We start from the raw sequence: 71769 nt of genomic DNA, 5'->3' as shown, positions 1-71769 counted from the left end.
ATATGTTGAATGCTTTATGATTTCATTCTTATGGTATTGTATGCAGGTGCAGAAGAAGCTGGACAGCTGTAGCAATCAACTTGTATTTCTCATCCACAAAATGATGAGGAAACAGTTATATCGTAACACAAGAAAATATATAATACCGTAATTAGCTTTATTTTTGTGAAAAATTTTTGTGTACAGTATATTTACATGCAAAACTTGTATGAAATTTTTTCCATAAGATCGAACTGCTCTAAGCTCTCTAATAGAGCAGTTATTCACATAAATCATACGAAAATATTTATGAAATCTATTTCACAACGAAAAAAAGTAATTATGGTATGTTTACTGTAATTGGTGTGATATTATATGTGCTATAGCTGTGTGAACCTATGTTAGACAATGCGATTAATATTATTGTGCTTTATATGTAAATCCTAATGCATTTCAATGTAAGTGCATAATATTATTATGTACATTTTAAGAATGCATATAATATAGTCATTGCTACAAAATCATGCTGTTAAATGGCTGAGATACTAAATTATAAATACTCTTGAAAAATGTGGCATTCGTGTTAGTTACAGTATATAATAAAACTTAGACATTTCCTATCAACTAACAAAATATTACATTGACCATGCAGCACCAAATTGAACAGTCATCTCACACAACATAACTTGGAGTGGCTATATCGATGAACATTTAAAATCTTGTTGACATGCAGAGCAGCAAATCTCAGTTCCTGTACTTCAACAGTTAAAAAGAATTGTTACCTTACCATGGCCCAATATGCTTGATGTACAACATAAGCTTGAAATGATGCAACATTGTTTTATCACAATTGTTCCTACCAATCAAGTGTTACTAAAATGTTAAGCTGTTCCCATCTTTATAACAAAGAAGAGATAACATGAAACTTGTCACCTTTATAAAATTTGTCAGCAAACTGATTTAAATAGCTACCCAACATTAAATGTGATCGAGTCTGGAAAAATGGGGCTTATAGCCGGAAAATGTGTGTATCTCCATTTCTGTGTAAGCTATAACCATTCTGTTAGTTTCAGCAAAACCTCCAAAAACTGCTACACAAGTGATGAAAATTTTAAATAGTTATCATGTCCACAGAAAAAGTTATAAAATTTCAAACTTTGAAACTACGGTCAAAATTTGATGAGCTATACGCCCCATTTTGTCTGACTGGGTTTAATTAACCCTTCTCCATACCACAACCTGAGGCCATCATTACTGCTATACATGAGACCCTTATCACGAATTACATTCCTTCCCAATTGCAACAAAATTCATTCCCCGATGCAGCAAGAACAGCACTAAACCAGTTAGCTATTAAACTTCATATAATTGAGATGACTTTTTATTACAACATAAGTATATACAGCATACAGGTAAGTGGTACCATGCAGTGATACCCATTGGGTGGATAGTACAGGAACCCCTGCAAGACTTAATTGTACTATTTAAATTACATCACAAAAATAATATTAGAAAGAAAAGTTCAGTTTAGGAAAACCCAAATTACCCAATCCAAAAGCAGGAGACAGCAATGTGAGCAGCCTGCTCAAATAGGGGATCTTATAGTCTTCCTCGTCACTTAACACACATTGGCCACTCGGACAATTGTGTCCAGCATAAAATGGCCTAAACGACCAATATGAGATTAACAGATAAGCCAGAAACTGAAGGTCATATTGTAAACAGCTTTATCAATCTTCCTTCTGAGCTCGACAGATGTTGCTGGGTATTAATGGGGATAGTTAGTTCAAACAAACAGGTTGAATTATTGGAAACCAACAAGTCAGGCCTGCTAAAGGTGGGAGGAAAGATTGAATGGAATGGTGCTCAGAGAGCAGACACTAGCAAGATTCCCTGGAATTAGGCCTGAGTCAAATATGCTTAAAGTTTTCCTAAATGCTTTTGGGAAATTCCCTCCTGTTATGCTTATTAACTGTTCCCATTATGCTTGCATTATGTTCAACATTTCTCAGGAACATTTTAATCAGTGAATGCTCTATTAGAGTATTTCACAATAAAGTGACTGTTCTATTAGAGAATATCGATCTAAGAATATATATATATAAGAAGCTATGTATGAAGCATAGCACCCCAGCCTATGATGCTCTTTATTAAGCTGGCATTGCTATTTGACGTAGGCCTACTTGAAATGTCAGTATAGGGTTTTAAAATGTCAGGTAAATGCTGTTATAGAGTCCGTGAATGAGAACCTGTAAGACTGAATCATGTCTCCTGGTATATAGCTATGCCATAATTCACTTTATTTTTTTGCAAAATTTTTTTTGTACAAAATATTTTTGTATGATTTACGTGAATGACTGCTTTATTAGAGTAGTTCGATCTTAGTACAAATTTTGCATACGAAAATTATTTTACAAAAGCGAATAACGGTACCGAAGCAACAAAACATCCATGGTTTGTTGTGGGTTGGGGAGTTTGACAAAGGGCACATTTAGGGCTAGTAATGATGTTCCACATAGCCAGGTTCCTAAGAGTTGGTAGAGTATCACAACCAAGAACCAGTAAGAAGGATAGCTGTTAGAGACCATACATCAATCTCTTCCACAAAGGACAAGCTTGCTTCAGAGTGACATTGTAAAAAAAAGTTTAAACAGTTAGCTAATGTCTTGAATTTTGATTCGCAATAATCAACGTAAGTACAATGTAAATATTATTACAAAGTTCATGTTGAATGTTTCTGAGAGAATGTTGGCAACTGAAGCCTTAGCAGCAGATAAAGAGTTAAGAACAGTAGTAGATATATCTGGACTGTTGGCTAGTACAGAATATCACCACAATTCTACAATCAGCTAGTGGTTCAACTGACCACTCAACAGCTAGAACGTATATGACAGTTTAGCTGGCTGCTTTATAGATGAGGTAACAGGGGAGATTTAACACATCCAAGTGAAAAACAGTTTCTGGAGTGCAACTTTGGGGGAGGTTCAACCAACCCTTCACAAACTTCAATACTGATTATTTCATGCATGCATGTGCTGCATGAACAGAGTTGGGGGTAACTAGTTACTTTTGTAACTAAATTATGTAACTGATTACTTGTAAAGTAACTAATAATATAACTAGTTACTTGCTTTGTAACTAGTAACTTGTAACTAGGAGTAATTGTCTGAAAAGTAACAAGTTACAATATAGTAACTAAATACAATAGTTACATTGTAACTATAATTAATTATATGTTTTAAAGCAAGAGCATTTCAATTTTTGTGTTACATATGCTACAGCCACATTAAGTAGACAGATTCTGTGTACTGTTTTCTGTGATTCAGCTTGTGTAACAGACGTAGCAATAATTAAAATTGCCTTGAAATAGCCACAGAATTGTTATTTGAAGTGCAAATATGTATTGCATCCCTTAATGATGTATATCTGAGCAAAATTCATGTTACAAAAGCTAAAAACAAGTCACAATTTATACTACAAAAGTAATTAGTAACTAGAGTACTTAGTTACCTTTTGAAAAGTAGCTGTAACTAAGTTACATGGGATAAAAGTAACGCGTAACTAGTACCTAGTTACTTTTCTGCAGTAACTACTCCAACTCTGTGCATGAAGTAATAGATGACACTCACAGTAAGCCTATCAACAGCCAAGTGAAACTGTAGAACAGAAGACACAAAGTTTTTCAAAACCCACATCATAGAATAGAACACTTATTGATGCAGTATAAAAACTGTAAGATTGACTTTTTTGATTGGTTGATTAATTTTTTGGTTGTTGGCAGATTTGTTGACAGAAGCTGTCTTTTGATCAATATACTGATGAGTGCGACCTAGAATATTTTACTAGTTTTGTAGAATATAATTTTCCTCTACAATATCTCCCTGGTGCTGAAGCTCTGCACAGTAATAAATACAATACAGTATTTGCTAGAATTCTGAACTCAATTGGCTAACTCAGCATAATAATATATATATAGCTACATAACTACGTCAATTCAATGTTGTACTTTGTGCACAGTAGCTATAGACCTCAGTCAAATATATACTCAAAGTTTTGCCAAAAATGCTTTCAGGAAATTCACAACATTTTCACCTATAATGCTTTTCAGTGTTCTCATTATGCTTACATTTTGCTCCTATTGGTTAGTAATATTTCTTACAATTATCTTGGAACATTAATCAGTGAATTCTCTATTAGAGTATTTCATTATATGACTGTTCTGTTACAGAGTATTGACCTATGTACAATGTATTTAAGTGCTCTATTGCACTTTCCACTGACTATACTATATTAGAGAGTATCAATTTTTTTTTCAAGGAATCAAGCTCTACAGTTTGAAATATCCATGTACCTTATGCTGTCATAGTACTTGAGCCTATTATGCTTTTTCTTATGCTGACATATTTGACACAGGCCTAGCAATAGCTATAATAATACTTTCAAGGGCAGCCCCAGGAATTTTGGTGACTGGTTTCCAAACTTTTGTTGTATACAAATTTGAATCTAGGAGGTATGGGGGCAAGATTTCCCAGAAAATTATGCAATATGTGAAATTGAATCTGCACGGTAGCAATATTCACCAAAGAAATCTAAACTTATGTTATAGGAACAATTATAGGGCATGCCCTCAGGAAAATTTTCAGCTTCAACACTGTCTCTGGTTTTGGACTATTTTTTACTCTGTTGGTACAAGTAGTTAGCTACTTACAGTTCTTATGAGATACAAAATGCGACTGTTCTACTAGAGTGGTTGACTGCTCTATTAGTTCGATCTGAACTTTAGTAGCTAGCTAGCTACTATTGCAAATCAATGTAAAATATTAGGTGTCATTTCCGTATCAGTTGTTATCCGTCCAGTCGGTCCTGCGCTAATGATTGTTAGTATATTCTCCGTACGGAAAATGTACCGGACTAGTCAACTCCGTGCGGAGAGTATACAAGCGCGGGCTCTGGCGAGATCATGTGATTGCTATCTTGTCCCACCCTTAGCACGCGCAAAGAAGGGTGTGTGTGTTTTTTATTGTACTGCAAGGGTACATACGGTGAGTGCCTTAGTAATTTGTGTTGTGTTTAATACTCACCGTATAAAATGTTCTTTAGCGTGTTCATTTTCCGTCGACCTGATTCAGACATGACTGAAAAAACTTCTACAGTATCACAAAGCCATGGTAAGCTGAAGCCGAGAATAATATTACTGTTGCTTGCATGTCAAAAGTTTCCGGGAAGAGTAAAGTACTGAAGATTTTCCAATTCTGTCCGTTCGAACATTGCCTATCGCGTACTGCGTTATTATTCAACCTTAGGCCACACCAAGTCATACCTTAGTTTCTGGTCACCCGCCCGCATGGAAATCTGGAACTACAGTTTATGGGGACTATTATTATTTTTATAGGCGCTTAACGGCACGTGACTCACCTATCTGGTTTATCACGTATTTAACACGTTTTACAAGTTTACCACGTGTGTTCATAGAATGAAGGTGTTATTGTTATTGCTATTAGTGATGACAATTGTTAACTGTTGCGTAGTGGACAAGGCTAATCACAAAGTGCTGTTAAAGTGGAAAATCATAAAATGTGAGACACAAAACACAGTTGCAGAGTTTTTTGGAGTGATCTGTCAGCAACATTTAGAAGTGGAGGTTGACTCATTGACTGTGGAAGCTGCCTATATAGGTAGGAGTAAGGAAGCACTGGATTCAACAGATTTAGACATTGATTTAGGTGAGGTTATAAGTACTTTTGGTTCCTTTTTAAAATATGAAGTTAAATCAAAGGCTACACAAGTAAAAAGCACCAGTAGTAGCGTTTCAGCATTTGCCATTATGATGGCTGCTCAGAGAGAAGAATGTCGTGGTAGATTACCCGATAAACTAGAGAAAGATACACTTACAAGAAAAGAAAAGTTGTATAATGATGTAATTGATTTGCTGGAAAAATATAACCTTTCATGGAAAGGCAGAGATGCCACAAATAGCTATGGGGTGCGTCTAGTTAAAGTACTTGTTGAGTGTTTGTGGTACCTTGATGGTCGTTACCAAATCTTCATAAAGCAAGGTTATCCAATACCACAAATCTTTACCAGCTTTACTGGCTACAATGTTCCAGAAGCATCTAAGCATCGAAAACGTAGCCTTGATAATATGGCTGCTACCACACTCCGTGATCACTCAACATCACTGCTGTCATGTTTGCAAAGTACCTACTGGAAAGAACCAATGTTTGTAAGTTTCAAAAAAGAAATTGAGTTGTTGACAGAAAGTTTGTTAGGCTATCAAGACTACCTAGAATCACAAAATAAAAAAATAAGGCTTTCGCACAATTCATGTGTCCCTATTCGAAAAATTTCAGAGTCTATAAGTATTGAAATCATTAAAAGGAAACAATTTATAGCTCCATGCCACAAAAGCTTGAGCGTGGCTCTATCACAAGCTGAAGCATATCAACATTTGTCTGTAGGAGAATTTTGTCCTAGTGATGTTCAGTGCCGTTACAGGTACATGCAAAGGTTAAAATCAGGTTTAAATGTTCCCTTTGTCCTTTTGACCTACTCTCCTGGAAACAACATGGGAAATTTATATTTTGTGTGGAATTTTGAAAGCAGTGACACCATAGAAACTGTTTTTCAGAGGAGTTTACCTGTTGTTGATACAATTAAATCATTATTGCCACAATATCATACAAGAGCGATGCGTAAAGCACTCCTGTCAAAGTATGGCTGCATTACAAGTAAAATTCAACCTGCACTCTTAAGGCAGTTTTATAGAGATTTAACTGGGGATTGTTCATCGGCTTCTAATCTTTCTGAAAAGGAAATTGATCTTCGTGTGGCTCACATCATTGATATGGAGCCAAGTGATCCAAGCACAGTTTTTGATCTTCGTTCCTTAAATTCTTCAAGTGATCGCAAAAAATATGACGTTTTTTGGGAATGTTGTTCAAAGTATTTAAATGAATCCATCGGTACTGCTGTTGATGACAGACGTCATTCTGATGTGGTGCATCTGGCACAAGCTATATCTATTCGTGACCTCCGTGATGAAGTACAAAAGAAATGTCCTGAAGGTACTTCTATACCGTCGTTGGAATGGATCAGACTACAATTTTGGCCAAAGTCAAAAAGGTCAAGTAGTATTCATTATACTGGAGTTCTGAAAATCAAATTTATGGTACAAAAACACCAATGGCGCAAAGAACATTGTGATGCTCATTATGGAGCAGCTGTATTTAGGTATTTACGTGAACTAGCCATCAAATTCTGTGAATACACTGGTTTTGTTTGCTTAGATGATAAGCACAAAATTAAAATTGGCGAGCCCGGGTATCCATTAGCTGCAGCTGAACATGGTCGCCGTGTTGTGGTATCTGCTACGAAGACATTTGAGGTTGGGGACCATGACTTTTCAAAAGTGTCTGTAATCCCTTCAGTATCATTGTTGGTAGACGTTCCAGCTGATATCTCTGAGTCTTGGTATTCTGGTCGAGTAAATGTTTGTTTAAAGGAGAGTGCATTTCAACCCTCATCTCCACTTAGACATATGTCTGAGTTGCATAAAATTCTTACTCAAGCTAATTTTGACAAACCCATATTATGTATCTACACAGATGGTGGCCCAGATCACCGAACCACATATGTTTCAGTTAAGCTTTCTCTAATTGCCCTTTATCTTAAGTTGGATTTAGATTATTTAATTGCTGCCAGGACACCGCCTTACCATAGTTGGCGAAACCCAGTAGAAAGAGCCATGTCACTTCTAAATTTGGGATTGCAATGTGTTGGCATGATGAGAAGAGAAGGCAGTGAATCATTTGAAAGAGAAATGGCACAATGTGGCAATATGAAAGCTATAAGAAAGGCAGGAGACAAAAGAGAGGGATTCAAGGGTGATCTAGAGGACTCTGTAGAGCCAGTTAAGGGTTTACTATCTCAAATATTTCAGAGACTAAAGTTGAAGGAAAAAGATGTAAATTGTATTTCTCCTGCTACGGACACTGAAATCACAGAAATGTGGGAAGAATTGAAATCTATTGATCCTGGATGTGGTGATCCACAGTCACTGAAGACAAAGTCAGCAGTAACAGAAAACCCAATACTAAGCCAATTTTTCTCCCACTGCTGTCGAGAGCGACATTACTATTTTGAAATTAAGAAATGTGGCAAGGACGAATGCCATATTTGTAGGCCTGTCAGATTAGCCTCATCTGTGTTTCAAAATATCCACCACTTTCCTGACCCAGTTCCAGCAGATAATGATCATTATAAATCTTTTAGTGACATTTATGGACATAACACTACAGAAGAACATCGACCATCTTTAAAGAAACGATCGTCCAAAGAGAAGACTCTGCCATTTCATGGAAAGCTTCAGCATGTTAAAAATGCAAATCTAATGCTTGAATGTGAAGAGTGTGGTATGTGGCGGCTAATTTATGCCAAAACAAAGCTTACCAAAGCACAGAGTGATAATTTGCAAGCAGCCCTTGAAGGAATGTCATTTTCCTGTGGAGCTCCGCTTCAAGAACTAGAGTTACCATCTGACTTGATTGACACTGTGTTTGTACGTAATCTGAACTGTCATGAACCTATTGAAGCCCTGTACTATAGTGCTAAATACGAGCCCATATGTGTATACTGTGCAAAGCCACAGGGTTTCACTGATGATAAGCAGTACCCCCAATGCAGTGACTGTAAGGATAAGCCTGTTGTTACTAAAAGGTAACTTCAGATTTATAATTTTGTCTACATGAATGCATAGTATACACCTTTGAGATGTTGTAGTTTTTAGAGTTTTCTTTTTGTGTTTGCTATGTACGTTTTTACCAGTCATCAACTTTTGTGTTTTCAGTACATCTTGGCAGTATTTTGTAAGTGTATACGTATGCTTATGTTGTGTGTGTCTGTCTGTTATTCACTGAAGTTTTAACATGAAAAATTAACTGGAAGTAGCTATGCAATTAAATTTAGTTATTAGTGAAAGTCATGTTCATCCTTTGCATTGTGTGAGGGTATAGTATAGTACAGTATATGAGGGTGTAGTATAGTCCTCAAGTCCTGATCATCCGCCCGCCCGCATCAATTTCTTAGGTTGGGTGTGACCAGAAACTAAAGTATGACTTGGAGTGGCCTTATATCGTATGAGTTTATAGACGAATAGTCTATAATACACCGTCGCCCGGTTATGGACTATATGTCTATAAACGCAATTCGCTACATATAGACTATTACTCTATACCCTCGATATAGAGTATTTCTCCATACAAACTACGGGACCATTGGAAGCGCGCACAGTGCACTTTCATTGGAAATCCTAACACGAGGCCTGCAGAAGGGGTAGAAGAGGCCTAGAATAATTGTCAACACAGTAAAAGACAATGGCTGGCGAGGCACTAGACATTCAACCTCAGATGCTGATCGAAGCGACAGTAGGTCAGTTTCTACTATGGTGGGGAATTAATATAATATGGTTGTAGCTGAAGGAAAATATTAAATACGTTAGGCAAAATCAGGGTAGGGAATGTGGTAAAACTGATTTCCACCTATTTGCTTGTGTGTGAGTCTCGTGTTGCAGTGGTGATCTTTAAATTGAGAGGGTCAAGGCAGAATAAAAATCATACTGAAATAAATTATTCACCACTACAGAATATTTACTTGTTGGCTGATATTAGGATTGCAAAGCAGGAGCTGGAGTGTTTCAGATTGAGAATAAACTCATCATATATAGGATATATCCTACAGACCTTCAGCACTTGTGCTGTAAAGCATTAATAAATAAAATAAATAAATGTGCACATTATTATGTGAACGAAAATGATCAGTATAATAAGATTAGTGGCGTGCCAAGAATTTTTGATGGTAAATGACTATCATGAATCTCATACAAAAGTACGGGTAACAAATCTAATTTGGACTATAACTCTCCACATGAACTATGGATGGGGCTCCTTCTTCCAGTTACTCTGTTATACACATAAAGGAATCAATCCCTCTGGAGAAACTCTTCTAACTGGTCTACTCTTTGCGATTCACTCTTTCTATGCATACCTACAATACATTGTTCACCATCGTGACATAAGAAAATATCACGTTTTTATGAATTTTTAAACATAATTGTCACTACTAGGCACTTCTCTATACATACAGTTGTAAGTACTGTATGAAACAGAATATAGAGTACCTCTACTACTAGGAAATTACCATGTAATAATGTATCACTCAGTTAAGAAGTCACTCTAACTAGTCTCTGATATCATGAGATGCACCACTCCGTGTCAAAAGTGCCAAAAAATTGTATATGGCACAGACTGCAGAGAGTCCGTTATACATTATATCACTGCTTGTGGTTTCTTACAACATTACATAAGTACCGGCAACCAACACCATTACAACACCTCACTTGACACTTTAAAGTTAGATTGAAAGTGTTATAATGCAAAATTCGATTATTTAAGGGTATACAACAAATGTCATAGCAGTCAATGGCAATTTAAAAAGCAAACACTGTAGCTCTTTAGTCTACATGTATATACGTATGTATATGAATGCATGCACAGTTAATAGTCTGACTCTATCTTCACAGTTCACCTTATAATTCATTCCTAAAAGCTAAATAAACCTCACCATTACATTTGATTGCGACAACCAGTTTTTTGGCTTGCCAAGAGTGTAAATGTTGTCATGTTGTCGCATTAAGACCATGATCAGTATTAGCATTCTACCTTATACAGAAATGTAGCTGTGCAGTCTAATATTGAGTGAGTGGTACAGAATAGGTATACAATCTTTGTTTTCTGCCTGCAGTCTTGCATTTATATCAGGCAGAGTACAAGTGCATGCTAACTACTAGGTATTGTTGCCAAACAACTCAGCTAAAGCTTAATACAGTAAAGAAACAATTACACTGTTACACATGGAGATGTGAAGTGTCAATTGCTTAATTGAAATATTTTGAATACCAATTGGCCATGGGGCCATGAAATTGCATTCATGCATATACAGTGACCTATTGTTCTAACTGTATTGAGAAATAGTATAATAGTAGTGCTCCATATATTGTGCTTTGTAATCGTGTCATTATTAATGGCTAATAGAACAAGTTTCAACTGTGCCTACTAAACGGTGTCAGCACTGTGGGCATCAATCTCACATTCGTTGTGAATTCTGTGGTGGCTGCAAAATGAGATTCCCTGAATCACAGAAGAGGCTAGCTACTGGCACACCCAGGAAACATGCCACTGATTTGCTATCACAACTGTACAAGAAGGTATGAATCAATTGTATAAAAATGTTGCCACATTACAATTTGGTGAGCATTAAACAATAGCATTGCACTTGTAATATTTGATACTCTTGCTCAAACAACATGAATGTTGATGAAAAAAGAGGTTGACAAATTGAACGAATCAGTTAGATTCAGTATCCATAATTACCTTTAGAAGTACTGTGTATTTTCTTGATTTATGTCAGTCAGAAATTGCTGTCATACGGTAGAGGTTTAATAATGGCTTGACAGATATTTCATTAAAACTAATATTTTATTATTAAATCCCCTGGCCACAGAGTGACAATGTATGTATGTAGAACACTACTATTTTTGTTAACTTTTGTCCAAACTCATGGCTTGTATTTATAATCAGTGGCTTGTACTTGCTTCTTCTATTAGTTTTCATTGAAAATGCTGTTGAACATATACACTGTAACTAAAAATAGTCAGGATGTGCATTAATTTAGATGAAAATAATTATTTAGCCTGGTGCTTCTCTTTCTTTTGATATGACATGCGAGGTTTTGTGAGTCATAATCATGTTACAATAAGTGAGTTAACAAAGGAGTACAAGAAAAATTTTAGAATTTTAAGATTAATCGGTAAAACAAGATGCCTACATCTCCAAATATACTGTCATGGTTATAAATTGGTAGGGATTAAATGTGTGCTAGTATTTCTTCAAGTGTAGACACTTGCTTGTTTTATTTCTATGATTCCGAATTAGGCTTTATAAACCGGTGGCCACTAAGACAGGCTCCACAACATAACTATTTAGGCATCACTAACAACTACAAAGAGTTTGCTAGGTTGAACAGGGAGTTCAAGCTAACTTTCCTTGTATCCCTTCATGTGTAAAAAAGAAGGTAATTCTGATGTGATATAATCAAACAACCATAGCTGTTTTCTTTGTACAAACTCTATGAGCAGGTGAACTGATGATGGCAATATCCACAATGACGTTTCTTTACGTTGTGATTACAAAATTTGATGTTATAATTGACTAAATGGCCGTGTTAGTGCAGGGCTTTAAATACTTTGGCGCATAATATTCGAAATAAATGTTGTCTGTAATGTTTTACACATGGAACCACGAGATAATAAAGGTAAGAAGTAGTACACGTACCGTAACAGTTCAAAACATGCTCCAACAAGGAAAGCAGACCGAAAATTTTAAATTTGGAGACATCTATGCTTATTTGTATTGCATTATATGCTATATGCCTCACCTTCGCCCTTTTTCAAATTTGTAAACGTTTTCATAGGGAACATTATCTCGTCCGATACTTCCTTGTACAAAGTCCCACACTATGGTGGCCATTTTGTTTTGTGACATCATAGATATACACGAAACGTAATCGAAACGTCATTGTGGATATTGCTCATTTCACTGTGTACAGAAGTGATTAGTACACGCATATGTTGTGTCATAGATAATATACCCCCCTGGATTGGAAACTAGTAAACGCCACTGGTTACAGGCTGGTTTCGCGCCCCCTTTAAGTTTCTCTGGGCAAAAACAAGACTCACCACTGGTAAAGGGTTCTTCTCAAGGTGTTTTGGAAGCCAACAACGAGTTTCGAGGCAAATTGCCTCTTTATTGTATGAACCGTAGAAGCGAAACCGAACGCGAGATCAGATGGTTTGGACACATTCAAGGAAAATACTGAAATCCTGTACGCTATGCCCTTCGTACTCTGACCGCTCAAAATAACCGGAAAATTATGTTCTGCAGTAATTGCAGACTAAAATGGACTTTGTCCTGCAGTTACTGATTGTTGGCCTGCACTTTGCAATGTTACAATATGATTGAGGCATTGAGGCAAGCAATTTTGCTTGCCCAAGTTTATTAAGCTTGTTCTTGTAGTTCACACCTTGTTCCTATGTTGATTCTAAGTAGTTCCAGCTGCACACACTTGTCACAAGATATGCTATTGTATTCAAATGCCTGGCAGTAATTGCAGATCAAAGCAAATTTTGCTCGGCTATTCGTGGCATTTGTACTGAAAACTGCCAACTGCCGACCATTATTTTGAGCTCTGTACCATGGAGCATTATTTGATGACTTCGTAGTATAAATTGTGCAGCGATACTGTTTAGAATCACAAAGAGAATGTGCTACAGTTTTGCCAAAAATGCCATCCCAAAAACCTGCCAAAGAAGTTATGGGAAGCATATTGTTTAGCCAAGGTTATTCTTTATAGCATAGTTAACCTTGTGATACTTTCTTTTTCTACCTACAGCGCTTAGTTTAGCCAAGAATGTGCTTCCAACAAAGCATGTAGTCCGCCATTGTAAGCCTTCTGACCAACAGTGACACGAAGTGGTCAAACTAACCAAAACAATTATCATAACAGCACCACAAGTCATTCTCGTAACAAAATAAAGTCATTAATGCCACCGTTCTGCTGTAATAGGATTAAATTTGTTGAGGCGCGAAACCAACCTAAGGACACTGGTTCTTGTACAAAGTCTTTGGGTGCACGGCACAGTTTCCAATCCAGGGGGTATATTATTTATGGTTATGTATGTAGTACATGTGTGTACTATATGTATTTCAATTCACTGATGAATATATAGCAAAATAGAATTTACAGATTTTTACTCAGGCAGTCACACATAATATTAATGGTTTTACCGTAAAATTTTAGGCAAATCAACTTAACCAAGTTGGTTATGACATCGTTATTTTGGGGCACAAGGTCAACCAAAAGAAACAATCTTACCCCATTATGGGAACCGATGGACCCGCAAAAGGTTTTTTAAGAAGGTTTGAAAATGTTTCAAAGCTCTGGAGGCCCTACTTTGGTGAGGGTACTGTACATTAAAGATATACTGTATCTACTTACATACGCATGTATAATATTGATGTAATTATAACACAGATCAGTAAATACTTATACTCCACTGCTGTGAATTGTAGCACAAGACAAATACATAGTTATCAATTGAGGAAATCATAGTATACATTACTGACATCATTAGAAGACAGCTATTGTTTATTTGTCCACTGAACATATTATGTTCAGTGAATAATAGCAACTACGTAGCTACAGGCAGCCAGGCACATTGTTTACTACTTTGTTGCTAAGGAAGTGCAATTTGAACAAACCATTTTTTCGCCAAAGTATTGACTGGAAACCAGCCTCATCTTTATGGCACCTTGGCAGTATTTGTCGGTAGAATCAAGCCCAAAAGTGTCTTCAGAATGGCCAAATATGAGACAATTTTTATTTAAAAGGATTTTTTTCTGATTGATTGGCTATTACTAACCTACACACTCACTAGTGCTTTCAGACAAGCACAACTCAATTTTTTTTCAAGGTTAGATATTGATTCAGCCAGACTAGTGCTTTTTGCATACCACAGAACATGCAATACACACGTCATAGACATGCCTTGTGTCCCATTTGTCCTTGCTGACAGTGTAAGGTGTAAATTCACAGTAGTGTGGATGGATTTCCATCTTTTTCATAGTGACTGTATTGATTACAGAGGGGTTTCTGCTATTCTTCATTAACAACAATGTGTAATGGGCTGAACATAGCTGAAAATGAAGCGAATTGGGTTATTCATTTACGCTAATTGACATTTTGGGTGTACATTCATACAAAAATTTTTAGTGTGGTACTGACCACTCCCCTCTTTCTTTTGATGTCGTACACCCATGTATGTGTTGGTTCATCAGACAAAAAGTAAACGAGCAAGTAGAAGGAAAATAGGAAATTTTAAGTTTGGTAAAAATAAATTAAAGAAACAATAGGAAAGTGACTACACCTTATTTAATTTTAGGAAGGTAGGTTGAAGGGGGGCAGCAGCATTTATTTTGACACTGTGAATACCACAATTCAAGGTTTGGCATCAGTAGAATGATGTTTAGTGAGCAAGAGAGGGTTGACTAGTGTACTTGATAGTGTTAGTACAGGGTGTATGGCACCCAAAATTCAACCTGGCTATCACTTGTTTTCTCTATTGTAATAAAAGCCCTTAATATATTTTTAGCATTGTGATCTGCACTAAAAAAAACTTACTGAAATAAATAATTCAGATGATTTCAATGCTTTGATAGACTGCAGAAAGACTTTTCCTTGTACGTGCTTCTCATATGGTCCTCAGTAATGCTGTATAACGGGCAGAACGTAGCTGAGATTGAAGTAGAATCGCAGATAATGCATTGCAGTAATTGTTAGTCAGAGGCACATTTGAGGCACTTCTCATTCTGCTCTTCATCATTAACACTGTATAATGTGTGGAACATAGCTGAAAACGAAGCAAAATGACCACTCCATATTCCAGTCCAGGCCCGCATTTTTGAGCCGTATAGAGTAGGGATGATAGAAATAAAAAGCAGGTCACAGACACCTGCAGCTATAATAGTGGATGTGTAACCCCTAGACTATTTGAATGTAGTATAACTACAGCCTCCCTTGTTTCATTGCTTTTATTCCTATTTTAATTTGTGAAATTTCTAATTTTATGTTATAGTTATAACTTACAGTTATAGACCACAGATTGACAGTCTTGCTTGGCCTTACAAGTCAGTAACTTGGTCCATGTCACACATTTTCATCATGATTGTATATAAACCAAATTAATTATTCGGATCATTTACCATCCCAGAAGTCTTCTTGCCCACCTTAAGTACACATTGGCCAGGTTTATGTGTACCTCCCATGTACCAACATTTTCCATAACACTAATAAAGCTATCACATATATCAATTTTTAGATAATGATCAGAGTACAGGTATGTGAGATAGTGATACTAGTCAGTTAACAACAGAGATACTTCCCCACTAGTTGTGAACGGAAGCCAGCAGGGTACAGGTATGCTAGATGGTGATACTAGTCAGTTAACAACAGAGATTTTCCCCCACTAGTGTGTGTGAACGGAAGTCAGTAGGGTACAGGTATGTGAGACGGTGATACTATAGTCAGGTAACAACAGAGATTTTTCCCTACTAGTTGTGAACGGAAATCAGCAGGGTACAGGTATGTGAGACCGGGATACTAGTCAGTTAACAACAGAGACTTTTCCCCACTAGTTGTGAACAGAAGTCAGCAGGGTACAGGTATGTAAGACGGTGATTCTAGTCAGTTAATAACAGATTTTTCCCCACTAGTTGTGAATGGAAGCCAGCAGGGTACAGGTATGTGAGACGGTGATTCTAGTCAGTTAATAACAGATTTTTCCCCACTAGTTGTGAACGGAAGCCAGCAGGGTACAGGTATGTGAGACGGTGATAATAGTCAGTTAACAACAGAGATTTCCCCCCACTAGTTGTGAATGGAAGTCAAGAGGGTACAGGTATGTTTGATGATGATACTAGTCAGTTAACAACAGAGATTTTTGCCCACTAGTTGTGAACGGAAGTCAGCAGGGTACAGGTATGTGAGACGGTGATACTAGTCAGTTAACAACAGAGACTTTTCCCCACTAGTTGTGAATGGAAGCCAGCAGGGTACAGGTATGTGAGATGGTGATACTAGTCAGTTAACAACAGAGACTTTTCCCCACTAGTTGTGAATGGAAGTCAGCAGGGTACAGGTATGTTAGATGGTGATACTAGTCAGTTAACAACAGAGATTTCCCCCCACTAGTTGTGAACGGAAGTCAAGAGGGTACAGGTATGTTTGATGATGATACTAGTCAGTTAACAACAGAGATTTTTGCCCACTAGTTGTGAACGGAAGTCAGCAGGGTACAGGTATGTGAGACGGTGATACTATAGTCAGGTAACAACAGAGATTTTTCCCCACTAGTTGTGAACGGAAGTCAACAGGGTACAGGTATGTTAGATGGTGATACTAGTCAGTTAAGAACAGATTTTTCCCCACTAGTTGTGAACGGAAGCCAGCAGGGTACAGGTATGCTAGATGGTGATACTAGTCAGTTAACAACAGAGATTTTCCCCCACTAGTGTGTGTGAACGGAAGTCAGGTATGTGAGACGGTGATACTATAGTCAGGTAACAACAGAGATTTTTCCCCACTAGTTGTGAATGGAAATCAGCAGGGTACAGGTATGTGAGACGGTGATAATAGTCAGTTAACAACAGAGACTTTTCCCCACTAGTTGTGAACAGAAGTCAGCAGGGTACAGGTATGTAAGACGGTGATACTAGTCAGTTAATAACAGAGATTTTTCCCCACTAGTTGTGAACGAAAGTCAGCAGGGTACAGGTATGTGAGACGGTGATACTATAGTCAGGTAACAACAGAGATTTTTCCCCACTAGTTGTGAACGGAAATCAGCAGGGTACAGGTATGTGAGACGGGGATACTAGTCAGTTAACAACAGAGACTTTTCCCCACTAGTTGTGAACAGAAGTCAGCAGGGTACAGGTATGTAAGACGGTGATACTAGTCAGTTAATAACAGATTTTTCCCCACTAGTTGTGAACGGAAGCCAGCAGGGTACAGGTATGTGAGACGGTGATACTAGTCAGTTAATAACAAATTTTTCCCCCTAGTTGTGAACGGAAGCCAGCAGGGTACAGGTATGTGAGACGGTGATACTAGTCAGTTAACAACAGAGACTTTTCCCCACTAGTTGTGAACGGAAGTCAGCAGGGTACAGGTATGTGAAACGGTGATAATAGTCAGTTAACAACAGAGACTTTTCCCCACTAGTTGTGAATGGAAGCCAGCAGGGTACAGGTATGTGAGACGGTGATACTAGTCAGTTAATAACAGATTTTTCCCCACTAGTTGTGAACGGAAGCCAGCAGGGTACAGGTATGTGAGACGGTGATACTAGTCAGTTAACAACAGAGACTTTTCCCCACTAGTTGTGAATGGAAGCCAGCAGGGTACAGGTATGTGAGACGGTGATACTAGTAACAGATTTTTCCCCACTAGTTGTGAACGGAAGTCAGCAGGGTACAGGTATGTAAGACGGTGGTACTAGTCAGTTAATAACAGATTTTTCCCCACTAGTTGTGAACGGAAGCCAGCAGGGTACAGGTATGTGAGACGGTGATACTAGTCAGTTAACAACAGAGACTTTTCCCCACTAGTTGTGAACAGAATTCAGCAGGGTACAGGTATGTAAGACGGTGATTCTAGTCAGTTAATAACAGATTTTTCCCCACTAGTTGTGAATGGAAGCCAGCAGGGTACAGGTATGTGAGACGGTGATTCTAGTCAGTTAATAACAGATTTTTCCCCACTAGTTGTGAACGGAAGCCAGCAGGGTACAGGTATGTGAGACGGTGATAATAGTCAGTTAACAACAGAGATTTCCCCCCACTAGTTGTGAATGGAAGTCAAGAGGGTACAGGTATGTTTGATGATGATACTAGTCAGTTAACAACAGAGATTTTTGCCCACTAGTTGTGAACGGAAGTCAGCAGGGTACAGGTATGTGAGACGGTGATACTAGTCAGTTAACAACAGAGACTTTTCCCCACTAGTTGTGAATGGAAGCCAGCAGGGTACAGGTATGTGAGATGGTGATACTAGTCAGTTAACAACAGAGACTTTTCCCCACTAGTTGTGAATGGAAGTCAGCAGGGTACAGGTATGTTAGATGGTGATACTAGTCAGTTAACAACAGAGATTTCCCCCCACTAGTTGTGAACGGAAGTCAAGAGGGTACAGGTATGTTTGATGATGATACTAGTCAGTTAACAACAGAGATTTTTGCCCACTAGTTGTGAACGGAAGTCAGCAGGGTACAGGTATGTGAGACGGTGATACTATAGTCAGGTAACAACAGAGATTTTTCCCCACTAGTTGTGAACGGAAGTCAACAGGGTACAGGTATGTTAGATGGTGATACTAGTCAGTTAAGAACAGATTTTTCCCCACTAGTTGTGAACGGAAGCCAGCAGGGTACAGGTATGCTAGATGGTGATACTAGTCAGTTAACAACAGAGATTTTCCCCCACTAGTGTGTGTGAACGGAAGTCAGGTATGTGAGACGGTGATACTATAGTCAGGTAACAACAGAGATTTTTCCCCACTAGTTGTGAATGGAAATCAGCAGGGTACAGGTATGTGAGACGGTGATAATAGTCAGTTAACAACAGAGACTTTTCCCCACTAGTTGTGAACAGAAGTCAGCAGGGTACAGGTATGTAAGACGGTGATACTAGTCAGTTAATAACAGAGATTTTTCCCCACTAGTTGTGAACGAAAGTCAGCAGGGTACAGGTATGTGAGACGGTGATACTATAGTCAGGTAACAACAGAGATTTTTCCCCACTAGTTGTGAACGGAAATCAGCAGGGTACAGGTATGTGAGACGGGGATACTAGTCAGTTAACAACAGAGACTTTTCCCCACTAGTTGTGAACAGAAGTCAGCAGGGTACAGGTATGTAAGACGGTGATACTAGTCAGTTAATAACAGATTTTTCCCCACTAGTTGTGAACGGAAGCCAGCAGGGTACAGGTATGTGAGACGGTGATACTAGTCAGTTAATAACAAATTTTTCCCCCTAGTTGTGAACGGAAGCCAGCAGGGTACAGGTATGTGAGACGGTGATACTAGTCAGTTAACAACAGAGACTTTTCCCCACTAGTTGTGAACGGAAGTCAGCAGGGTACAGGTATGTGAAACGGTGATAATAGTCAGTTAACAACAGAGACTTTTCCCCACTAGTTGTGAATGGAAGCCAGCAGGGTACAGGTATGTGAGACGGTGATACTAGTCAGTTAATAACAGATTTTTCCCCACTAGTTGTGAACGGAAGCCAGCAGGGTACAGGTATGTGAGACGGTGATACTAGTCAGTTAACAACAGAGACTTTTCCCCACTAGTTGTGAATGGAAGCCAGCAGGGTACAGGTATGTGAGACGGTGATACTAGTAACAGATTTTTCCCCACTAGTTGTGAACGGAAGTCAGCAGGGTACAGGTATGTAAGACGGTGGTACTAGTCAGTTAATAACAGATTTTTCCCCACTAGTTGTGAACGGAAGCCAGCAGGGTACAGGTATGTGAGACGGTGATACTAGTCAGTTAACAACAGAGACTTTTCCCCACTAGTTGTGAATGGAAGTCAGGAGGGTACAGGTATGTTAGATGGTGATACTAGTCAGTTAACAACAGAGATACTTCCCCACTAGTTGTGAACGGAAGTCAAGAGGGTACAGGTATGTTAGATGGTGATACTAGTCAGTTAACAACAGAGATTTTCCCCCACTAGTTGTGAATGGAAGTCAGGAGGGTACAGGTATGTATGTGAGATGGTAATACTAGACCATTACAACAGAGATTTTCCAGTTGGTAGCAGAAGTCGGCAGGGTACAGGTATGTGAGATAGTTATACTAGACTGTTTACAACAGAGATCTTTCCCCAATAGTTGTGAATGGAAGTCAGCAGGGCACAAGTATGTGAACTGTTAATACTAGACCATTTACAACAGAGATTTTCCCCAATAGTTGTTAACGGAAGTCAGCAGGGCACAAGTATGTGAACTGTTAATGCTAGACCATTTACAACAGAGATTTTCCACACTAGTTGTGAGCGGAAGTCAGCAGGGTACAGGTACGTATGTGTGGAAATAAACTTGCCTACTGTTTCTTGGGAGTGATAAGAAGCCCAGATATACATAATACATATTTGTACAATATTCATGATCCCTCAACCCTGAGACATAGACTCATTATTAATTAGTTCTCCTTGTGTTTCATTGAAGATGCTGTTGCTTTATGTAAATTTCATAACCTATCATAGTAGTGGGTATTGTTCCTACAGTATGTATTATGCGATTACTATGTCTATAGCAAGAAAAAAAAGAAAACGCCGCTGCGGAACCTGTGCTGGCTGCAGATCAGATAACTGTGGACGCTGCAAGTCCTGCTTAAAACCCACACTTAAGCAAGCGTGTGTGAAAAGACTATGTCTTTCTATGAAATAATTTTATTGATCAACATATACTTTGTGCACACTAAATGTTTATACCATGCATTAATGGCAATCGGATACCTGACAGTTGAAAATATCTATGTGCACCTTGTTTGCATTAATAATGCATTGCACATGTGGGTGAAGATTGCATATTGCAAGCATAACCCTGGGGTGGGTGCATGTGTGTTTAGTTTATGCAGGTGGGTACATGTACAATAAAATTATAAAATGATTGTGTGTTGTAATGTGATCACAAGTGGGCTATAATATAATCAGTGTATGTGTATTATGGGAGATTGTGCATGTAAATGGATGTGCACAAATTTGGGATGTATAGTGGAGTGTGTTATGGTTATGTAAGCAATGTTGATAATAACCACATGTAAATTAAATATAAAGTTAAGTGCATACAAATAGGTTGGTATGTGTGATTGAATGTGTGCTTGTATAGACATGGTTCAGTAGCATCGTTGAATGCAATCAGAAATCCAAAATGGTAGCAGAAATTACAGTGAAATCAAGACACACGGTAGTGTGTCGTGCGGCCCAAGAAGCCGGCGCGCAACCCCGTGAGTATATTGACAGGAAGAAAGAAAACGCAATTTTCGCACCTCCGTAGCTCTGTGCTGCCTTGATGAAACAAGACAAATTTTGCTGTGTTCATTCCCTCCAACTTCAGTACTCCACATTCCAAATTTGAGCGAAATCGCTTCAGGCATTCCTGAGATATGCGACTTCAAAAATTGGCTTAGTTTCTTCGTTTTTTTTCTTCTTATTTTTCTTCCTCTTTTCGCACACTTACAAAAACTGCTATAAAACGCGAACGCGTTATCCGATTGCCTTGAAATTTGGCACACAGACGGGGGGTATAAAGGCGCATTTCTGTACCAACTTTGGCTGGAATACCATAAACAGGCAAAGAGTTATGAGCGATTATGCACGAAAAATAACACCAATATGTTGTCACGCCTACAGGGTAAACCGCGTATGGGAAGAAGCTGAAAATCGGTGGGTGAGTAGGTTAACTATTGAACCTCAAACCTTTTGTGGTTTGAAAGAAATCGAGCTAAAAACCAGGAAGATACAGCAAAAAAATCAACAATGTGTAACAATTACGCAATCGAGATTAGCAAATTTTTATTATTATTATTATTATTATTAAGCTTGCCACGCCTACCAGATAAACCACTTGGGGTAATGCTTTGAAAATCGCTGTACAGATGGAGTTATCATCTTAGAAAGCCTCTTCAATGGTGTAGAAAAATCAGACTTAAAGCCACGGAGTTATAACACGAAATCCAACTTGGTGTAGCAAGTGCGAGATCGAGATACTCTAATAGAGCAGTCATCCTAATAGAGCAGTCACCCTGAACAGAATTCAAGAGATCAGTTAGAAATAAGTAACCTGTATAGAGATCAGCTACAAACAAATCACCCTGTAGAGAGTTCAGCTACAAACAATTCACCCTGTTCAGACATCAGTTAGAAGAAGTTTTCTTGTAGAGAGTTCAGTTACAAACAAATCACCCTGTTGAAAGATCAGCTAGAAGATGTCACCTTATAGATAGTTCAGTTACAAAGAAACCACCATGTAGAGAATTCAGCTACAAACTAGTGACCCTGTAGATACATCAGCTAGAAGAAGTTACCTTGTAGAGAGTTCAGCTACAAAGAAACCATTCTGTAAAGAGCTCAGCTGCAAACAAATCACCTATACAGAATTCAGCTACAAACAAATCACCCTGTAGAGAGATCAGCTAGAAGAAGTTACCTTGTAGATAGTTCAGCTACAAACAAATCATCCTGTAGAGAGATCAGCTAGAAGAAGTTACCTTGTAGATAGTTCAGCTACAAACAATTCACCCTGTACAGAGCTCAGTTAAAAGAGGTTTCCTTGTAGATAGTTCAGCTACAGACAAATCACCCTGTAGAGAGATCAGTTAGAAGAAGTTACCTTGTAGATCGTTCAGCTACAAACAATTCACCCTGTAAAGAGATCAGCTAGAAGAAGTTACCTTGTAGAGAGTTCAGCTACAAAGAAACCATCATGTAGAGAATTCAGCCGCAAACAAATCATGTGTAGAGAGTTCAGCTACAAACAAATCTCCCTGTAGAGAGATCAGCTAGAAGAAGTTTCCTTGTAGAGAGTTCTGCTACAAACAAATCACCCTGTAGAAAGATCAGCTAGAAGAAATCACCTTGTAGAGAGTTCAGTTTCAAAGAAGCAATCATGTGAGAGTTCAGGTACAAACAAATTGTCCTGTAGAGAGATCAGCTAGAAGAAGTTACCTTGTAGAGAGTTCAGCTACAAAGAAACCATCATGTAGATAGTTCAGGTACAAACAAATCACCCTGTAGAAAGATCAGCTATAGAAGAAATCACCTTGTAGAGAGTTCAGCTACAAAGAAACTATCATGTAGAGAGTTCAACTACAAACAAATCACCCTGTAGAAAGATCAGCTATAGAAGAAATCACCTTGTAGAGAGTTCAGCTACAAAGAAACCATCATGTAGAGAGTTCAGCTGCAAACAAATCACCTGTAGAGAGTTAAGCTACAAACAAATCTCCCTGTAGAGAGATCAGCTAGAAGAAGTCACCTTGCAGGGAGTTCAGTTACAAAGAAATAAACCATGTAGAGAGTTCAGCTGCAAACAAATCACCTGTAGAGAGTTTAGCTAGAAACAAGTCACCCTGTAGAGAGATCAGCTAGAAACAAGTCACCTTGTAGAGAGTTCAGCTAGAAGAAGTCACATTGTAGAGCTACAAAGAAACTACCATGTAGAGTTCAGCTGCAAACAAATCACCCTGTAGAGAACTCAGCTACAAACAAATCACCCTGTAGAAAGATTAGCTAGAAGAAGTTACCTTATAGGGAGTTCAGCTATGAACAGATCACCCTGTAGAGAGTTCAGCTACAAACAAATCACCCTGTAGAGAGTTCAGTTACAAAGAAACCACCATGTAGAGAGTTCAGCTGCAAAAAAATCAATCACTCTGTTGAGAGTTCAGCTAGAAGAAGTCACCTTGTAGAGAGTTAAGCTGCAAATAAATCACCCTGTAGAGAATTCAGCTACAAACAAATCACCCTTTAGAAAGATCAGCTAGAAGAAGTTACCTTGTAGAGAGTTCAGCTACAAAGAAACCACCATGTAGAGAGTTCAGCTGCAAACAAATGACCTATAGAGAGCTCAGCTAGAAACAAGTCACCCTGTAGAGAGATCAGCTAAAAACAAGACACCCTGTAGAGAGTTCAGCTAGAAGAAGTCACATTGTAGAGAGTTCAGCTACAAAGCAACCACCATGTAAAGAGTTCAGCTGCAAAAAACTCAATCACCTTGTAGAAAGATCGGCTAGAAGAAGTTACCTTGTAGAGAGTTCAGCTACAAAGAAACCACCATGTAGAGAGTTCAGCTGCAAACAAATCACCTATAGAGAGTTCAGCTAGAAACAAGTCACCCTGTAGAGAGTTCAGCTAGAAGAAGTCACATTGTAGAGAGTTCAGCTACAATGAAACTCCCATGTAGAGAGTTCAGCTGGAAACAAATCACCCTGTAGAGAACTCAGCTACAAACAAATATGCAGTGTAAAAAGATCAGCTAGAAGAAGTTACCTTGTAGAGAGTTCAGCTACAACGAAACCACCATGTAGAGAGTTCAGCTACAAACAAATCACCTGTAGAGAGTTCAGCTAGAAACAAGTCACCCTGTAGAGAAATCAGCTAGAAACAAGTCACCTTGTAGAGAGTTCAGCTAGAAGAAGTCACGTTGTAGAGAGTTCAGCTACAAAGAAACCACCATTTAGAGAGTTCAGCTGCAAACAAATCACCCAGTAGAAAGTTCAGCTATGAGCAGATCACCCTGTTGAGAGTTCAGTTAGAAACAAGGAATCCTGTAGAGAGATCACCTAGAAGTATCGCCTTGTAGAGAGTTCAGCTACAAACAAATCACCATGTAGAGAGATCAGCTAGAAGAAGTCACCTTGTAGAGAGTTCAGCTATAAAGAAACCACCATGTAGAGAATTCAGCTGCAAACAAACACCCTGTAGAGAACTCAGCTACAAACAAATCGCCCTGTAGAAAGATCAGCTAGAAGAAGTTACCTTGTGGGGATTTCAGCTACAAACAAATCACCCTGTAGAGAGTTCAGCTACAAAGAAACCATTCTGTAAAGAGCTCAGCTGCAAACAAATCACTTGTACAGAATTCAGCTACAAACAAATCATCCTGTGGAGAGATCAGCTAGAAGAAATTACCTTGTAGATAATTCAGCTACAAACAAATCACCCTGTAGAAAGATCAGTTAGAAGAAGTTACCTTGGAGAAAGTTCAGCTACAAAGAAACCATTTTGTAAAGAGCTCAACTGCAAACAAATCACCTGTACAGAATTCAAATACGAACAAATCACCCTGTAGAGAGATCAGCTATAAGAAGTTACCTTGTAGATAGTTCAGCTACAAACAGATCTCCCTGTAGAGAGATCAGCTAGAAGAAATTACCTTGTAGAGAGTTCAGCTACAAAGAAACCACCATGTAGAGAGTTCAGCTGCAAAGAAATCATCCTGTAGAAAATTCTGCCAGAAACAAATTTCCCTGTAGAAAGATCAGTTAGAAGAAGTTACCTTTTAGAGAGTTCAGCTACAAAGAAACCATTCTGTAAAGAGCTCAGCTGCAAACAAATCACCTATACAGAATTCAGCTACAAACACATCACCCTGTAGAGAGATCAGCTAGAAGAAGTTACCTTGTAGATCGTTCAGCTACAAACAATTCACCCTGTAGAGAGAGCAATTAGAAGAAGTCACCTTGTAGAGTGTTCAGTTACAAAGAAACCACCATGGAGATTTCTGTAATCAATATAATATTATGTGACCGGATTTGCGAAAAGGGGTTTTCCACACACATCCAATTCCGTAAACGTTGGAGACCATAACTCAGTGTTCAAGTAACATATTAACCTGAACATTTCACCACGTACTCAGCTATAGTGGTGCTCACCACTGTCCAAATTTCAAGGCAATAGCTCTTTCCAATCTGAAGTTATCAATTGTCAAAGTTGGCAAATTGGATGTGTGTGGAAGACCCCTTTTCGCAAATCCGGTCACATATGTATTATACAGTATAATATAATTTGTACATTTACTAATAAAATATTTAAAGTACATCTACTTCATCTTTTCTTCTTCCTGTAGTAAAGAAAAAAACATAGGTTAAAAAAGTCCCAAAGCTGGCCATAGGCCGGCTTTGGGGTATATAATACAAAAAGAAATGAAATCTAATCCAAAACAGCCAAGCTGTAAAAAAAGTGTGCGGCCCTCAGAAAGGCTATGGTGAAAAAAGATGTGAAATCCAAGGTGGCGGCCAAGAAATGGCTGTGATGGTAGGTTAATGGTAAAAATTTTAATAATGACAATTTAGGTAAATTTTGTGAAGCGGCACAAAAATTCACCTGAATTGTTGTTATTAAAATTTTTACCATTAACCTACCATCACAGCCATTTCTTGGCCGCCACCTTGGATTTCACATCTTTTTTCACCATAGCCTTTCTGAGGGCCGCACACTTTTTTTTACAGCTTGGCTGTTTTGGATTAGATAACATTAACTTGATGACAATGTCATATAACAGTAATAGTATATCACATCCATGTGTGTCAACTGTAAGGCATGGTCCAACCTGCCCAGGAGGATTTGCTTGCATTGACTCTCAGTACCTGAGTAGTGAACAGGTGTCTTATTGCTGATTCACTGGGTATACATAGGTGTAATCATGGTAGCACGTTGGCTGAAAGCTTTGTGTTCATCTATAGCTACTTAGTGTTAGAATGCACAATGCAGCATTCATAGTTTATATAGCGTTGGGTAGCTACATGTGTAGTATGTGAATGGCCCTGCAAAAGCAGAGCATTCATATGTGGCTCATAACCTCTAAACCATGCAATATTTTCAGGTGTGAACAGAATATCATTCTATTATGGCCGTTGCAATTATATATAGTTATGGTGAATCCAAGGGCAACCTTTGTTATTATAAAAAAATAATTTGTTCATTATGCATAAGTTACAGAACACAAAATTTCGCTGCAATACTGAAATAATCCCTGTGGATTGTGTGGTATGTAGTATATAATACCCAAATGGTCAATTGGTCGCATCATGATATCCAGACTCTTAGAAGAGTTAAAGGTCAAACATAATAATTATGAGCATTTGAATGGATCCACGTACGTAGGTTCTGTGTCCATTTGTTCAAAAAGTTGTAACCTTGTCAAGCAGTATAATAATTTTGTGTACATGTGCAGGTCAAACATAGAACATTGATTTATTCCCACAATTGATTTTGGTCTGAGCTTGTATAAAACAAACAAAGGGTGGTACCACTACCTCATCTACATGCAAGTTGCTTTGATGAAAGTGGATTGCTCTTGTAGAAGTGCAACCACTTCCCAGGATACATTTCAATGTACACCAGTGTACATTTAGATGTCTCCCTAGCCTGTGTTGAGGTATACATGGCAAATGTATCCTCTGGAATTCCTTTGATCTGAGATGTGAAAGTGCTACACATGCCCACAATTAGTGTCCATACATTTAACCATGCATAATTATGGACTTTGCTTGTTGCCTAAAATTAATGGCCACAGGTGAGACTGCATGACTTTTTACTGTAATTATTAGAGTGGAACCTCCCTTATCTGGACCTCTATTATCTGTGCATCTCCATTGTCTGGACAGCCCAAAATAATCTTGTGGCTTGTAATCTAGATCCACCCCAAAAACACCTTCACTGTAAAAAAGGCACGCCCTAGAAACTACAAGTACCTGGAACCCAATGTAAAAAACAAAAAGAAAAAACAGCTTAGCTAAAGTGAAAAGTAACTGGTAACTTAAAGAGCTGATATCTGAAGCGGCCAAGAATACCATTACTAAAGTTTAATCCATGCAAGAACACCTTGGCTATAAAACAGGTGTATACATGAAAGTAACTGGCAACTGAAATGGCTGATATCTGAAGCGGCCAAGAATGAATGGTCATATACAACTAATTCAAAAATTTAACACTGAACCTTTATAATTCAGCTGTGTTCTATATTCACTCTTGCTGCATCGTAAAGTAATTTCTTTTAACTCTAATTGGCTGGTAATTTGGCCGCCTTTTTTAATAGTCAGTATAATAGAGCAAAAAAAGGCGGCCAAATTACCAGCCAATTAGAGTTAAAAGAAATTACTTTACGATGCAGCAAGAGTGAATATAGAACACAGCTGAATTATAAAGGTTCAGTGTTAAATTTTTGAATTAGTTGTATATGACCATTCATTCTTGGCCGCTTCAGATATCAGCCATTTCAGTTGCCAGTTACTTTCATGTATACACCTGTTTTATAGCCAAGGTGTTCTTGCATGGATTAAACTTTAGTAATGGTATTCTTGGCCGCTTCAGATATCAGCTCTTTAAGTTACCAGTTACTTTTCACTTCAGCTAAGCTGTTTTTTCTTTTTGTTTTTTACATTGGGTTCCAGGTACTTGTAGTTTCTTGGGCGCGCCTTTTTTACAGCGAAGGTGTTTTTGGGGTGGATATCACTCATTTTTGTCAGTAATAGACTCTACATTTGGTAATTTTTTGGCATTTAACATTAATGCAGAATATTATCTTGGAGAGTCAGTAAAATCCATACATAATAATGATTGTTTCATAACACTGTAAATTCGGAAGTATGAATTTACGGTGTAGTATGACTGTTCTATTAGAGTATATTTATTTTTACTGCCTGCACGTAATGAATATATCTCATATCCGTGCATGTTAAATGCTTCAGACACCTAATTAAACTTGCAAGTGCCTAATTAGTTCACAGTTGCTACACAGCCATAAATACATTTGTAATTGTTATCATCATAATCATTTATCATGTTATAACCATTTTTTAATATTTTGGTCACAACTTCAGGATTAGAGCAGCAGAGAAAGGAATAGAGGACTCAACCATCAAGACTTGTATATGGGAGATGGAACAGTATTGCGATGGACAATGCCGGTACTAACCCCTCAAGGGTGTTGCAGTACAGTATAGATGCAAGACCAGAGCCTCGATCGTCACCTTTTGACTGTGGTCACAACTTCAGGATTGGAGCAGCAGAGAAAGGAATGGAGGACTCAATCATCAAGACTCGGGGAGATGGAATAGTATTGCCATGGACAATGCCAGCACTAACCCCTCAAGGATGTCACAGTGCAGTATCGATACAACCACTCCAACCAGTGCATAAGACCAGAGCTCGATCATCACCTTTTGACTGAAATTTTTATACTTGATGAAGCAATTAAAACAAAAAAGTTGTAGTACTTATACTTTCCTGAGGGATCATGCCCCCAGAGTCCCAGACTCCCTTGCCTGTTCAGCAGAATAATAGGATTGAGCCTTACTACCACTTTCACCTTTATTCTTGGCCTGAATGTACATATCAGCAACATAATACAGTAGCTGTAGATAATGCTAGTTAATGCCCCTAGGCAGAGCTATAAGGGTGGGAATTTTTCCCTACTATCATACTATCATAGTAGTTCTTCTCGCAGTTCTTTGCCTGGCCATCATCAACTGCTGTCCATCAACTGCTGTCAAAACATTAGTCTCGTCCCCCAGACCCTTCCTCAAGCATGCTTATCACACAAAAATACCTTAGTTTAGCAGTGCACAAACAATTATTCATTGACAGCTTATACTATAATAAAGTACACTTACCGCATTGTTGAACCATGTATACCACCAGAATCCACCAGATTGACAACTAACACGTGATCTATTTAGGGGAAATCTCGTTGAAAGTCCCTAATTACCTTAAGCGGACACTCATGATACGTGGTTTAAATTGAATGGTTTAAGAATGTAACTGGATGGTGAGGCGTACTTTAATCGGCTCGACTTTACTGAGAAACTCGAGCCCCTCGTGAGAAACTACATCGCTTGAGCAACGCTTGAAAAAGTAAGAGTCAAGCCAGAATACTGATGATATATGCCGGTCTTGAATGCTAACGAAACGAGGAGTGAAGTTTGTGCAACGTGTCACATCGCCACACACTGATTCACCGTGTTTGTGCGATAGGGTTTTTGGACCTGTCCACCAGATGTTGAAAGGAAATTCATTCCACCACATGTTGAAAGGAAATTCATTCCACCACATGTTGAAAGGAAATTCATTCCAACTTTTGAAGTTATTGGTATACTCATTGTTGGGGTCCATGGGGAAATCGTTGATCATTTACCAGTCAGCTGTAAGTAATATCACAATAGAAGGAAAGGAACCATTTCCATACCCCTATGGCATACTGATTTTCCAGGTCAGTTTATGTACACTCAACCACAGAAATGTAGAACTTTGGTTGCAGGTGGAAAATAAACACCTTTTTACTCAGTTACAAGAGATTCACCCAGCTGGGATAAAATGTTGAAGTGAATGTCATTAGTACCTACTTGCGGTTCATCAGGTATTGGACAATTCCAAGTGTCCAGATTATGCAGTTGTCCTCATGTTCAAGTTTACACGTTTAGGCAAGTTCCACAACATCCTATAATCTATTACTATATCAGTGTGGAATAATGCTTATATAATATTTTTCATATTCCAGGCTTTAGGTACGTGTATTGTATTTAACACCTGCTTGTTGGTTTTTGCAGGCCATCTGGTCATACTGGTTTATCCACCAGCAGTTGAATGTGATCATGGTACATATGTAAGTTGAGACCATGCAGGAACAAAGATACAGGTGTCATGATGACTTTCAGGTCAGTTGACATTCAGAGGAATTGTATTATTGCAATTGTTCTTTTTGTAGTTATCAATTATCAGTGACCAGTTTGTGATAGCGTACTTTTGTTTGACCAATGACCAAATGTTCTGGTTTACATGCTTACCCAACAGTTATGTTACTCACTTAACCTGCATATGGGATATATGTATTTTTTAGTTCATTTTGATTATTTATCCTTTATTGGTACAGCCTGGCATATCGATTTTTTGCACATTATCTTTTAATTCAGTGCCTGCTGGATTGTTTCGTCAGATATCGAAACAGATGTCTTTGGTGTTGCGACCGATGTTCCAGGTCAGTTTGCATGTGTGTTTAATTTAAGGTTGACTTCAGTGCCTGCTTATTCTTTTACAGGTCTCGGTATTGAGTGTCATGAATTTCAGGTCAGTTGACGTACAGCAGAATTGTATTATTGCAATTGTTGTTTTTGTAGTTATCAATTATCACTGTATACTAGTGATGTGAATTTGCAGGTCAGTCTACTCAGATGTATCAGGCATAGTGTTGATGGGTTCGAACAAGTATCCAGTGTAGACTGTAGTGGCATCAAGGGTGTTAATTTCCAGGTCAGTTTACATGTTGTGATGTTAGTGATTTTTTCCTAGTACCCAGATGTTAAGTGTATTGTATTTAATGCCCACCTGTTATGTTTTTAAATTATGGTATATCAGTGTAGACAGTGCAACAGTAAGCCTTCTGTGTTGTAGTAACTATTTGTTTCATAATATTATGCTGTTGTCCCGAAATGGAACAATTTTTGGGCAACCAGTGTGAAGTCCAGTGGTACAAACATTGTATTATAACCAAGTTGTGATAGCGTACTTTTGTTTGACTAATGTCCTAATGTTCTGGTTTGACTAATGTCCTAATGTTCTGCTTACCCAACAGTTATGTTATTCATTCACTTAGCCTGGGATATAATTTTTGTTCATTTTGATTATCCATGCTATTATTGACACAGCCCGGCATATTGATTTTTTGTACATTCTCTTTTAATTCAGTGCCTGCTGGATTGTGTCATCAGATATCGAAACAAGTGTGTTTGGTGTTGCGACGGATGTTCCAGGTCAGTTGCATGAGTGTTTAATTTAAGGTTAACTTCAGTGCCTGCTTATTCTTTTACAGGTCTCGGTATCGTCATACTGACATACAAGAAATCATCACTATTGTTGGAACTATTTTTAGTCAAGTCTTGATGTGATGTTAATTAACGTTGTTACACATTGTTGTATGTTTACCATATGGCAAGAAATTATCATGGCCATCATGAAATTTGAATATTGTGTAAGTTGTGTGGAACAACCCCAACTCATACATGGTCACTGGAAAACCACGAACCACATTCGAGCCACAACACCACCAACCACATTTGAGCAATCCATTACAAAATTTTGTTGCACCATTTGTGTGTGCATAATACTTAATGAAAGCCATAACACAAGCTACATGGTACACACTACATAGAGGTGGTAACCCCTAAAGGCTTCTTACCTTTTGTATTCACCTTACCGGCCTTTGTGGTTAATCTATTAAAAATTACATGTAAATAGAGAATTGAAGAGTATGCTTAAAGCACCTTCGCTAGTGATCTTGTTCTTCAAACCATAAGACAACTGGCGATTTACAAACGCTCGCATGGGGTGTGGTACTAAATGGAATTTAAAAGATTTCTGCTTAAAACGCCATCCCTAGCGAGGGGTCCGTAACGCAGTACTTAGATTTGAGATTTGAGAAATCTTAAGAAAGATTCAAGATTTTGACTGAGATTTGAAAAGATTTTACAAAATTTTAAGATTTCAGTTAAGATTTGAAATACTTTTAAATACTATGTTGTGCTGTGGAGCCATGTTCTGTGCCTGGTATGAGTCGAGGTACGAGTCTACTGAAGAGGCTACTCTTTAGCTATTGCAATACTGCATACTACCAGCAATAGAGCTTAGTATATGTGGCTAATTTGCCTAGTTAAATTGGTGGCTTTGCCCGCTGACACGTAGCAAGTTAGCCTATAGCTAATGGAACTGTTCCCAATGCATCTATACAGTTACCTCACATAGTAAGTAATCATGACTAAGAGCTAGCTCTCCTTGTAGTGATCTCAGTAGTGATGAGAAAACGCCTAGATCTTGAGTTGTACATACTTCATTTGTACTGAGCAACCAAGATAGTGACATAGCAAACTACTTTAGTGCTGATCACTGTAGCTAAAGCATTCAATCAAATCAAATAGCCCTGCATGCGCACATAAGCTCAGTAAATCTCACACTAGAGTTGGCAAAGCTTAATTATACTATTATTAACTACTACTTTGCCCTAGATTTTCATGCCGCACATGTATAGCTGTATTATAGTACTGTATGCATCAAATAATATGTCTAAAATCATCATGTTTTGCCATGTCCATGCAAGTTGTGTACATTTTAGCTATATCATTATTTAGACATCTCTTGCAACTGCTGACAGTTGGACTGCATAATTGTCTCGATAATTGTGTACAGGAACTTCAGCATATCAATGGTGTAGTTGACTTTATTATTATAATAATTGCAAGACCTCGCACAGCGAGTATAAATGCAATATACAAATCAAAATATATAGCTACAGCTAACTAATTACAATTTTACAGTTCATTTATAAGAAGGTTGTTAACCACGGTGATAGATAAAGCTTCAACAGTCTCTGGTTGCAAGTTGTTCCATAGTATAGCAGTGGAAGGAAAGAAGCTGAATTTATACGCATCAATTCTAGTGAATGGCAGGGTAAGTTTGTACTCATGACCCCGGGTAATTCCTCTATTAAAAGTGATACATTCTGGTAGAGTAAGGTCCACAATATGATGAATAATTTTGTACATCATTTGGAGTCTTAACATATTTCGACGATAATTTAAACTGTTCCATTTCAAGGTAGTTAGCATTTGTGTTACACTGCTGGTGGAGCGAAAATCTCCAATAACAAATCTGGCTGTGCGCCTTTGAACAGCTTCTAGCTTGTCAATATTACATTGGGTGTGAGGGGCCCAGACACAAGTAGCATACTCCAGTATGGGACACACATACATCAGGTAAGCTTCAGCTTTCACTTCACACTGGCATGAAGACAGATTTCTTCTCAGGAAGGACAAGGTATTGTTTGCTTTCTTACATACTAAATTTACATGTGTGTTGAAAGTAAGCTTGGAGTCAATCATTACTCCCAAATATCTAGCTTCATTTACACACTTTAGTGGTTTATCATATAATAAGTACAACTTCTTGATGATCTGTTTCAGTGAAATGTGTAGAACTTCACATTTATTCACGTTTAACATCATTAACCACTTATTTGCCCAAAGCTGTAAATTATATAAGTCTTGCTGAAGAGTTTCTTGATCGATTTGATTGGTTATTGGTCTATATAACACACAGTCGTCTACAAAAAGACCACAGAATGATGATATACACTCTGGTAAATCATTGATATAGACCAGAAACAATAAGGGACCCAACACTGTCCCTTGAGGTACACCACTAGTAACATTCACTGGGTGTGATATACAACCATTACATACAACTCTTTGACTACGGCCATTAAGAAACGATGAGATCCACTGAAGAGTGGTTCCCCTAATACCATAATGGTGCAACTTGTGTAACAGAAATCGGTGTGAAACCTTGTCAAAGGCTTTACAGAAATCCAAGAATATGACATCAGTTTGTACCTTGTGGTTTAAATTTAGAGCAAAATTGTGGATAGTTTGTAGTAGCTGTAGTTCAGCGGAACATTTTCCACAGAATCCGTACTGACATTCTGAAAGAATACTGAACGTTTCAAGGTGAGACATGATATTTGAATAGACAACATGTTCAAACAATTTACAACACACACTCGTTAATGATATTGGACAATAATTACAAGGGTCATTTTGACTGCCCTTCTTAAATACTGGGGTCACTAAAGCAGTTTTCCAGTCATTAGGTAACACACTTTGCTTTAGAGAAGCACTGAACATAAGGCCCATACAGGGAGCAACCTCATTTGCCAATTCCTTAAGTAGTTTGGGTGGAATACCATCTGGGCCCATTGCTTTATAAGGATCTATTTCACCTAATAACTTTGCAATACCTGCAGTGTCTACTTGTATAGCGGGCATGTCTGGGTACTGGGCATTACCCATGTCTGGTAATATGGCATTATTGTCTTGAGTAAACACAGAATAAAAATACTCGTTCAGTATATTAGCTTTAGCAAGATCTGTTGAATACATTTTTCCTTCTTTTTCAAGCATGGGGATTCCTCCTGGGTCTCTGCGTAAGGATTTAACATGCTGAAAAAACTTTTTCTTTCTACCACTTTGGTATGAATCGTAGATCATTTGGTGCATGTAATCATTGTAAGCTTTCCTACACTCTTTCTGCATCTGTTTTTTGAGAAGTTTGTAATCTCTCCAATGTACTGCAGATTTAGATCTCTTAGCTAAATTGTAACATTTTTGCTTTCTTCACCGTAGTTGTTTAATTGATCTATTTATCCATGGTTTCTTACAGATCCCTGATGCCATTTTTGAAGGGACGAATTCATCAAGAATTAACTTGCGGTTGTCACGCAATGAGATCCACAACTTCAGCAAATGTGGAATAATATGATATCAAAGATACCACACAATTAGATTTTACACATAGATTCCACACTTATATATAATATAACTTATAGTGCAACTGTCTTTGAGACTGTCTACCTGAGTTAGCAAAGTGATATGGACATTGACCCATTGAGATATAAATTATTAGCTAGCGTGCTTATTAAAGTTTGTGCGTGTATTGTAAATTGTATGTATATACATACGTACATAAACTCAGTTAAGCGAAGGTATCAGATGCGTTCATGCATTTCCAGGTATCAGGTATCAGATGGTATTAGATGGGTTCATGCGTTCAGCGCAAGTATATCAACTTCCAAACTGGTAGTGGATAGTTCCTGAGGTTGCTGCACCATCTCCTGTTATCTTTCACTAACAATAATAGATGGGATAGTAATTTAATCTGCTCGAATCTGTTCAGCTAAGAGTATGATATCATTTGGACACATTACTTGCTGGCATGGTAGAGTTAAGCTTACACATTACATAGTGCATGTTGCTACATAGCTAATTATAATTGGACTAAGCTTTCATACCTGAGCTTAATGTTGTGGGATGCTGGCACAAGATACCAGCGCAGGAATATTCAAAAGCATGCAAATTCTTTGTAACCAAAACCTTAAGATTTCAGAGACTCCAGCCAGCCGTGTTGTGACTTGATCCACAGCCACATACAATCAAGACATGTGCCTATCGTTATGGAGCCATAGCAGGGATTATTAGTCTTCTCTGTATTCTTATTGCCAGCATGTCTCTGACTCCCTATACTGACAAAGGCTTTCAGTAACCTTCACAGCTGAGGTCCCATATGAGTGGGATAACAAATTAAACTACATAGCAAATATCACTACTAGTATTACTAAAAGCAGGGGTCGCACATGTGTAGCTAAACTTTTCATTTGCTGCATGAATGTTGGCTAGTCTATATCGAGGTCTATACTATATCTAGAATATAGAGATTGAGATGTGCTGATTATAATTACTGCATGATGATTTTCAAGAATGTGAATATTGATGAGACGTGCTAGCTACTCCTGATTTAGCTAAAGAGCTCACTAAAGAGATGTGGCTGTTAGCTATTGGAGTTTTATCTTGGCTATTATGTCAGGAGCAATATGAATCCGTAACCATGCTCACTCTTTTCACAGGTGTGAATTCAGTATGTAGACTCACCTAACAAAGATCCGAGTCAGGGTCACTAACTAGCTCGTCCCAACGAGTTTGTCAAGTAGCTAAAGGCGTTGCGAAGAAGAAACAACCTCGGGAACAACTGGCTATATCTCTGGCAATATACGTAGACTGCAAGAACACAATAATCGTACAGTACGCGTGGAGGAACAGGCCTAGGTGCAAGACAGCCGCAAGAATACGTGTTAACAAGCAAGAGCTTGAGTAAAATATCCAAACGTTTACTGAAATTTACTAACAAGAAGATTAAGATTTGATTGTGGTAGTCTCAGATTCAAAGATTTCAGCGAGATTTTAAAGATTGTAGAAGATTGTCACGAAGATTAGAAAGATTTTAAAGATTCCATGGATTTTAATGGATTTTGCAGATTTCACAGAGATTCAGAGATTTGAGAAGATTTTTGTAGATTGCATGGGGATTCCAAGAGATTTGAATCTCGGATAAGTTAGATTTAAAGCGTGGCGGACCCCTCGATCCCTAGGGAACTTACGGTTCAGCACGCTGTCACAACTTGTTTATCAGGCATTAGAGTTTGTGTCCACGTTGTGTCTTTAAAAGTTATTGTAGGGATTAGAGGTTGATTGAAGAAAATACGCGTATAGGCAAACCAGGATTGGATAATGTCAGTGCTAGATGGACTATACAAACACGACTATGTTGACTGGTATAACGTGACAGTAGTTGTAACATAAGGCCATACCAAGTCAAACCTTAGTTTCTGGTCACCCGCCCGCATGGTAAACCTGGAACCCTAGTTTATGAGGACTATTATTAATATTACAGGTGCTTAAGTGCATGTGACCCAGCAAGACACTTATTTTTTACTGCAAAAGATCGAGATACTCTAATAGAGCAGTCAGAGACTCCAATAGAGCAGTCACACTACTCTTAACTCTAATATTAGGTATATATGCCACACTAATAAAATGTTTCTAACTATAGCTAGTTTTGTCCTTGATTATAATAGCTGTTCAGATTATAACTGTTACTAATGCTTCTGTAACCAAAGTAATTTCAGTGGCATTAATCACTAGCCCATGCAGATGGGCCATAGCTTATAACTTTATAATTCAAATGTAGTCCTCTAATGATTAGTCTAGTTACTTCAAATTCCTTATCACTGAACACTACAGGGGTATGGAAAGCCAGCAACATTCGGTGAGCTTAAACTTAAACTTTTCCATAACTAAAATTAGATTGGCAAGTAGGAACCCTTATAGTTTAAACATTCCCAGATGATCACTAAAAAACACTAGCCTGGAGCACTCAATGACTCAAAACTTTGACAGTTACTTTTCTCAAGGTTACTGAATAGAAGGCTGGAAATGCATAGCTAGTGGGCTAAGACTTCACATTTGAATGAAGAATTTCTGATGTGAAAATAGAAGTTATATTTCATTTTGGATCATGATCATTTGAACAACTTAGCTATAAGTCATAGTAATACTTTCCTGACATAGCTAATGAGACATTTATATCACTTGGAAAGCATAAGTAGCTACATGAGCAAAACATTTCCTATAGTATATTCTAAATAAATAAATAAATATACTTAAATGCTATACATCAGTGTATAGCTAGCCATGATCCATCAACAATTTTCCTAGTGCATTTTTTGCCGAAGCACAACTACTTATGTTGTTGGTTAAGTTTGACTAAAAACAAAATCAACATGAATTTGCTAAATTGAGCAAATAATAATACCATACAGTATATTGTCACAGTAGAGTCTATAGTCCTGAAGTCCTGATCATCCGCCCGCCCGCATCCATTTGTAGGCTTGGGAGTGACCAGAAACTAAGGTATGACTTGGAGTGGCCTAAGGTAGAGAAATAAAGTGAAATACGCCAATTTTTTATTTTGCAATGGTTACTTTTTTATTTTAGCGAGGTCGCAAGAAAACTATGATGATGATAACGACTCCTAAAGATTTTTTTATCACGTAATGCAATACAAAATCTATTGAGAGATGTTGCATAATTTAGGACTAATATTGCGAAACCGGCCCTACACCTAAATAACTCACAGTAGTGGCCGCGCGTCTTTTAATTGGGCATGCGCTTTGTAGTTTCTTGGCCGCACGACTCACTACCGTGAGTCTTGATATGTTGACCATATGAAGTTATATAGTTGATTCTCTGGATCAGAATCACACAATAATTTGGAACACTGGATTTATTTCTTTTCCCAACACTTTACCACCTAGTGTTAGGAGTGGTGGCAAGGCGGCAAGGGATACTGGTAACCTTGGATAATAAAAACAATTGGAACACTGAAACCTTGTACATTATCAATTTTGTAATTTAGTTTTTTCCACCTGCTGTTCAGGGTAGATAAATTACGTTGATGAAAGACTTGAAAAACTATCATGGTCTTTATAGCACATGTACGGACGGTCATGCTGCAAATCTTTATTTTCTCTGTTTCATACTAGTTGATATTATTATGATCGTTCCTACACTGAAACCTCTCTAATCCGACACCTCTGTAATCCAGAATATATATAGCTCTATAATCTGACATTGTCTTGTATACCAAAAAGACTTTTTCTATATAATACTACCTCAATAATCCGACATCCTTGCTAATCCAACACAGTTTGTCTTACACCATGAGTATCGGATTGTAGAAGTTTCACTGTAAACTGAATGCAGTGGAACCTCTCTTACCTGGGCAGTCTGGTACATATTACTGTCCGTATCTCAGAATATCCACAACTAATAATGCTAAATACACTAAAGTAACTGTCTACTAACTGACTTAAATACAAGTAATGTACATTGCTATCAGTTAGTGCTAAATGGGCAGAAGAGGCAGTGGCTATACAGAACATTCATGGCCACTCCCCTGGGCTGTAAGAAATGTATTATCACGTACCTATGTAGCAACCAAGTGGTTATTAGTGGAATAAATAAGCCACCTATATCAACCTTTGGGCTCCCTCCTTGTGCTTTCATCTAACCCATGCATCGAATTTGGCAGCTTTAACATTTCTTCCAATGGAGAGAATTGCAAATTGTAGAACTTATTGTATACATGATATAGTCAACACACAGACACACGCACGCACATGCACACACTAACACATACACACAAACAAACACACACACACAAACAAAGCCTTCAAGTAAAACAAAGCCTTTGGGTGCCATGCTAACACAGTCATGCCTACCCAGTGAACCAGCATGCACTGGGACTCCTGTGTTTTACTCAGGTGCTGAACAGGAAAATCCTCATGGGGTCTGCCTCACATAAGGGGTGAAGGACCAGGTGGGATTACCAGTGCCCACAGCTTTACCTGTGAGGCACGGTACGGCCTCCTGTAGGTAGTCTTACACAGTTGGCTGATTAACACCACTAAGGTACCCATTGATATTTCAGCTGGGTGTGGGCTGCTTCCCCAGCTGATACCATGCCAAGCCATCGGTCTGGCATACTGGAAAAATGTGCGGAGTAAAGTTTCTTGTTTAAGGAAACAAATTAAACAACAGCAAAAACTAGGCATCAAACCTGGCACTCCTTGATTATACCATGCTGATACTCTAGCCACCCACACACTGGCACACATGCATGCTGGCATGCACACACACACACACACACACACACACACACACACACACACACACACACACACACACACACACACACACACACACACACACACACACACACACACACACACACACACACACACACACACACACACACACACACACACACTCCTTGACTGGGGATCCTCTTCGTATAGGCCCCAACCCCCCCTTCTCCATAAGACACACCCATCTACTTAGCCAAGGGACACTATTTACAAGCCTTTTATTTAGGCTAGGTGGACCTCATGGAGGATGAATGAGCCACAGATAATAGCAGAGACCTCAACTTCTCCTTGACCACACAGTCAGGGACAGTATTGTTTTACCATGCAATATTATTCATACACCTAATGTACTAAAAATGTTCAACTGCCTTTTACTTTCACATCTTTTTTGTCATTTTCCTATATACTTTTACTCTGTACTGCAGTTCTCATTAATATTATGTACTACAGGTTGATATACATAGTCCAGACAGATGTATAGGTGCAATTATTAAGACAAAAATTACGTGTAAATACAGGAATGAATAAAAAATATCAGCTGACAATGATTATGCAAGTGAACAGTATAGCTGCAGTGTGATAAGGTGCAAAATGCTGTATACATCCATCAGTCAATATCACTTTCACTACTTTCATCAGATTCAGTAATATGGCACTCGTCTACAACATTGAACACCTCTAGAGTTCTAAATTCTTCTGCCATAGTACACAGCTTGTGTACTATCTTGGCTTTACTTTTCAGTAGTGTTGCCAATTTTCCCTCTAAAAACATGCGCTCCATTGAATAAGAAGCATACTTGTAATTGCAAGGTAGATTTATCTGTACAATTAAGCATTTCAATATGTGTGATATGAACTCTACAAAATTAATATCTGACCTGATCAGTTGCAGAGTCTCTTATCACCAGCTGCATCTTGTCCTCAACATCTCTTATAGATTCTGTTGTAATTGTAACTTATGTACATGTTGAACATACATACATAAATGCAATGTAACACATTGTCTGTTGGTTGTTTATAGCATACCAAATCCATTGTATAAACAATATTGTTTATGTCCTATAATAAATTTTGTGTAAAATAGCCTTGTCTTTTACGCAAGTTTTAAACACTTAGTGTACTTGAAAGCTACTTTCTTGGATAAAAGTAAATTAAAGCAAATAATCATATAGCTAACCTGAAATTGCAGGCAATTTCACTTTGTCATAATAATGAAGGCAATCCTTCATTTCTCATATGAGTAGAATTCTTTCTTCTTTATGACGCTTAAAATTGTTGAATAACTCCACAGCTTCTATTTGCTGTTGTAGTTCAATACTCCGCCTTTTGCCTGTAATTATGATGTAAGCATATTAAATAACATTTAACCATATTATCTTGTGCGTTAGTATATGTAGGTAAATTTTTCAGTACAGTGAAACCCCCATAATGTGACATTCATTGGGATAAGAATATTGTATTGGATTAGCAAGGATGTTGGATTATTGTATTACATGCAAAAAGTCTTTTTGGTATACAAAACAATGTCAGATTATAGAGTTATTCTGGATTACAGAAGTGTTGAGGCTTCAGTGTATCAGGATGACTAAACAATGAAACCTCCCTAATCCGACACCTGTGTAACCCGGAGTACCTCTATAATTAGACATTGTTTTGTATACCAAAAAGACGTTTTCTATGTAATACTATGTACCTCAATAATTCGACATCCTTGCTAATCCAACACAATTTTCTTATCCCAATGAGCGTCGGATTATACAGTCCAGCGCCTAAGCCAAATATTCATTCACTATTTGATAAAAGCACCAATTTTTTACAGAGTATATGGAGCATGCACTAAGTGTTTTAAGAAGGGGAGGCATGTAAAAAGTCCTCAGGAACACCCCTTTTTGCACCCTGACAAGAAAACTATTTGTTACTATTAAAAATCAATCATGTTTCTATCAAGTTAACTGCTGGGCCTAGTATCATAGTAGTACAAAGCATACAGCTGGAGCATAATAGCCTATTAGTAATCTATAAAAATACAAATAGTTTTCTCGCCTAGGCAGTAAACAAAATCACTAAAATTTCCATTTGCAGGGATTCTGTTAAAGTTTTGGACCATCAATGCTGACAATTGTGTAGTAAAATGTACAAGGATCATCCTGATGTGTATTGTTTCTTTATTAAAGGGGTATAACAAAAGTTATTTAATGCTAAGTTTTAATAGGTCACAGGTGGATATTTCAACAGAAAACCATGAACTACAGCAGTTCAGTTATCAAGCACAGAGCTTGAACAAAAGGTCCATTGGCCTTATACTGGGCACCATATGAAAGATAATTAAATTTCTAGTTTAATGAAGGCAGTTGCAAGTTGTTTCAACATCTTGTTTTCAAGTTACAGCACTTTCAATTCAGTGTAATATAGCATAAGCAAGAAAAACACACAGGTGAGTATTAAGGTATTTCTTAGTGCTGTGATAATGCTCAAAATAAGCATAAAGGAGCTGGGTTCCAAATGAAGTGAGATTTTGAGCACTAAGAAGTACCTTATGACACATCCTTGTGCTTTTCTTGCTTATGCTTATGCTATATTACTCTGAATTGAAAGTGCTGTAACTTGAAACAAGATGTTGAAACAACTTGCAACTGCCTTCATTAAACTAGAAATTTAATTACCTTTCATATGGTGCCCAGTATAAGGACAAGGAACCTTTTGTTCAAGCTCTGTGCTTGATAACTGAACTGCTGTAGTTCATGGTTTTCTGTTGAGATATCCACCTGTGATCTACTAAAACTTAACATTAAATAACTTTTGTTATACCCCTTTAATAAAGAAACGATACACATCAGGATGATCCTTGTACATAGTACTACACAATTGTCAGCATTGATGGTCCAAAACTTTAACAGAATCCCTGCAAATGGAAATTTTAGTGATTTTGTTTACTGCCTAGGTAAGAAAACTATTTGTATTTTAAAGATTACTAATAGGCTATTATGCTCCAGCTGTATGCTTTGTACTACTATGATACTAGGCCCAGCAGTTAACTTGATAGAAACATGATTGACTTTTAATAGTAACAAATAGTTTTCTTGTCAGGGTGCAAAAAGGGGTGTTCCTGAGGACTATTTACGTGCCTCCCCTTCTTAAAACACTTAGTGCATGCTCCATATACTCTGTAAAAAAATTGGTGCTTTTATCAAAAAGTGAACGATTATGTCAATTTTAAGGGCTTATGTACTGCACTAATAGAGGTTTCACTGTATATACTATAGCATGTTCATGGATTTATAAGCAAACACGCCATGCTTGACACACGGCAAGTCAGTACATTCTATCAAAAATTTTATGTTATTATTTTAGTTAAATACCCTTTGTTTACTAACAATTTAGTATATGCAAATATGTTAGATGACAATGTGTCAGGTGCACATCACTATTATAATAAAGCTAGGTAATTTACTTTCTACTAGCTTTACCTGTAAGCAGTTACCATGGAAAATCTCCATCTAAGATACTCTCCACTGATGTTGTGTGGTATTCATCTACTGCAGCACCACAAAGTTGATTGTATTTATCTACACAGGTTGCCAGCCTATTCTTCTCTGTTGCTACACTGTGCCTCAGGTGTGCTCTTTGCTTACTAGATGCTACAATAATTTACACTAACATAATCACAAATGCATTATTCCAAGTTTACGCACTTGCTAAATTTTGTACATTGACTTGTTTCTTTTTTATACTTAAAAATAGCATTTCCATATCAGCTTGGAAGTGCTCTAAGCAGGTCTTAATTGCCAATTGTTTCCCTTCTTGCAAACACTGCTCTCTTGAAGCATCATCTACGATCAATAATAACTCTTCCAGTTCCCGAAGTCTTACAGTGTTAGTCTGTGATCTTGAAACCACAGATGTTGCTTCCTTATAGAGCTGAGCAGATTCTAGAGAATGGAATGTATATGTATTGTACAAAAGTAGGTGTTGACGTTTTTAAAGTCTTTTCTGACATATGCTTGTATCGTCACAAATTCTATTACATACACACATCATGCATACCTAGTATTATACTATCAACAATATCACTGCTAGCACTAAATTCTGTGAGAGAGGTAGCTATACCCATATGCTTCCAGAGTTTGAAGTACTGCTCTCGGTTATCTCTCTCTGAAAATTCCTTGTTCAGTTCACCTGAAACACATAGGGATCAGATCATTAGCATGTTTGTGTGAATAGACCACAAAATAGTGTCTACTATACAATTCACAAAATATTATATACACACACACACACATGTACACAGTATATACCTCTTGCTACTGCTTGTATATTAGCTTTGTATAAATGTAGGCTGTCTTCAGTTGTGTTGATGCTTGAGGTCACCCGCAGTGTATTAAGTTCTCCCTCCAGGGTTAATAACTTCTCATCTGTCTACAAAAAAGTATATAAAATATTTTGGTGTATTTAAAGAGGATTACATCTTTCTCAGTCTCTGGATTTATGGTTGAGGAAGAGAATCAATTTTTCGTTGATTCCAAAACCTCACAGCTTCTGTGAGAAAGTCTTCTCTGCCTGTAGTGCAGGTATAGTGAAAGTGAATAGACAAATTGCTTTTCAAATACATACGATAAGCCAACATGCATTTAGTTGACGGACTCCATCTTGAAATGTAGCTGAAAAACAGCTCCATATCCTCCCCAGATCCTGCGCCAGCTCCATCTTGCCACCGAGCACCCCATAGCACCTTTACAGCATAATTAAACATATTATTCTGTGTGCTATACCTCTAATTATTACCTGACAATGCCAAGTGTGAGCTTTTGCATGCATTACAGGGAGGCAAGGAATCATTTCGTTTCCACTACTGTTGCCTGAATAGTGGACACTGCTGGTCCATGGCCAATATTTGCATATCACATCATGAATTAGATAACTCAGATTCCGATGAGTGAGATAAGTCATGTGCAGAAAATGAGTATAGCCATATCTTTATCAAATAAAGATTACAATTAAGTTAATAACACACATACGTACATTTCACCACGAAACATGTTGACTGCTTTTTGGGCAATTATGTGACGACAGCCAGCCACAACAACTCCAGTCTCATCCAAACCCCTCATTGTCTTTGAAGTAGATTTGGCTGCCTTTCATCTACTCGTACCGCACATACCTGGTTGCTACAAAAATAGCAAATGTAGATCAAAATACTGAATTAATTTGTGTGTGTGTGTATGAGTGTGCGTGTGTGTGTGTTTGTGTGTGTGTGTGTGTGTGTGTGTGTGTGTGTGTGTGTGTGTGTGAGAGAGGAAGATCATAGCATTAATTAGGGCACTACCTTCACAGACCGGTGCTTACTAATGCCTAGTTGCTCTGGTATTTTCATTCTATCCAGCTAGGCATGGAGTTAACTAAGAAAGCAAATGGAAACTACTGTATGTCACATGATAATAGCTCCTGATAATATAAATTGAAACTTTGGATGCCCAAATCTTCCAACTGTGAAACATCTTCCTCTGTTGTGCTAATCATCAAGTTCCTAATTTGCCTTAGTGCCTGAACAGTACGTACGTGTTTCAGAATTGTGTGTAGGTGTCAGGTGCATACAACAACTAATAGCTTTTAGCTATTGATAAGGGGCCAAACATGTAGCTGTACTCTGATTGCATGATTTCCTACAGGTTGCTATGATTGATTTAAAACAGATATCCACTTCTTCTTCTTAAGCATTTAAATTTATTTAGTGACATCTCCACTAAGGAAAGTCTTAATACAAACAATTAATACCTTGGTGTGGTTTCCATGCGTGAAGAAAATGACCGTGTACTTTAGGCACATGACTTTTTCGTGATGTGAAATGATGGCCATACCCTAGTGACTGCATACATTCAGGCCAACAAGCTACAGTCAGGCAGGCAGGTGGGTGGGGTAGCAGATTCATGTGAAAGCAGGCCAAAAATTGGGTTATGATGATTTGGTTTAAAATTCACTATTCAACCTTCTGTAAGTCAACACAGGATTTGTTGCTATATACACTGTACATTAACACCTTTTGTAAAGATGCTTTTCGTCATGTGCAATACAGGTGTATTCACAATGACAGCATTTTGGTTACTCCTTCAACTTTGAGGAAAGCCTAAAGCAGTACTACTGTACCACCTAATAGATATGTTGTTATTATCATCATAGCATATATAGGGTTTGTGCTGTACAACATCCATCAAGTGTAATAGTGACACATTATGCATTTACGTGTGAAACATAGTTAAGTGTGTAAACACCAAAGTGATTGACATACTCCATTGTAAACCTTTACATGCTTTCTTGTGCCTTTCAATTATATATGTAAAAACGATTACTAAACACTATCCACTATAGGGACCCGCAAGAAGGCTACTGAAAGTCTGTGTAGCAGGGAGCCAATGACAAGTTACTATTTATGTAGAATAGTTATTTACTGCAATGGATACATTTAATTGCTAAGCTAATTGATCTAAAGGAAAGTAAAACATATTGTTGTTTACTTACAGTGTCATCATGGTAATTCACTAATTCCAAATGATGATCAACCTCTTCATTATTAACAAAAAATGTTCCTTTGTAGTAGTAGTCTCGGATACCTCTATGAGTTCATTTAGGCTGCACATACCATCACCCATTTATATGTAGATAAACAGTATACCTGGGAACTTTGTCAAATCTATACAACTTCTTGTTGCCATCTACATGTGCTGAATGCTGCTTTCTGTGACAAGCAGGACATTCAAATGGTGAGGTGTGCTGCAGCTGCTGAATCTCCATCCGGCAGTATCTGAACTCTTCAAAGCCTTTCATAAAGGTTTCTTGATTAATGGGTGAAGTCTTTAATGTTGAAATAAATTATTGTAAATATCATGTACTAAATTATAGAGTATACAAAGAGTAGTATATATAGGAAGGTAACTTTTCTTTATACAAAAAATAATTATACATAGATTGGCAAGGAATTACTGTAAATTAGATTTTTCAACTTAAGCATGCACATGTAGCTATATAATTTCATGTTGCATATGCATGCACATTTTACAGAAATAACATTAAACACACATTCTCACACACACACACACACACATGCACACGCGCACACACACACATACACACTTCTTGACTGCCTGTCCCAGGATTCTCTTTATCCTGGCCTCATCCTAACCATGAGACGCATTCCGCTTACTAACCTATTTACAAGGCTAGGCGGACCTCATGGAGGACGGATGGGCCACAGACAATAGCAGGGACCTGAGCTTCTCCTTGATCCTTATCAATGCTCCAGTGTATGCAATGCATGAAGTGTATATGCATGGCCTTGTTGTATGGGTTCCAAAGCTAATTCTAGGGTACCATGGTCTTCACCACACAGTTAGGGACAGGGCTGCTGCCATTAGCTACATCACAGAGGACCAATTCTCTGTGGTGTATATGCACATTCACACACACGCGATGCATGCGCATGCACACACACACACACACACACACTGCATGCATACGCACACACAAACACACAGTATTATGGAGAGATATATAATAAATGATTTGTGAGTGTGGGAGAGAGCTATGAAAAACACAAAGAACATGCAATTGATAAATTATTGTGCAGTTAACAACACGCACCCTTCCATTAAGAGCTGACACCTCTTCTAGAGTGTGAAGGAATCCACTCACAGAAGTACCAGGAAGTACTTTATGAAGAAGATCAAACAAATCAAACACCTTCTTAGAAAATAAGTATCGATGTCTTCTGGCTACATTCCCAGGCCAAAAGCCAGAATCTATGATGGCGGGTAACATATCCTCTAGCACAAATGAACAATGTTCACATGCCAGAGTACAGACATCCAAGTCAAATCTTCCTGTTAAGTAAATAGTAAATAAGACTATCTAATCCAAAACAGCCAAGCTGTAAAAAAAGAGTGCGGCCCTGAGAAAGGCTATTGTGAAAAAAAGATGTGAAATCAAAGGTGGCGGCCAAGAAATGGCTGTGATGGTAGGTTAATGGTAAAAATTTTAATAACGACAATTAAGGTGAATTTTGTGCCAAGACCAAGCGGCACCAAATTCACTGAATTGTTGTTATTAAAATTTTTACCATTAACCTACCATCACAGCCATTTCTTGGCCGCCACCTTTGATTTCACATCTTTTTTCACAATAGCCTTTCTCAGGGCCGCACTCTTTTTTTACAGCTTGGCTGTTTTGGATTAGATTTCACTTCTTTTTGTATTTGTATACCCCAAAGCCGGCCTATGGCCGGCTTTAGGGCTTTTTTAACCGGTCATTTTTTTCTTTACTACAGGAAGAAGAAAAGATGAAGCAGGGTGATTTCGTTGTAGCTGACCTCTCTGCAAGGTGATCCTTCTAGCTGATCTCTCTACCAGATGACTTGTTTGTAGCTGAACTCTCTACAGGGTGATTTGTTTGTAGCTGAACTCTCTACAAGGTAACTTCTTCTATATAGCTGATCTTTCTACACGGTGATTTGTTTGTAGCTGAATTCTCTACAGGGCGATTTGTTTGCAGCTAAACTGCTGAACTCTCTACAATGTAACTTCTTCTAGCTGAACTCTCTACGGGTGGCTTGTTTCTAGCTGATCTCTCTACAGGGTGACTTGTTTCTAGCTGAACTCTCTACAGGGTGATTTGTTTCTATCTGAACTCTCTACAAGGTAACTTCTTCTAGCTGATCTTTCTACAGGGTAATTTGTTTGTAGCTGAATTCTCTACAGGGCGATTTGTTTGCAGCTGAACTCTCTACATGGTAGTTTTTTTTGTAGCTGAACTCTCTACAAGGTAACTTCTTCTAGCTGAACTCTCTATTGGTGGCTTGTTTGTAGCTGAACTCTCTACAGGGTGATTTGTTTGTAGCTGAACTCTCTACAAGGTAACTTCTTCTAGCTGAACTCTCTACGGGTGGCTTGTTTCTAGCTGATCTCTCTACAGGGTGACTTATTTATAGCTGAACTCTCTACAATGTGACTTCTTCTAGCTGAACTCTCTATGGGTGGCTTGTTTCTAGCTGATCTCTCTACAGGGTGACTTGTTTCTAGCTGAACTCTCTACAGGGTGATTTGTTTCTATCTGAACTCTCTACAAGATAACTTCTTCTAGCTGATCTTTCTACAGGGTAATTTGTTTGTAGCTGAATTCTCTACAGGGCGATTTGTTTGCAGCTGAACTCTCTACATGGTAGTTTCTTTGTAGCTGAACTCTCTACAGAGTAACTTCTTCTAGCTGAACTCTCTACGGCTGGCTTGTTTCTAGCTGATCTCTCTACAGGGTGACTTATTTATAGCTGAATTCTCTACAAGGTAACTTTTTCTAGCTGAACTCTCTACGGGTGGCTTGTTTCTAGCTGATATTTCTACAGGGTAATTTGTTTGTAGCTGAATTCTCTACAGGGCAATTTGTTTGTAGCTGAACTCTCTACATGGTAGTTTTTATTCGGAATAGATCGCAAAATGGCATACATAAATAAAAAATACCATTCCGGTTTAATATGAATAGGGGTAACTAATCTTTGTAGCTGAACTCTCTACAAGGTAACTTCTTCTAGCTTAACTCTCTATGGTTGGCTTGTTTCTAGCTGATCTCTCTACAGGGTGACTTGTTTGTAGCTGAACTCTCTACAAGGTAACTTCTTCTATCTGAACTCTCTACGGGTGGCTTGTTTCTAGCTGATCTTTCTACAGGGTAATTTGTTTGTAGCTGAATTCTCTACAGGGCAATTTGTTTGTAGCTGAACTCTCTACATGGTAGTTTCTTTGTAGCTGAACTCTCTACAGTGTAACTTCTTCTACTCTATGGGTGGCTTGTTTCTAGCTGATCTCTCTACAGGGTGACTTGTTTCTAGCTGAACTCTCTACAGGGTGATTTGTTTCTATCTGGACTCTCTGCAAGGTAACTTCTTCTAGCTGATCTTTCTACAGGGTAATTTGTTTGTAGCTGAATTCTCTACAGGGCAATTTGTTTGTAGCTGAACTCTCTACATGGTAGTTTCTTTGTAGCTGAACTCTCTACAGTGTAACTTCTTCTACTCTATGGGTGGCTTGTTTCTAGCTGATCTCTCTACAGGGTGACTTGTTTCTAGCTGAACTCTCTACAGGGTGATTTGTTTCTATCTGGACTCTCTGCAAGGTAACTTCTTCTAGCTGATCTTTCTACTGGGTAATTTGTTTGTAGCTGAACTCTCTAATAGGTAACTTCTTCTAGCTGATCTTTCTACAGGGTAATATGTTTGTAGCTGAACTCTCTACAATGTAACTTCTTCTAGCTGAACTCTCTATGGGTGGCTTGTTTCTAGCTGATCTCTCTACAGGGTGACTTGTTTCTAGCTGAACTCTCTACAGGGTGATTTGTTTCTATCTGAACTCTCTACAAGATAACTTCTTTTAGCTGATCTTTCTACAGGGTAATTTGTTTGTAGCTGAATTCTCTAGAGGGCGATTTGTTTGCAGCTGAACTCTCTACACGGTAGTTTCTTTGTAGCTAAACTCTATACAATGTAACTTCTTCTAGCTGAACTCTCTACGGGTGGCTTGTTTCTAGCTGATCTCTCTACAGGGTGACTTGTTCCTAGCTGAACTCTCTACAGGGTGAACTCTCTACAGGGTGATTTGTTTGTAGCTGAACTCTCTACAAGGTAACTTCTTCTAGTTGATCTTTCTACAGGGTGATTTGTTTGTAGCTGAATTCTCTACAGAACTCTCTACATGGTAGTTTCTTTGTAGCCGAACTCTCTACAATGTAACTTCTTCTAGCTGAACTCTCTATGGGTGGCTTGTTTCTAGCTGATCTCTCTACAGGGTGACTTGTTTCTAGCTGAACTCTCTACAGGGTGATTCGTTTGTAGCTGAACTCTCTATAAGGTAACTTCTTCTAGCTGATCTTTTTACAGGGTAATTTGTTTGTAGCTGACTTCTCTACAGGGCGATTTGTTTGCAGCTGAACTCTCTACATGGTAGTTTCTTTGTAGCTGAACTCTCTACAATGTAACTTCTTCTAGCTGAACTCTCTACGGGTGGCTTGTTTCTAGCTGAACTCTCTACAGGGTGATTTGTTTGTAGCTGAACTCTCTACAAGGTAACTTCTTCTAGCTGATCTTTCTACAGGGTGATTTGTTTGTAACTGAATTCTCTACAGGTGATTTGTTTGTAGCTGAACTCTTTTACATGGTGGTTTCTTTGTAGCTGAACTCTCTACAAAGTGACTTCTTCTAGCTGATCTCTCTACAGAATGACTTTTTCTAGCTGAACTCTCTACAGTGTGATCTGTTCATAGCGGAACTTTCTACTGGGTGATTTGTTTGCAGCTAAACTCTTTGCATGATTGTTTCTTTGTACCTGAACTCTCTACAAGGTGACTTCTTCTAGCTGATCTCTCTACAGGGTGAATTGTTCGCAGCTAAACTCTTTGCATGATCGTTTCTTTGTAACTGAACTCTCTACAAGGTAACTTCTTCTAGCTGATCTCTCTACAGAATGACTTTTTCTAGCTGAACTCTCTACAGTGTGATCTGTTCATAGCGGAACTTTTTACTGGGTGATTTGTTTGCAGCTAAACTCTTTGCATGACTGTTTCTTTGTAGCTGATCTCTCTACAGGGCAATTTGTTTGTAGCTGAATTCTCTACAGGGTGATTTATTTGAGCTGAACTCTCTACACGATTGCTTCTTTGTAGCTGAACTCTCTATTAGGTACCTTCTTCTAGCTGATCTGACTACAGGGTGACTTGTTTGTAGCTGAATTCCCTACAGAATAACTTGCAATGTAATATAACTAAGTAAATTATAAATGCAGCTGAATGCTTTATTAGGGTGACTGTTCTATTAGAGTATCTCGATCTCGCATTTGCTGCACGTAGTTGCCTTTCAAATTATAACTCAGTGATTTGTAATCCGATTCTTCTGTACTACTGCAAGGACTTTCTATGATGATTATTCCAGCTACATACTGATTTTCAGCTCGTTGCTCTAAGCAGTTTTCCTGGTAGATACGAAAACTAATAGTTTTTTTATTCATAAAAATCGATGGCGTAATTTTGACACAGGTTGGGTTTCGTGTCATATCTCCATGGTCTTTATCCCGATTCCTTTCAAACCACAAAAAGGCACTCCTACGATGATTGCTCCATCTACATATCAATTTTCAACTGATTCCTCCAAGGGGTTTACCCTGTAGGCGTGACAGACCTTCGACCTTATTTTACGCAAATAATCGGTCATAACTCCGTGAATATTCATCGAATTCCTACCAAAGTTGGTACGGAGATCCGCCTTAATGAGCCCTTTAAGTGTGCCAAATTTCAGCCCAATCCGAGCACGCATTCGTGTTTTATGGCGAATTTTGCGAAGTGTGCGAAATGAAGAAGTTGAAGAAGAAAAAAAAAAGAAATTAAAACGAAATTTTGTTCGCTCGTATCTCGGAAATGGCCTTAGCGATGTTCTTCAAATTTGGTATGTAGACTCCCCTAACTGGGCGGCACGTCTCCAGCAAATTTGGTTCCAATCGGATAAGGGATCACAGAGCTACATAGGTGTGAAAATTGCGTTTTCTTTCTTCCTGTTAATATACTCACGGTGTGGCGCGCCGACTTCTTGGGCCGCACGACACACTACCGTGTGTCTTGATACAATAAATCAACTTTTACATTGTAGTACTCAGTAGAGTTAATAGTTGACTACAGTAAAGTTAATAGTTGTATGTTACTAGTGAATACAATATAGTCACTGTTTTACTATTTGAATAGAGCAATATTATTATATTGGTGATATATTCACAATTATGTTCAGTCCTAATTTAATGCATACGGTATACATGTGTTATATAGTTGATACACAGATTGTTAAATTTAAGAACAAAAAGGGGTCTGACAGCACAGAGAATCCTTGAGAATCCTATGCAGGATTCAGATTTTCAAATCAAATTTTGTACAAGATACCAGATTCTGACTAGCTTTTAATTATCACTATTTTGGATTTCAAAACTGCATGAGTTCAGATACATTTAGAATACTTTTAATTAACTAACTTTGATGAAACAGGAGTATGCAATAATATAGCTACAGAAAAATAATAATTAAAATATTCACTCAGCAATTTTTTTCCTTCTATGCATAGAATTCCATGGAATTCTAAATGTGTTACACTTGGTGTCAAATTCCTAGGAGAATAATGAAGAAATTATATAACTTTTAGTAAGATTCTTTCTAGACATTCTGAAATGTTTAAGCCCTCGTTGCATAAAACTAAAAAAAGAATTCATCCATACTACACACATTACCTTCTGGTGTTATCACAATGCACCTATCTTGATTAATAGGAGTTCTTTTGTAGGTTCCTACACTTTCACAACTGGGGCACCTCCATGGCTGCTTTAATGGCCAGAATCTTCCTGTCATACAGATATAGAAACATCTAATGAGGGTGATAGCCAAAGACCCATGCATAATTGCTTGTGTGTCAAAACATTATTCACAAGTTTAAATACTTACTTATGGTGATAACCTCTAGATTTTCTTCACAAATATTAGTTGTTGGTGGTACTGGTACAAAGTGCGATCCACACCAGATTTCTCTGTCATGTAGTGGATGACTGCTATGAATGACATCATCACAGGCTGCACACAACAGCACGGCAGAACCACAATTGGAACAGCGTATAAAAGCCCTTTTCCCACACAAAGAACAGTCCTACATCATTGAAACACTTAATATACATGCATGCACATTATGCATGCTTCTCATTACGTTTTATTCTGGCAGAGTCTCATTTCTCACCACATGCTCAAATATGGCTCTGCGATTGACTTCCCATGCTTCCTCTCTTCTTTCTATGCGTTGACGCCAGGCAGATCCACTTGCATTTTGCTTGGCTTGGTATTCTTTTAGATTGTGCTCAATTTCAATGCACAATGCATCAAGTTCACCTGCATTAATAAAAAAACATGTCTGCATTGCAAGGGACTATTGTAGTTCACATTTAGGATCACTCTCTGATTCAATATTGTCACCATACTCCTGGTCCAATTCATCTGTCACTGCACTTGACCATGTCATATCTACTGAATCATTAGATATAGGTACCTCATCTGTAAAAACAAATCTATTTATATTATTGTAAATTGTGAACTTGTATGCTTCTGCCCAAAATTTATGATAATTAATCACAAACTTACTTCTTATGTAAAAGTTGGGATTATTAATTTGTGAAAGGCTGTGCTATTTTCCCTTTGTTAAATGTACTAACAGTATCAAGATAACAGGCATCTACATTACGGTGTATATAGTACACACATATACCTTACTAGAGGAGACGGAGAATGCATTGATACATGAAATTCACAATGTTAATTGACCACATGAATTTTGTTTAGCAAATGTAAAACTAGACAAATGCAAATGTATCTCAGCCAGCTTTATTTACAAATCACTGCATGTTGTCTTGATTGATCATGCAAGTTCTTGATAAAGGTCTGCCAGTAATGTACATAGCTCTTTACATAGGCATATCATGATGCATTGCATGCCTGTTACCTGTATTTGAATCAAGATCAACATTCATTCTTGAGGCTGAGCTGTGACGATCTCTATGACGAGGCCTTGTTGCTGATGAATTCACTTTCCTGTGGCCTTCATAATTGTATTGCCGTCCACTAATCTGTTTTAACTTTTTACGACGCTTTGCCTTGCATGAATTGGAAGCAAGAGATTCTACAGCACTTTCCAGTTCATTCAGTACAAGTTCCTTTGTGGGCTTCTTTCCTGTACACTTGCTAACTAATATTCCTTCAATCTCTTTTGCAACTGATTCGCAAGTTTGCTAAATAAATATGATGATCACAAAAATGTTTTTTAAAAATGATACTTGAGCAATGAAATCTAGTTAATGGTACACTCATTGACAAGCACTCACGCAACATAATAATATACGTGTTTTGTACAAGCAATTACATAACAGTGGAGCTCATCTTAGAAACCATCTGTATTAAAAGCCACCTCCAACTATTAATTCCACATCATAAACTGATCTACCAGCAGACTGCCAATTGACATCAAGAAATGTATAGCTTCCATTAAACTAAGTCCCTAACAAAGTCCTCTAAAGAATTGATCCTAGCTAGTGTTTCAGTCCAGTAGTCCATAGAGTCCAGTGAATATCAACACCATTTCACAAGAGGCGTTGCCATAGTTAAAATGAAGCAAGACTTGGACAACATGCAAGGATGGTAAGATTCTGCAGGCTTCTCAACTTGATTTCAACCTTGAGAAATGTAAAGTTATGCACATTGGTAAAACTTTAAGTACAATTTACACAATGGGAACTTCTACTACCCCAAGGTCCCTAGCTACTGCAATTGAATTAAGTTGACTTTGAAAAAGACTTGGATGTTTGGACTACATTATCCTTGCTTGCATGCATTGTGATAAAGCTGCTGCTTGTGTGACACAAATTCTGGAAATTCTCAAAAGGACATTTGTAAAGATCTCCCTAAAGAACTATTTATTTTTTGTACAAGACTTTTACACAGAGAAATCAGTGGAACTATTTACCAACTGAAGTGGTTTCAGCACCCACCATATCAGACTTTAAAAAGAGATTAGATGACTTGTGGCTGGCCACACATATATGGATATGGACAAAGTCCTAGTGCCTAAACTTCTATTTAGAAAAAGAAAACAGAAATGGTTGAAGGTTTCATAAGGTTTGCTAGAGTACAACTTGGTGGTCTCAGCTTCTAAGGACCACATGTAACAATGAACCTGTCGTATAGTTAAATACCAATCATAGCTTGTACATAATAATGATAATTGTTTTGTACTGACCACCTGTATAAGGACCCACCTCTTTAAAATAAACATGCAGAGTACTATAATTTGACAACCTCATTACATGAATATGGACTGATCTTTTACACATGTTATGGTTGGTTTTGTTGAGTTTTGCTGGCTATAAAGCTTTTAGGGAACTTGCAGCCTGCTATATAAATCTGAGCAGTAAAATAAGCTGCTGTATGCTGGAGTTCACTGCTTACTCTATAGCACTTATACACTCCTCACCCAGTAATGCTGCAGAAGTACAACAATATAATTAACTAGCATGAAACAGCAATGCAAATCTAATAAATGTAGTATATTCTTAATATATAGGCCAGCTAATTAAGGCCATACCTATTTGAAAAGTTGTTGTTCGGATCAATTTTGCAACAAAATGGGTTGGTTGATAGGAAAAAAACTTCTTTATAATTTTGGGTTACAAGCTACATCTATTACAAAAATAATAGATTAGTAAGTCAGATTGAAGAAACATTTATACTGTACTGTATGCAGACCTGTCAAATCCCTAGTGACATAACTATCATAAATGATCATAAACATAGCTAGTAGTTACATATATAGCTCAATGAGCTATACATGGCACTGACATATTGTAGATTTTCTTAGTCAGGGGTGAGGAATGCTGGTATTAAGTGATCTAGCTACTCCTTTACTTTTGAGATGAAAATTGTACCATCTGACTGTTCTGTTAGAGTATCTAAATCTTTTCGCAGTGATTACAAATATAATTTCTTTTCTTCAAAATTGGGTCAGCAGGGTACGAGCAACAATAGGCAAGTATGGCCTAACACATATGTACAATTAAGTAGCTAGTTACGGCTGGGAGAAAGAACTGATCAGTCGTATACTGATTATGATTTTGTATGATAGCACTAAGATTACCAAGATAAAAAAATAGGATGGATAGCTCATATCTGACTTAGGCTGTATGGTACAGTATATCATTGACAACTTTTAAGACTGCACACACACACACACACACACACACACACACACACACACACACACACACACACACATACACACACGCATACACACACACGCACACACACATGCACGCATCATAGTATATGTAGTTAACTATATAGCCTTGTACACATGCAACTATAGACAATGACAATACCCCACTTGATGACAAGTTGAACGTTAAATTATTGCTATCAGACATTTTCCCATTAAAATGCTGTTTACCGCAACCTGGAATGCTAGAGTGACTGAGAAAACTACTACAGTTAGCAGAAGGTTATTTGTGGCAAACAATGCCTAGATTTGAAATTCATAATTTAGATTTGAAATTCATAATTCAGATTTGAATTCATAGTTCACATTAGTAGCCTGCTAATCAGTAGCTATACGCTGAACATGACCATGCAGTATACAATAAGTAACAATTGTAATGTCTTCACAGAATTTCAAGTTTATATTGATTTAATGGACAGGCAGACAATGACAATACATGTTACATCTACAATGATGTAGATATTTGCTATAATATAATTGTCAATTGTCAGTAAAGTTGGGTAGATAGATAGCACATACCTCATGAAACAGAAATAATGGAAGAGAATAGCACTGGAAATTGTATTTAAGGTCTCCACAATGCCATAAAGCCAGATTAATGAAACATGTGTCATACCTCTGGATCCTCTGAGCTTACCCAGCCTCGCTACAGACAATATAATGTACTATCTAGAGCATGGTCTTGAGTTAAAAACATCATGAAGTGGATACATTCATGTTTAAGTTAGCTATATTGTTTTTTTTTTAGTATGCATTAATATTTTACTTCACGGAAAGAATATTTTGAAATTAATTGTGTCACTGGCATTATAAGCCCCCAGGACAGAGTACAAACCTCATTATGGCAAACCAGGCTTGCTCTTTCCCAAGATGTAGCCAGCGCCCACACAAAAACCCAACAAGGTGTACGAGAGTCCCAATATTTAAGTATTTCAAACTGTATTATTTCAATAAATATTTCATGTATTTATAATTGGATTTCTCAGATAGGTGTACGAGAGTCCCAAGACGTTAGCTACCCCTTGCTCTTTCCAATGCAATGTGTGTGGACCAATGCACAGAAATCTGTTGCTATCTGGATCTGGTCGGGGCTGCTGTTATCCATACCTTATTTCAGTTGGAGTATAGCTATAGCCTGTAGACTGAGTAACCCAACTAGGATATAAATTGACAGATTTCTCATAGTATCCCAGGAATCACGAAGTATCTGTCAAATACCCTGTGTAGTTTTGACCCATATGGTAGCTACAGCTGCTGAACCCGTTGATTTTGTATAAAACTAGCTAACTATGAGCTTGTGTGCAGCACTATATCAATACAAGACTGAAGGAGAGAACGCTAGACCATAACTTTCAGATGCACAATACAATCTAGATACTGAATTTCTCGTGGTAAGACCGTACAGGTTCTCTCTAGGCCATGACTTTGATGGACAATAAAATCTAGGTAGTAGCTGTATTGAATGTTCTCGTGGTGAGACTGTACCCTCTCTAGGCACACAATGACTATTCTGGTAGCACCCGACAGGGGTGGGCACTGCCAGAGCCTTCAATACATATATACAGTAGCTAATTAAAATTACCCGAGAAACAAAGCTTTGATCCATTTCTGAGTCAAAGGCGAGGCGAAGGAAGAAGCTGCTTAATCAAATCAAACTGACCAATTAACCAGTTCCCCAAAATAAGCACACCACTGTCACGTGAAACCGGCCATCGCTCATGGTCCCGTAGTTTCTATGGAGAAATACGGTGGGGTCTATTCTACGGAACGGAACGGAACGGAACGGAAAGGAATGATGGACTAAACTGCGGAACGGAATGCTTTCTCAGATTGAAGCTTGCAGCTTACCATTGCTGTACAAGTTATCAGTGGCACTTCCAGCAGGTAATCAAACGTACCCCAAGAAAGATAAAACGAATTTAACGATCAATTGTGGGTTCTTGTTGGTTGTCATTAGTAACGAAGTACTAATTGTGGGAATAGCTGACTCAGTGTGTTCATCTTCGGATATATCAAGTAGGGAACTTAATGCATGACTTGTTTTTACTAGTATGTGAGTTATTTTTACTTACTTGACTTTAGAATGTACAGTCTGAGGCCCAGCCTTTCTAATCGGCATAAATCAGTATGTGTATAGCTACACTACAAAGGAAACAAGTATGGTGACAAGCTGAATCAACTCAGTCTAAGCAGAATCTAAAGAAATTTTGTGCAGTGTGTGAGGAGCAAACATTCAGATACCTCAAGGAGGCTATATTGTGTGAACATCAATGATTCATTAACAGAGTAGTGGACTATTGTCAGATATCTCTGCCTGAGTACTGAGTTGAATTCTGGATGGGGTCTATTTTACAGAATGGAATGCTTTCTGAATCAACTTGCAGCTTGGCTAGCTGCTATCATTGCTGAAATTGCATTTTATCAGTGGAACCTCCAGGAAAATGGAATAGGATTATTATAAAACATTAATTAAGTGATTGTTTAGGTAATCATGACTTTATTCAGTCTAATAGACAGAATATATGGTTGATTGAGTGAGGTATCACTTTCAGAATGTTCAGACGACCAGTGATGAGAAGCATGGATTCATCGAATTTTTGTTGTGGTTGGAGACATTAAATATCCGAAAGCAAACTGACTGTATAATATTAATTCACTTTCTTTATATTTTCTCAATTTTGAGCCTGTATACAAATAATTGAATTTTCCTTGTCAATAGAAATCCTAGAATAAGATGGGAGAGAAACTTATCTTTGTTTACCTATACTGTACAACCAAGAGTTCGTAATACTGATTTGTATGGGGGAGAGTGTCTAACTCTCAGTATGGCCTGTACAAACACCCTGCGTAAAGTTCACCTTTCATCAAATCAACACCTTTACTGGGGTGTAGAAAACTGTTGATTAGTGTTGCTGAAGAAGGTAAAGCCTTTGTTCTGAAATAAGGCCGAGGTGTTACTTTAAGCAGGGTGTTTAATTTGGTGAATGCATTCAAGTTAGACACTCTCCACCTTATTATGAACTCTTGGTACAACTTCAAAGGAAAATGAAGAAAACATACAGATGAATCAATAAAATCACTACAGTAAGGTGAATTACAGACTAGTGAGATCTTGGTTAATTAATGACAGTGGTTGGAGATTAAGTGTGGTAGCTTCTTGTTCTTGCGTGAATATGTTGCAAAGTGGAAGTACAAATCAAAATGGGATATCAATTTCATTATGAAAAATTTGTATACATAAATAATCTAGCATTACTATTTCATTTGTCCTCCACTTAAACATACTACAACAGTACTAGTGTCAGTACATTGGCAGTGAGTCTACCTTGAAATTTCAACTCTAGAGTAGATCCAACACAGGACAGCCCGCACTGTAACAAATACATGTGATCCCATTGTAATTTCATGGACCAGCTGGACTGGGAATCACTTGAAAATAGACGAACAAATTTAACCTGTTTTGTTTGAAGTGAAGCACGTGAAATGTTACACTTAAGAAATCCTAGGATTCTTAGGTGGTATGTAATTAATGTGTGTTCCATTTCAGGTCTGACTAGATACATTGAAATTACACACACATCCTGGTCCAAATCACGTTTGCCTGGTGGCTACGGGCATGGTTTCACATGCGGCTTATAATAGAGATATGGCTGATCTTGGAGTTTTGGCATTTAGCCTGATTCAAGGCTAGCAGTCAGACACATCCTTGAATTGTGCAACATATAAAATCAGCTCACTATTGAATACGGCATTAGTCCACTGCACCAGCTGTTAATATATAAATAACTCCATGCATACACTTCAGTGATGTTTGCAGAATATACCCTCCTTGCGGTCTGCCAAAATATTTGCTCCTCACACACTGCACAAAATTCTTCAAGTTTTAATTCAGCTGGCTCTTTCCTGTTACCAGTATCTTCCTGCTTACTTTATTTATACACTGACTTATGACTTGAAAGACCGGCCCAGACTGTTTTCTAAAGTCTAAATAAGAAAAACAGCTCACATAAAGTTCCCTTCCGTATGGATGAACATCACTGATACAGCTCATCCCACAATAATACTTTGTTACTAATGACAACCAACAAAAACCCACAATCGATCCGTTAATTCTTTTGTCTTATGTTTAATCACCCACTGGAGATGCCACTGCTAACTTATAAGGGAAGTTTCAGCAATGGTAAGTTGCAAGCTTCAATTTGAGAAAGCGTTCCGTTCCGTGGTTTAGTCCATCATTCCGTTCCGTTCCGTTCCGTTCCGTTCCGTAGAATAGTCCCCACCGAGAAATACTCTATATCGAGGGTATAGAGTAATAGTCTATATGTAGCGAATTGCGTTTATAGACATATAGTCCATAACCGGGCAACGGTGTACTATAGACTATTCGTCTATAAACTCATACGATATAAGGTTGCTTTCAAACATTTGGATTTGTGCCACCACCGCTGGTTGGCTATAGCTAATGAACACATTAGAGCTACAAAGAAAGCTGTAGCTACGAGAAGATACAGTCCTAACTTCTTGGAGACTTCTAGCCTGCTCCCCACATCATCCTTCACATATCCATCTTTTGCATTCTCTGACCGCCATCGACCATGGCGCTTAAATAGTTGGTCAGGGACTCCAGCATTGGCTGCAGCCGTAGCTCCTCCTGCCCTCAGACTGTGCAGCCCAAAGTCTGCTGCGTCATATCCCAGTTTAGACACCTTGTTCTTAAATAAATCTTTTAAACAGGAGTAACTGATTCGTCCTGTCTCCCGAAGGGATTCTCCATTTTTTGTCTTCTGGATCGGTCGGAAAATGAAACAATTGTCTGACCATTGCATGCCGGTCCTGGCCATATATTTTTCCAGTGTAGCCACTGGGCACATGCTAGTACTGGTCCCAGTGTTGGGAGTAACGCGTTACATAAGTAACGCGTTACGTAATATTATTACTTTTGTGGTAACAAAGTAATATAACGAAATACGCTATGAAAACAGGTAATATAACGCAAGATACTTTACTTACAAACGTAATGCGTTACCTAAGTGATATAATTACTGTAACGAGTCTAATACGACGTAATATTATTACTAAAAGTAACGAAGTTACTAATCTCGTTAGTAATCCTCTCAGTAACGCCTAACCACAATGGAGTAACGAGGCCTATTGAATGAAGCTTATTCACTAGCTTCTTACTTATAACCAAGATTTGTACATTGTCCAACAACGCAATCATGTCACGTGATAAGGTGGTAGTTTCACATGTGACAGCTTAAGGCTGTGGACACAAAGTAATATAATATGTAATATTATTACAGTTACTTTATTTTATGGGTAATATGTAACTGTAACTAAATAGTTCAGTTGCAAGTAATATGTAATATGTAACTAGTTACTTTTACAAAGTAACTTGCCCAACACTGACTGGTCCTGGATATCAGAAGCTCACTGCCCTGAAGCAATTGATCATTTTTACTCTTTACGATTATTGATTTTGAGCATCTGTGCATCAGCTGAACAATCACATGGCCTCAATTCTACTAACTCACTAGATCTCAGAAAACTAGAGAAGGCAAGTAAACATGCGGTAACCAGCCGAAGATCTGAAAGAGTACCTGAGCTCTCGGCATCATTGACCATAGCCTCCAACATCTCGACTGTTACTGGTTCCTTTTTCTTAACTGGTCTTGCTAATTGTCACTGTAGCCCTTCCACGGTAGCTTTCACAAAGGGGTGGAATGATGGCCCTGCCAATCCCGAAGCTGAGTGTACCCATGATAAAGCGTTACACGCTTCCTCCACAGAGGCCTTCGACTTGGTCGTCTCCCCTAAGTGCTGCAAGTACAAGGCAAAGTGGTGAGGCCTTGCTGGGATAACTGGGAGCTGGTTAATGTCTGCCCATGACTTCCATCTCCTGTATGCACGAAGATACTTCGAGACTGTACTGTTTGCACGGCTATGCAGAATTGTATCCGGAAGCCGATTAGCCAGGTCCTTCAGGTCAGGGTTTTTTAGTTCTTCCAGGAGCTTCCAGCTTCCTTCCCTAGGCAAACCTATAAAACAATGAATATACACATATTGTTAGGGCTTATGCAATTTCTACTCTTTCATTTGTGCCATTTATTATATATTTTTTTTTGCAGGTCATACAGGTTATCCATATCAGCCTAACTGCTGCGACCAGTCAATACTAAAAAACCATCTGGACAAACAGGTCATACATACCAGCCTTACTGCTGTGACCAGCCACTACTGAACAGTCAGGGCAGACAGGTTATACATACCAGCTTTACTGCTGTGACCAATCACTACTGACAGGCAGGACAAACAGGTCATATATACCAGCCTTACTACTGTGACCTATCACTACTGGACGGTCAGGACAACAGGTCATACATACCAGCCTTACTACTGTGACCAATCACTACTGGACGGTCAGGACAAACAGGTCATACATACCAGCTTTACCGCTGTGACCGATCACTAATGAGCAGTCAAGACAACCAGGTCATACATACCAGCCTTACCGCTGTGACCAATCCTACTGGGCAGTCGGGACAAACAGTTCATACATACCAGCTTTACCGCTGTGACCAATCACTACTGAACAGTCAGGACAAACAGGTCATACATACCAGCCTTACCGCTGTGACCAATCCTACTGGGCAGTCTGGACAAACAGGTCATACATACCAGCTTTACCGCTGTGACCAATCACTACTGAACAGTTAGGACAAACAGGTCATACATACCAGCCTCACCGCTGTGACCAATCACTACTTAACAGTCAGGACAAACAGGTCATACCGCTGTGAGTCTAATCACCACTGAACAGTCAGGACGAACGGTTATACATACTAGCCTTACTGCTGTGACCCATTAGTACTAAATTCTGGGCATACAATCAGGTGTACATAGTTGTATAGTATGTGTATTTACATAAACTCTTAATTATTATTATTTTATTTATCCATTTTTTATTTATTTATTAAAAAAAAAAATTAATTAATATATTTTTTTGTTTTTTAAACATTATAGTTGAAACTCTAATCTAAGGGCCAGCATAGGTGTATTTGGGAGCCCTTTGAACAAACTGGTTCCTGATTGGCCAGGAAGGATTAGATTTTCACTGTTTGGTAGTACTAGGTATCCCACTACAAAATCTGCTGGGTCCACTCCATTTGGAAAGATCAGCGGCCAAAATGGAGATGATTTCCACTGGGGGGCTATAAGTGTGCCACTCGCACCACTCCTTTGTGCATAGCGAACAACCCGTGGGATCAAATAGACTGGGGGAAACCACCAGTTGTTGTCCTCTGCCCAATTGCAAGTGAAGGCATCTATCGCATCCGTACCAGGGTTCCAGAATCTAGAATTAAATCTCTCTATCTTTGCATTCACTGGGTTGGCAAATCTATCTACTGTGTGGGGCCCCCAGATATTGTCTAGCCATTGGAATAGCACCGGGTGCAGCATGTAATCATCATACTCCACTACACGACTGTAGTAGTCTGCTAACTCATTCTCTTCCCTCGGAATCCATTCAGGCTCCACCCTAATATTATTTCTCAAACAAGTAGCAAATATGCTCAAGGCTTCTGATTGAAGGGCAGGCTGCCTGCTACCGTGTAGCACAATTCTTGTCACATTCTGGTTATCGGAGAACCAGCGGAGTCGCTCATTTTTTAACTTGTCCTGAAAGGATTCCAGCACCATGTGCACTGCTCTCAACTCACACCATGTGGAACTCTTTTCCACATCCTCAAGGGACCATTGACCATTGGCAATTAGGTTACCATGTTCAACTACATACCCACCGTAACCCGTGGAGCTCGCATCTGAGTAAACCACTCTTACAACCGATGGTTTTGGCCAAATATGCTTCCCATTAAAGTTAGCAATTTCTGAGTGCCAGAATTCTATTTCTTGTAATGCTTCATCTGGTAGCAATAACTTATGGCACCAACCTATTCTGCTATCTAGAGCAGCATACAAACTATGGGTCATCAACCGGGTAACTGAGCCTAAGGCGGGCGACATAGACATAATTTTTCCTATCAGACTGGCCAGCTGTTTTGCTGGGAGGAGCCTTGCATGCATGGCCTTCGCAAGGTTTTCTTTTAGCATCTCAATCTTTGAAGTGGGTACTGAGAATTCGCCTAATGCCAGATCAATGTTAAAGCCAAGCCACTCTACTCTCTGTGATGGCTCCCAGACCGACTTTTCTATGTTAACAATGAAACCGGCTTGCTCAAGGTCCCGCTCAACTTGTTTACTCTCAAGCCTTGCTTTAGCCTCTCCTTTCACTGCTATTATCCCATCATCTAAATAAATAATGGACTTCAAGCCTCTACTGCGCCAGTGCCTCACTAATGGTCTCATCAGCTTTGTAAATAGGTAACAGGCTGTGGACAGCCCAAATGGGAGAACTTTAAAAACATAATAGTTTACTCTATCTGTATCCCAACGGAAACCCAGGAACTTGTAATGCTCTGGCCATATATCGACATGGTGGTACCCAGACTTTAAGTCAAACTTAAACAAGTATTCACCTTGTTCGAACATTAGCGCAGCTATGCACAGGTCCTCATATTTAAAACTCACAACATGCAAAAACTGGTTTAAATATCTCAAATTCAGGACCAGGCGCAGCTTCCCTTGGGAATTGGCTACCACTGACAAAGGACTGCACACTTCTGGTTTTGCTTCTACTCTCATTATACATCTGTTTGACATCAGGTTCTGCAGAGCATCATCTACAAACTCGCTAAATAATTCAACTGATTTGTGGTTCTGCTGGGAGTAGGGTGGGGGGATAAACTTAAGAGGCAGGCGGTAACCATTCTCTATACAGTCTATTATAGAAGGAGGGGCTTGCAGGACTTCATGCCAAAATTCAATTCTTTGCTTAAGCCTACCCTGAACATCTGTAATTTGCACTGGTAACTGCACTGCAGTGTCATCCATTTCCCAAAACTTTTGAAGGTCGTACAGTCCCAGATTACCCAGCCTCCCAGTCACACTCGTGCCATAGTGCCCCACAGAGGTATCAATAATTTCCTTTGTACTATTTACACATTCTGTACCTACTAAATTCCATTCATCAGTACATTCATCAACAACATGCGATTCAGCAATACAATCATCAATACCTTGCCTACTTCCAGACAATTTGCTAAACTCAGCAGTAACACATATGGCATCAGCACTGCTTACCACAGGCGGATAAAAAGGATACTGTCTACCTTTGGTAGGACATGTCCTCGCCAAATGGCCAAATTGCCCACATACGAAGCACGGCCCCAGCACTCTTGGCCTGGTTTGTCTTTGGGGGGCGAGAGACATGAGAGGTCTCGGGGCTGGCAGTGGTACATCCCTCCTTCCACTGGGCCCAGGGGTGTCCCAGGAGTCATGGTAGTGTTGGCCATAGGGATTGTAACGGCGTCCCCTTTTCCTCCCCAACTCTTTCCTCCTCTTGGTTTCCTGTAGTAGGTTTCTTTCTCCTCGAAGTCGCGCCTGGCGGCTTTATCCGCTCTCCGGAGCTCCTTTTCATCATCACTGTTGTCAGCTAGAGGATCAGTCTGATACTGTGGCGGGCCGCCCCCCAACCAAAGTCGTAGCGGTCCGCTACCTTTATTAACTTTTGGCGCGTTTTCAACGCCGACGCATCTTCCTCTAGATGCTCAGCAACCTTCTCCAACGTGCTCCTTTCTTCCGCGTTCACGGATGCAACCATCCTCTCCAATTCCTGGCGTTCCGAGGAGATGGAGTCCTCCACTTCTAAATTAAAGCTGTGCTGCATCTCAATGCCCTTGCTCCGGAATCGGTAAGGTCTGTTTAGCTTACGCTGAAGATCCTTAGCCGTCCGTTCCTGCGCGGAGGACACCTCGCGCTTGACTTCAGCGATGGACGAAGTGAGCTTTGCGTCCATTTCGCGACGTGTAGTCAGGAGCTCCGCCATCAGTTTTTCGAATTTCAGTATCATCTTCCATAGTCTCTCTGGAAGTACAGCCAACCTACTCGTACACGTGGCCTAGAATGAAATTAATACACATCACACAATTTTATATATCCTGCATCACGTGACACTACTACGTATTCACATGGGAGCTTATTTTCTTGCTAATTCACTGCGTTCAAACGCCAGAAAATACACTTTCCCGTAGCGATTTTTTAAATATTTCACCGCACACACATATCCCTAGGGATTCGTGTTTCCCCGCACATATATCACTAGGGATCCGTGTTTCCCACTAAGATATAACCATCGTGCAGTAATTCCAAGGTCCTATGGCTAGTTGCAAACAGCACGCGATCCAACCATTCAGTAGATATTATTGATGTCTAGCTAATAGACACCCATGCATATTACATGCAGGTGTATATAGCTATAGTTAGCTAACTAGCTATATAGCTACTATATAAGCTAATACAACAATTATACATAGCTATACTAATAATGATAACTATATAGTCATTTAAAATAAACTGGAATCGATTGGAATCCAGAGGCCAAGTTTAGGCTCTCCATGGCCCTCCATGGCCCTCAAATCACTCCAAATTGACTGAGAACACTATTGGCGAGCTCTCTGTGAAGTCCCAGCTCACTACACACCATTATCACAAAGCCATGGCCATTCAATGGCACCAATCTCCCACTCGTGGCTTTGACAGGGTCGGAAGAAAGCTGCCACAGAAACCAGACTTGCCAGTCCTGAAGGAAGTACAGTGTGGAATATGATAGTGTATTAGGCCAGCAATCCATTTCTGGTAAAAACGTAAATTTGATTTTGTGTGTGTGGAAGCCTTGTTATGTGAAATCCGGTCACATTTAGTGATTATATAATTATGCTAAGACAAAATTTCATTATAATTCTCAGCGTCATATTGATCAAGTAAAGCCTATAAATATGAAGAGGGGCTTCAGCCCCCATAAAGTCCCCCTCCTGGATCCGCCCCTGCTTGATATGATTAGGTTTCCAAATCACTGAACAGTATATAACTTGCGATCTCACTAAGGAAATATACAAAGTTCTCTTGGCTGTCACTGTTTGATGCTTGCTAAAGCTGCAATGTAGCAGTCCTAGCATTCTGTAGGTTTTATGGATTATGTTTTTGTAGTGTTGATCCCTAGATAGGTCTGTAATACCAAGATTTTTATGTGAACTATTTGTTAAAACCTGTGTGTCAGCTATTTTGTAATTAGTGATGACTTTTGCATTAATATAGGTGGACACTCTTTTTTGGATTAAAGAACATATTATATCTCATACTCCACAAAGTTGCTGAGTCTAAATCATTTTGAAATAGTGAAATATCTCCAGGACTACAAACAGTATTATAAATCTTGGTGTCGTCAATGAATAGTAAAGTTTTACTGATGGTAACACAAGATGGTAAATCATTCATGTAAATAATGAAGAGTAGGGGTCCCAAAATACTCCCTTGGGGAACCCCAGATAGAACCGGCAAGAGGGTAGATAATGACTGACTGCATGCCAAAGCTGTAGCTACATTGATTAGTTATACATAGCTGCAATCACATGATTTACTCTATATAGCTAGAGATAATATTTTATTGTATACATGTACTTGTAGCTATACTGTTTTATTAAACTGATGCTATAGCTACATAGCTAAATCACAGCACAGTTTAGCAGTTATATATATAGTTGAATGCCAGTGAATGGCTTGATTTCCTCCATCAACATGCATAATTATAGTATTAGTTGTGTAGGTATATGGCTAGCTATGATTATTAAAAGTGCATGCGCGCCTATGCTAACACTACGTATGTTGCACATGACTTTATAAAGGGGAAACATATTACCCAGGGAAACACATATCACTGTGACTTGTAGGTCGCTAGCGAGTTAGTGATATGTGTGCGGGGAAACACGGATCCCTAGGGATATGTGTGCGGGAAACACGTTACCCGGGGAAACATATATCACTGTGACACCGGGTCATCCGGGTCTGACCCGGAGAAAATGTGACCCCGTTGACCCGGATGACCCGACCCGGTTACAACGCTGGCCTCTTCATTTCCAGAGGGATGCTCTGTTGCCATTGTTCTTCTACTACTAAACTATTTAACTGCACAGGTAAGTCTCTCTCACCAAAATACACAGACAGATCTCTCTGTAGTTACAATCCAAAGAACACAGCAGCTGGTAAGCCTCTCTAGTAGCAGTTTAAAGAGGAATATATCACACAACACAGCATCTAGGCCCATAACCTGTTGCAGAGTACTTCAACTGATCAAGAATAATTTGTTTGACAAATGGGCAAAGTATACACACAGTACAGTCCTTTTATAGTTGCACAAAATTAATTAAAAAAGAACATTCTAGAATATGCCAGTCTTGTTTAATGTCAGTTTTAAAAAAATCAGTTCATAAAACAATAAACAATGACATCTGGACAAGTGGCTTCTTCAACAGCAATAATGACTGTCCTTTACCAAATGATTTTACTATTAAGTATGTAAAGATCCTTATTTATAGCTTCATAGTTAAGCTACACTGCCTCATAAAACACTGTGACTATATACTTTTATTAGAACAAATGACTGATCTATTAGAGTATCTCGATTTTTGTATGCAATTTTTTGAAAGGGGTGAGGGAAGGGGGGTGGGGATGTGTTTCCTATTGATCCACCACTGAAATGGTTAATGATATTTAACACTGATAAATGTGAAATAATCTGACACATGCAAGTTATTACAAGGGGTAGTCACTACCAATAGTCCTGTAGAACCATCTGCGACCAAGATCAAAATCAAATCAAGTGATCAAAAGGTAAATTAGCATTGAATCAAGCAACCAAGACATCCTAGAAAGTGATGATTAAGCTAGCTTGCAACCAAAGCGAGAATTTACAAAAATATGTGCTAAATTATCAAGAAATCAAGGTTGTTTTTAAAGTGAAATCAAGTGATCAATGTATATTTTCATCAATCAAAAACCTTGATCCTGGTCGCAGATGGTTCTACAGGACTATTGGGAGTGACCACCCCTTGTATTAAAATGGCCAACTAGGAACTGTCAATGAAGGAAAATATCTATGTGCATTCCTTTGTTACCTGAATTATTTTTATAAAACCACAAAAACCGCAAGAGACAAAACAATAATAGCTCAAGGGGGTGTCACTCAGGCTCTTGCTGTAGGTAGATCTGCGACCGTGGTCAAACTCTAAGTCAACGGTCAAGGCCACTAAATAGCTCTTACAGTGGGTCAAGAGTCAAGACGATATGGAAGGTTTGAAACCCACAATCAAAAACTATACGTAGCTATTATCAAGTTTACAAGATTATACGTCACTCACAAAAAGTAAGGATCTCTAAGAAGATGTTTTAAAACTCCAACAGATATTTCGCTGTAATTATAATGATTTTTCTCTCCCAGCTGCTGGTATCACGCGCTAAGAAAGTATTATACTAGGTTACAAGCGCAGGTGCGTATAGGAAAATAGAGAAATAAGTGTAGGTCAAAACTGAGTTTGACAAGAAACGCTCAAGTCACAGGTCAAAGACGATAAACGCTGCAAGTCAAGGGTCAAGGTGAAATTTTCCCCGGTCAAGACTTTGACTGCAGTCGCAGATCTACCTACAGCGTGAGCCGACATGACACCCCCTTGTAGCTTGTGTGATCCAAGTGTGAAATGTGTGAAGCCATCTTTCAATTAACGCTAAACAGTATGTACCATTTAAAAGACCTCTCTTTACCCTACTCAGGCATCTAAAAAGTTTCACAGTAACACAAAGAACTCATGCGCTGCATAGCAAAGGGACTCGGCCTGTTTCTTCTTTGTCATGTGAAAATAAAAATCAAGCCACCATCTTGTTATTTATTTATTTTTTTATTATTCCCGGGGTGCCTGCACCCCTTGCCACTACCCTCAGCACCATCTTGTTGCTATGTGTGATGACGTCATACTGTATATCAATCGACTTGTCATCACGTGAGGAGTATTTTAATCTTTATTCCAATGGCGTACAGTCTATTTCCGGTTGGTTGACTAGAGAAACGAAGTGTTAAAAGTCACGTGCTTGAAAGTAGCCAATGAGATCAGTAGCCTTCAGTTTAAACTAGTGCCGTCTGCCTGGCGTGAAATTTCATTGGTTATTTCTATTCACGTGATATTTTTGCATTTGGCTTGCGTGGACAACCAACCTAAAATAGACTGTACCACCACCGAGACAAACGTTATGACCAATTTTTCACAGGTATGTAACCAGCATGTGTGTTTTATATTCTTGTGTGTATTCCAAGTGGTGTTGGTTTCCCTGGCTGCTTTTCTTGGCTTCACATGATACACTGTTCAAAACGCCTAGACCCTCCTGAATAAAATGACAGTGGTTTCAGCTCTGTAGCCCCCAGATTGAAGGTGCTATGGATGGATTTCAATAGGCATGTGCTTAGAGCTGCTAAAGTGGCTTTTCGGTAACAAAGTTTAACTTCAGATGCCATCTGTGTATGCAAATTGCCAATGATTTAGGGTTGGTTGCCAAATTTGAAAGCAATCCCTTACCTTCCAAGGCAAGTAGCTAATAGTCCAGTTTCCCTCTATTAGTTTTGTTTTCAAACAAAGAGTTGTTTTTAAAACGG

General features: G+C 38.5%; 7 protein-coding genes across 12 annotated transcripts in view; 4 read left to right on the top strand and 3 right to left on the bottom strand.

Annotated features, from left to right (window-relative positions):
* Positions 1-226, top strand: part of LOC136238972 (long-chain-fatty-acid--CoA ligase ACSBG2-like) — a 55683-nt gene extending 55457 nt beyond the window's left edge. The window contains exon 23 of the mRNA XM_066029694.1: positions 47-226. Coding sequence (XP_065885766.1) covers positions 47-72 — 26 coding nt within the window. The 3' untranslated portion in view covers positions 73-226. The remainder of the gene's footprint in view (positions 1-46) is intronic.
* Positions 227-4930: 4704 nt separating this feature from the next.
* On the top strand, positions 4931-16008 carry LOC136238501 (uncharacterized). The gene is made up of 5 exons (XM_066029034.1): positions 4931-5021; positions 5080-5147; positions 11067-11239; positions 13891-14047; positions 15968-16008. The coding sequence occupies exons 2-5, from the start codon at positions 5111-5113 to the stop codon at positions 15991-15993; spliced, it is 393 nt and encodes a 130-aa protein (XP_065885106.1). The 5' UTR covers positions 4931-5021; positions 5080-5110; the 3' UTR covers positions 15994-16008.
* LOC136239438 (uncharacterized) lies at positions 5181-9002 on the top strand. The gene has a single exon (XM_066030178.1). It carries the CDS (start codon positions 5453-5455, stop codon positions 8696-8698), a length of 3246 nt encoding a protein of 1081 aa, XP_065886250.1. The 5' UTR covers positions 5181-5452; the 3' UTR covers positions 8699-9002.
* Positions 16009-29624: 13616 nt separating the features above from the next.
* LOC136239248 (uncharacterized) lies at positions 29625-32173 on the top strand. Of its 6 annotated transcripts, none has more exons than XM_066029977.1 (9): positions 29625-30075; positions 30196-30430; positions 30479-30641; positions 30768-30875; positions 31131-31195; positions 31256-31284; positions 31375-31467; positions 31903-31967; positions 32027-32173. In XM_066029977.1, exons 4-9 carry the CDS (start codon positions 30862-30864, stop codon positions 32100-32102), a joined length of 342 nt encoding a protein of 113 aa, XP_065886049.1. In that variant the 5' UTR covers positions 29625-30075; positions 30196-30430; positions 30479-30641; positions 30768-30861; the 3' UTR covers positions 32103-32173. The 6 variants fall into 6 exon arrangements, 5 of the variants coding, with proteins under 5 accessions (XP_065886049.1, XP_065886048.1, XP_065886051.1 ...); XM_066029976.1 differs by having other exon boundaries at positions 29625-30141; XR_010693388.1 differs by having other exon boundaries at positions 29625-30430; positions 30926-31195.
* Positions 32174-40721: 8548 nt separating this feature from the next.
* Positions 40722-45411, bottom strand: LOC136237724 (uncharacterized). The gene is made up of 10 exons (XM_066027938.1): positions 45323-45411; positions 45086-45275; positions 44835-45032; positions 44599-44719; positions 44348-44479; positions 43996-44232; positions 43771-43941; positions 41481-41633; positions 41182-41243; positions 40722-41123 (listed from the first exon to the last, which is right to left on the bottom strand). Exons 1-7 carry the CDS (start codon positions 45409-45411, stop codon positions 43781-43783), a joined length of 1128 nt encoding a protein of 375 aa, XP_065884010.1. The 3' UTR covers positions 40722-41123; positions 41182-41243; positions 41481-41633; positions 43771-43780.
* LOC136238953 (uncharacterized) lies at positions 44930-58860 on the bottom strand. Its single transcript, XM_066029674.1, has 12 exons — positions 58756-58860; positions 54852-55137; positions 54296-54406; positions 54066-54244; positions 53810-54008; positions 53599-53709; positions 47936-48174; positions 46971-47149; positions 46817-46910; positions 45323-45468; positions 45086-45275; positions 44930-45032 (listed from the first exon to the last, which is right to left on the bottom strand). Exons 1-4 carry the CDS (start codon positions 58777-58779, stop codon positions 54069-54071), a joined length of 597 nt encoding a protein of 198 aa, XP_065885746.1. The 5' UTR covers positions 58780-58860; the 3' UTR covers positions 44930-45032; positions 45086-45275; positions 45323-45468; positions 46817-46910; positions 46971-47149; positions 47936-48174; positions 53599-53709; positions 53810-54008; positions 54066-54068.
* Positions 58861-64190: 5330 nt separating this feature from the next.
* LOC136237723 (uncharacterized) lies at positions 64191-67089 on the bottom strand. The gene is made up of 3 exons (XM_066027936.1): positions 66790-67089; positions 66404-66543; positions 64191-66333 (listed from the first exon to the last, which is right to left on the bottom strand). The coding sequence occupies exons 1-3, from the start codon at positions 67087-67089 to the stop codon at positions 64191-64193; spliced, it is 2583 nt and encodes an 860-aa protein (XP_065884008.1).
* Positions 67090-71769: the final 4680 nt, after the last annotated feature.

The sequence above is a fragment of the Dysidea avara genome, chromosome 11 (assembly GCF_963678975.1).
Source record: "Dysidea avara chromosome 11, odDysAvar1.4, whole genome shotgun sequence".
In the NCBI taxonomy this organism is placed as follows: Eukaryota; Metazoa; Porifera; class Demospongiae; order Dictyoceratida; family Dysideidae; genus Dysidea; species Dysidea avara.
Note: the sequence above shows the minus strand (reverse complement) of the source record. Positions and strands in the feature narration are given on the sequence as shown.

Coding starts and splice junctions, on each gene's coding strand:
- LOC136238501 (XM_066029034.1), top strand. CDS start 5,111: ATGACTGAAAAAACTTCTACAGTATCACAAAGCCATG. Junction 11,240..13,890: donor TATCACAACTGTACAAGAAG/GTATGAATCAAT, acceptor GTAAAATTTTAG/GCAAATCAACTTAACCAAGT. Junction 14,048..15,967: donor GCTCTGGAGGCCCTACTTTG/GTGAGGGTACTG, acceptor ATCAATTTTTAG/ATAATGATCAGAGTACAGGT.
- LOC136239438 (XM_066030178.1), top strand. CDS start 5,453: ATGAAGGTGTTATTGTTATTGCTATTAGTGATGACAATTGTTAACTGT.
- LOC136239248 (XM_066029977.1), top strand. Junction 31,285..31,374: donor TTGAGTGTCATGAATTTCAG/GTCAGTTGACGT, acceptor GTGAATTTGCAG/GTCAGTCTACTCAGATGTAT. Junction 31,468..31,902: donor TCAAGGGTGTTAATTTCCAG/GTCAGTTTACAT, acceptor CTTTTAATTCAG/TGCCTGCTGGATTGTGTCAT.
- LOC136237724 (XM_066027938.1), bottom strand. CDS start 45,411: ATGAGGGGTTTGGATGAGACTGGAGTTGTTGTGGCTGGCTGTCGTCAC. Junction 44,480..44,598: donor TATACAAGCAGTAGCAAGAG/GTATATACTGTG, acceptor TATGTGTTTCAG/GTGAACTGAACAAGGAATTT. Junction 44,233..44,347: donor TGTTGATAGTATAATACTAG/GTATGCATGATG, acceptor TCCATTCTCTAG/AATCTGCTCAGCTCTATAAG.
- LOC136238953 (XM_066029674.1), bottom strand. CDS start 58,779: ATGGATCAAAGCTTTGTTTCTCGG. Junction 55,138..58,755: donor ATCAAAGCTTTGTTTCTCGG/GTAATTTTAATT, acceptor ATATTTATTTAG/CAAACTTGCGAATCAGTTGC. Junction 54,245..54,295: donor ATCAGAGAGTGATCCTAAAT/GTGAACTACAAT, acceptor TTATTAATGCAG/GTGAACTTGATGCATTGTGC.
- LOC136237723 (XM_066027936.1), bottom strand. CDS start 67,089: ATGGACGCAAAGCTCACTTCGTCCATCGCTGAAGTCAAGCGCGAGGTG. Junction 66,544..66,789: donor CGCGCCAAAAGTTAATAAAG/GTAGCGGACCGC, acceptor CCCTGGGCCCAG/TGGAAGGAGGGATGTACCAC. Junction 66,334..66,403: donor GAGGACATGTCCTACCAAAG/GTAGACAGTATC, acceptor TGCTGAGTTTAG/CAAATTGTCTGGAAGTAGGC.